Source organism: Myxocyprinus asiaticus, chromosome 34 (assembly GCF_019703515.2).
Source record: "Myxocyprinus asiaticus isolate MX2 ecotype Aquarium Trade chromosome 34, UBuf_Myxa_2, whole genome shotgun sequence".
Taxonomy (NCBI): Eukaryota; Metazoa; Chordata; class Actinopteri; order Cypriniformes; family Catostomidae; genus Myxocyprinus; species Myxocyprinus asiaticus.
The window spans coordinates 1,035,860-1,107,948 of NC_059377.1; the positions used below are offsets into that span (position 1 = coordinate 1,035,860).

Below are 72,089 nucleotides of genomic sequence, written 5' to 3' on the forward strand. Positions count from 1 at the left end.
ACGAGCAATTGCACAGAAAACACATGAGAGAATAGCAGATAATGTGAAGAGTCTAAGTAGATCACAGAAAAACTAACTGACAATTTCAAAAACATAAGTAAACAAAGCAAAAAATGCAGGTCTGCTCATGGAAGTCCGACTGACTCTCTGCTACGTGCCTCAAACGAAACTGAATAACTTTAAAAGATTTGATGTCACTAACCTGGCAAACTTGAGATTATTTCATCCTCAAAAGCGCTCATTCTATCAACGCGTAACCTTGTGAACAAAACTCGGCTTCCAGACTGACTGATAAAACGTCCTGTGTGCGTCTACTCGCGGAAGTTCAATTGAACCAGCCAATCATTTATTATTTTTCGCCATTAACCAACATCTTATGGAGTTTCGTTTTCCTTGCCAAAGTCGCCTTTAGCTTGCCCACTGTGGGGTCGAAATACTATTATTTATTTTAAGGCACAATCTTCTGTACAATCATGTTTTATCAAACCACACAATTGATGAAGACATTAAGGCCTTAAATGCTATACAAATGGAAAAAAAACTCTACTTAACCTGGGAGTAGACTAATTTAAACAAACGTTCATCATATTTAAGCCAGGTTTCAGGCAATCACATTTTAGTACTTATTCAAGTTAAGTTGTCTGTATGCAATAAACACCTAAACCTTTAAAAACTGTAGTTGAAAATATATGTTTACATTTATGCAGTTAGTAGGCTCCCTTAAGAAATAAGGGTTTCATTTTACAATATAAATAGGGTGACCATATTCTGGTTTTCCAAAAAGGACACCTTTATTTTTTTTTTTTGGAATAATAGGGTTCAAAACAGTGAATGAATGCAAACTTTAATACAGTGAAAGACTATTAGCATAACAAATATATAAATACAAATTTCCAACATTCTTTTGAATTTCCATGTACTAAAATAAAATATTTGATGCCATGAGTGTACCTTCATTTACTATTAATATTTTAAATGGCCATGGAAAATGAAGCTATGTGATACTTTTACCTGGTCTCAAAAATTCGTTAATTTACCTAATTAACTTTCACCTTTTGCTGACCCTTTATGCTTGGCAGAGCTAATGTGTGCTTCTAAATCACTTGCACCTTTATTAGCAACTGACACATAAGTGCCAGCTTTACACATCATACATTCTGCTTCCCATGATCTCGACCTGGACAAAAGCATGGGAATTTTTTGTGCAAATCTTCTGTAAATTCGCACTTTTGTTTGGGCATGGTTTCCACTCAGCTGTCATTTGCTGCTACTATCAAGCAACTGTTTGATGCTGAACACAAGTGCTTTGCGCGTTCGCGGAGAGACTGACAAGCAGGAATTTGGCCAAAAGTTGCTGCAAGCCTCTTATAATCGACCAATTGGTGTGCAAGAAGAAAAAAAGGGTTAAAACAATGCAAATATGCGCACACACACACACACACAGTGAAGTATTAGACCAGATGCACATCATAATGCAACTAAAGTTGAATCCTGGACATTTTCACACATTTAGAAATCCTGGGCAGACGCTTTAAGGTCCGAAAAAGAGGACATGTCTGGGAAAGAGGACGTATGGTCACCCTAATGTAAAAGTACGGAAGGGAGCGAAGTTACACTAATTTAAATTGTTAAAATTGTAGAACAATGTTATCGTGTCAAAAACAAATAAAACCCGTTCTGCATCTGTTAACAGACATGTAAACATACAAATAATCAGTCTTCATTAAATAAAATGATTTGTCTCTCTAGTGACAAGCACATTTTCAAGATGTACACAAAAAAAAAAAAAAAAAACACTAAAGAATTCCAAGGTAATATGAGGTACTTATAGTATTTCTAAATAGCAAGAACGTTTTAAACAATGCCTTTTTCCCCATCTACTGTATGACTTTAAGACATACATTTATACTTGGGCATTTTACAGACTTGAATTGAAAAGTGAAATGTAAAACACTTAAGGACCTACAGATACCTGTGGGTGGAGTCATTTAATTGTACACCAGAAACTCATGTTGCCATGCTTAATCTCTTCATTCCCAAGGTTAGTGTGAAGAGCCTTGAGTTTGTATACAGCACAATTAAACCACACTGCATTAACAAAAACAAATTTATTGATAGCCTATTGGTCTCCAGCAGCACAGAGGCCAACTGACATGAGAATCAAGTTCACAAAACAAAAAAAATTCATCTTTTAGTTTCAAATGGCCAGAAAGTCAGTAGTCAAAACCCAATTTCTACCTCAATAGCCATAAAGGAAAACTGCACTTGCACTCAAGTACCAAAGTGTTTTATAGAAAACTAACACATTACAGCCTATCAAACAGAAAGACTTTGACCAATAGCACATTTTAATTTCACAAAATTAAATTGAAAGTACTTCAGTTTAATATACACAAATGTTTAGATATTTAGCCTTTCCAAGAGTCTGATATTTAAGAACATGTCTATTTTCTATCAGCCACCTTCAGTTGAGTCGGTCTGATACTGAAGAGAGCTCGCAGATCAACTTCAGGATCGATGCGGTGTGGGATCTTGCGTTCATTGAAGAGGCCCGTCAGATCGGCTTCCAGTTTGGCTCTGTGAGAGATGTTCATGTGCACCGAAAAGAGTTGACGCAGATCTTCAACCAGTGGATGACGGTTTCGCCCCTCCAAACGCTTCTGCCAACTCTTGCTGCTCCGCTTGTGTGGGTGCTGAAGAATAAAACAAATAACTAGATGTTAGTCAGTGGGGCACCAGTCCATGCTAAAGTAGCTACTTGACGCGAAAATGAATTAAGAGTGGCTCATGAATATTAAATAGGTGATAAAGTTATGATAAAGCATCTCATAATAGACCCACTTGTAATAAGTCTTATTGAGTCCCATTTTTTTTTTTTTTTTTTTTTTATTTACACCCATGCAGACAGCTATAGTACACTGTCATGTCTGCTTAAAATCCTTAAATGTTGCACTGTAGTTTCCTAAAGTACAAATTTAAAATTTTGTTCATTGCTCTGCAATGTGTAAAAGTGACAAACCTGACTTTGTTTGCCCAGCAGTTGGTGCTGGCTGTAGTACGGTAAATGCGTTTGTTCACTACCAAGGCAACTGGTTTGCACATGCTACTGCTGGGTAGTAAAGCAGTCTTTTTATGTGATTGGCTCCTACTGCATGTCTTTGCACTGTGGCCAAAACCCTTAATGTATTATTTCCCAAAAAGTGGGGGACAAACAGGGAAATTTCTAGAAGTGAGGAATGAAATTTCAGGGACACTTTAGCTCAGTCACCTTTCATAAGTCATGTTTCCATCAAAAGTAAAAAAAATTATATGCGCAAAATATATTAAAAAGCAGCGTTTCCATTCCATCTGTTTAGGAGAACAGAATTAATCACTTTTGACAAAACTGGCAAAGAAATGAAAATTAGAAGTTGAAGCCACTGTGGCACTTCAGCAGCAGATGCCTTATGTTTGAGCTAAAGTGGGTCACACAGTTCTGGTAGGTAATAGTACGCAGTCATCTGACAGGGTTTGGCATTTCACAATAACCAGAGATACATTTGAGATGCTAGGTGATAGAGCAAATTATGTATTCACATGGCATTTCATGCACAAATTCTATAAGGAAAATATTTAACGATTTTACTCATAGTTTGAGTAAACTAGTTTATTGTAGCGTTATCAAAAAAAAAAAAAAAAAAAAAAAAAAAAAGTGTAAACTCATGCACATTTGAGATATTACATCTTGGAAACCCAGCTACTTAAAACTGCTCAGTTTGGCATCTTTAACACACCCCCTCTATACTGTATGGCATGCGTGGTGTCCATGTAAAACAGGGTTGCTGCAGAGTTTTTAAAATCAAATTTAAGACCTTTTTCAAGACCTGAACAAATAAAATACCATATCAAAAACCAACGCAATCTCAAAATAAATCATGTCTCACTGACTCTTAAACAGGCAGGAGGACACAGTCTTAACATTGCTTCAGTAAAAAAAGTAGGTTATACGCAAGTTTAAAATACTTGACATTTTCCACAAATCGCACTAAAATTGGTTTATGTACCATTATATAGATAGATACAAATTAGGTCGACCAATATTGGATTGTGCCGATTTGGTAGCATTGAAATTATAATCTGCCAATAGTTTTTTTTTTCTCTCAAATTGGTAGCACATATTAAGATGTTCTTTTTCTGGGGACAGATTTGATTTATAGCATGGAACTTTCAACTTTAAAAAGGCACTTTAACGTTGAAATACACCGGGTCTTATTTTGAAACGCTTGCACTTCACTGCTTCCCGCTGCTCATTCAAACAAATAAGGGATATAAAATGTGCACACATACAATAATCTGTTTCACAATATCAGGGCTCCAGACTAAAAATAAATGACTCAAGCCATTGGCTCCTAAACTGAAACATTGAGCCAAATGGCTGTTTTTAAGAATCACAGAATTTCTCGATTTAGATCTCTTTTGGCTTTCTATCTTGTTTCTGAACAAGTCAGCTGATAACCCATTCATCAAAGGTTTAATAAACTGTGATATATACAAGTTTGCATTCCCTTTTGTCTCAAATGTTCACACCCATTTCTATAAGGACTGCTTTTCAGAATCTACATTACAGAAAGTATAGTATGCATATAGTGTCTTCTTGAGCATCAAATGAATATTTTTACCTTGTGTAATAGTGGTGTACAAGTCCCTCAATTGTCCTAAGTGTCAAAAGCTTGATGTATAAAATTTACAAAAAAATATTGCCTTAGTCTCTCTTTACCATTACCAGATGGCCCCAGACACAGAGACTACAAGAGTGCAAATTGAATGAAACCCCAGATGCAGTTTACTGTCCTACTCCAATCAATTACATGAAAAAAAAAAAAAAGTGGTACACAATATGGAACTTTTAATTAAGAAGCCCAAAATACACAGCACTCTTATTTTGAAATGTCTGCACTCCCAGTTGTGAGCCCACTGATGGCTGATTTGCTGAGAAAGTGAATCAGAGTCAAACTGCTAACCTGAGCTCAAACGCAGTTCTTTTCGGGTGATTCATGAAAGATCCAGTTCAAAAAAAAAAAAACCCCCCCCTCGCACTGGGTTTGTTGCGTGTGGTGCAACAAGCTCATCAGAAACGGAACGGATGAAAAGCAGCATGACACATTGGTTGTGCGCGTTCTAAAAATATTCAGTAACTCACAAGATGTTATGACAAAACCGCATATGAACGCACACAAACCGACTGTCGCCAATGTAGACTAGATTTCATTGTCGCAATCAATTATTTTTGGTCTCATTTGAGACCATTTTAGCCGCAGTCTGGAGCCCTGTATAAACAAAAGTAAATGCTGTCATTTCAGCAACAGCTGATCTTCAGTGATCGCTTGTCATAAATTTCCAATTTGTCCTAATGATTGGAAACTGCTCCGCAACAGCTGAAAACTCACAAGCCCCCACGTGCTTTGAGAAAATACAACAGTGCCGTGTTTTCACTCTGAGGGATGCAGTGCATGCATTTAAACCATGTTCTTTTGAAATTTGATAATCACATTAGGTCATATCACGATTCCAGTCTTTCCACTCCCAAATTTAAGACCTCTTTAAATGTGCATCATTTAAGATATTTAAGACCTTAAATTTTGGTAAACTGAATTTAAGACATTAAGACTAAGGATCCGCAGGAACCCTGTAAAAGGGTAGATGTTAAAGGGCTTAACTACCTTGAGTTTGGCCACCTCAGGCTCATGATGCAACATATGGCGAGAGAGACTTTCCTGTGAAAACACAAGACAGATGTAAGCAGACAATAGTCAAATCTAGAAGGAAATGTGAACAAGGTACAAGTCATACAATAACCAATTACGCATTTACTGCAAAGAGCAAGTCAAACCCTTAAAACAGACTACCCATTGTGCATGTGGAGTGCAGTCAATTGAAGTAAACTCAGCAAAAAAAAAAAAAATCCTTTCACTTTCAACTGCTTTTATTTTCAGCAAACTTAACGTAAATATTTGTATGAACAAAGATTCAACAACTAAGACTGAACAAGTTTCACAGACATGACTAACAGAAATGCAATAATGTGTCCCTGAACGGGCAGGGGGTGGGGGTCAAAATAAACAGTATCTGGTGTGGCCACCAGCTGCATTAAGTAATGCAGTGCATCTCCTCCTCATGGACTGCACCAGATTTGCCAATTCTTGCAAGATGTTACCCCACTCTTCCACCAAGGCACTTGCAAGTTCCTGGAGGGAATAGCCCAGCCCTCACCCTACGATCCATCAGGTCCCAGACATGCCTACCATCTGTAAGCTGTTAGCCTTAACAACCTTTCCACAGGTGCATGTTCATTAATTGAATATGGTTCATTGGACATGCATGGAAAACAGTTTAAACCTTTTACAATAAAGATCTGAAATTGATTTACAAAATTCTCTTTAAAATACAGTGTCCTGAAAAAGGGAAGTTTTTTTTTTGCTGAGTTTAGATGCATCAAAAGTTCCCTCCACATATACAGTACTGGTACTCACGCGCATGGCAAACGCTTTGCTGCAGCTAGGAAATGAGCAGCGGTGTGTCAGCAGCTGCAGGTGGACTTTTCGAATGTGATGCTGCAGGTTGAAGGTTGTGGAGAAAAACGCCTGGCAGCCCTCACTGGGACATAGCAACACTGGCTTTTGCAGCGCATGAGTGCGCTTGTGTCTCCGCAAAGCGTCACGCTTGCGGAAGGCCTTTTTACACACCATACAGGAAAACGACGCTGTCAAAAAATAAAAAATAATAAACACTTTACAGAAGTGCAAACACTACGGGTATCAAAAATGCATACAATGCATTCAATCCAAACCAGCACATAATTGCTTTCAGCTACTTCCTCTGGGAGGCAGACACCAGAGATCACTACCAACCAAAACATTCAGATTAAGGAACAGCTTTCCATTAGCTGTCAGGTTACTTAAACTCCTGAAGTAGCTGTAGAATTTGTCGCACTGTAAAAATGATGTAATTCTAATTCATCACTTAGCATTTTGAATATCATAATCTTTGTTCCCTCAAAGGCCTACCATGCCCTCCTGTACCAATTTTTCTGTCTGCACTTTATTGCAATTACATTACCACTTCTGTATTCTGAATATGGCTCGTCATTATATCTTGCACTTTACTGTACAGTGTAGTGATCTGTATAATGTATATGTAGTTGTATATTGTATTGTCTCTTTAAATTGGATTGCAGATCGTATTTTTGTATAGTCACATATTTCCTCATGTGCAGCTTAACACTTTGTTCCACGCATGTTACATCGCTGTACCTACAACAATTTCTATCAGCTTGCCGTTTGGCAAAAAGTTTAAATTCTAGTTTCTATTCATGGAATTTGTTTGCATCCCATAGTTGAATACTGAATGTGGGCATTGGATTGGTTTACCAGGGTGACAGGCCATGTGCTTCAGTAAATTCCCCCAGGTGTGCGCACTGATGGTGCAGTCAGCTTGAAGACAGCGATAGCCTGAAGAGATAGACACTGGGTTGCCATTCATTCTTTGACCAGTATCTCATGAAAATTGTGACTGACATTTTTCTCCAAATGAAAGTGTGGTTCATAAGAGGCAGTTCTGAGATGAAATGTCCAGTGTGTGGCGCTAAAAGGGAGTTAAATGTTCGCCCAAATAGATGGTTAAAGGTCTTTTTTTAAAAAAAAAAAAAAAAAAAACCCATCCCTACCCTAAATTGAACTAGTGTCAAAAGCAAATGGGAGATAAATGTCCTGAGGTGCTTCTTTTGGCTCATGTGTCAACTAGTGTTGGGCAAAATTCTAGTCAGATTGTCCTATCTTCAGCCTGTGCAATTGCAAATACCAGATATATTTAAACAATTCAAATGAAACTGGAAAAAAATTAAGTGCAATTAAAATGTGTTCAACTTTTTTGAAAGATGGCTTTACAACAGTTGTGAAGGGCAACATCTCTTTGGCACATAACCTACATAATCTGTGCATTCTCTACCGGTCAGGTATTTCGTTGTCTGGGAAAATGCATCATATATGTAAATTAATTCATTTTGTTCCCTCCTTCGAGATATCTCTGGCAATATCCAATTACATCGGTAACCCCCAGGCTGAGGGATAGGTGAATATTCTTGCTTTCGTGATTTTGCATTTAAAAAAAAATTTAATTTAAAAAAAGAAAAACGTAAAATCAAATGCACTTCTAAATTCAAATTCCACTCCAAACGAAAAAGCAATTTAAAAACGAAGTGGGAAAAAAAAAAAAAAAACACGCGGAAAATTACTTGTACAAAAGACATAAAAACCAGTTATAAATGTAAATAACTGAAATATAAATCATGGTTCAAAGTGAACGTGTTTTTGTTTTAGTCACAGATGTATAGGCTGCAGAGTTGTAATCACAATTACCTGCTCTGTGGAAATAAAGCAAACCGAACTCAAAGCACCTCCTGAGCGGAGTTTGAGGTCACTTGCAGCACTCAGACGATACTGTTCTTGCAAAAGAAAAATAAATTCAGAAGACAAAGAAAGTGAGAACCTTTTACGTGCGCGTGTTCCACGAGACTGCGCGCCTCCGTACAAACAGGGTGTCATACACCCACATAGACAGCTTTTCGGTCATCTGTTCTTAATGTTTCTTCAAGCGAGTGTCAGTGTGCCGCAGGACTTTGCAATATTAATTTAATAGCCTAATAATAAATACATTAAATGGTAAAGAGCCAAATATCATCTTGACATTGTCAAAGGCATCAGCTACTGGCATCAGTTATTGTTACGTGGTTCTACGAGACCAGGTTGGGTATCGTCATATTGTGGATGGCAGTGGCGCCTGCAGCTGTACGGCCGTATGCACTGTGCGTACCATGAACGACTGACTGACCCGAGAAACATTTACTCTCAGAATATTTCACCAATCATGAAATGTGTCCCATATCTCTGTTGGCTGTTTAAAAGAGCTAGCAATGCCCAATTTGCGAATTAATCATTCTTGAGTCGGTTCTTTTCAGTGAACTGGCCAAACAGGCTTGCAACGCTGTCTGAATCCATTCACGATTCAGTACAATTCGTTCGGACCGCTCACACACCAAATCACTTGGAGCGGGTTCTCAAAGTAAAAGTTTCGGGATATTTACGAATACAGAGAACAAACAGCGCTGGATACAGTAGAAATGTACCAACAATCAACTGAAATGTCTTTGAGAGGCAACTTTGAGAAACTTCAGCTAGTGCTGTGGCATGTGAACAAGGGGCTGTTCAAACTGAACTCGCGCGGTTTTTAAATTGGTTTTCCATATACACATTTGCTAGCTAGATGTCTTGACAACTGCGTCACGTTTTACTGGTGTTTTTAGCATCTCACAAGAGCGCTGCATTTTTATACGCCATCTCAAGTTAAGAACTTCAACTTATAAAAACGCATCGAGACACTTGCGTTCGGCTCTATTCTTTGTGGTGCGTTTTGCTTTGGTGCGAAAATGCGTCGGAGCGGTTACGGAAAGAAATGCTTTAACCAAGTGTTACGTGAACGCTACCCATACTCAAGAAAATAAAACAAATGCTTTGTCACCAGAACTGAATGCCATGTTTTTTGCAACAACAAAAACATCCCAGGGGAGCATGAACCCCACCTAGATAAGGTTTTTTTTAAGCAGATTTCTGTGCGTACCCTCAGATTAAATCCTACAGGCGCCCCTGGTGGGTGGGTAATATCAGGGGTGTAAAGTACTTGAGTAATTGTACTTCAATACCATTGAGAACTTTACACAATACTATTGCAGTACAAAATACATGCAGGCCTTCAGGATTTATAAGTCGCGGATTGACAAACTTCACCCGTATAAACAAACGTTGACGATCAGTCTATTAACTACAGTCAAATGTCAAAAACTAAAAACAGCTGCTATTGAATTAATTTTTATTTTAGCAAACAGGTTTAACATCTGGAGTGTTCTACACGGTCAGAACATTGAGAATTTAGGTTGCTTAAATAAAACTCTTGATTTCAGTCAAAAGAAATGTTAGAAGGGTCAGAAACTGGGGCAAAAAGTTATAAAATCTTACATTTCTTACTGTTATAGTCCTAGTTATACAATGGATAAGACCATTTGAAATAGGAAAAAAAAAACCCAGGGGCAAATATTCATCCAATATTGTTAATTTGGCACTGCTTTTTACTTTCACTGTATGTCTTTGTTGTAAAGTTTTGCATCACCCATACTTAAGTTCAATTCTCTAATTTTTTTCACCCCCGAGAAATGTTGACAAACAGCTGATCAGTTTCAGACCTGCATGGATCAGTCATATGCCCAAATGAATTCTTCAAACTGATGCGCCTCACCTGCATGTCTTTTCTCGTGAGCTTTCAGAGCAATGTGAGACTCAAACCTCATCCCACAGTGGCCTTTGGAGCACCTGGGGCAGAAAATAGTCAGATATTCACTGTTACTTACAGGGTACAACAGGGCTAAAGGCCCCTCAGGGTAAAAGGCACTTTGTTTTATTTTCTCCCAAAACACTAAACCGCAACAAAAACTACCACAGTACTTTCCTAAACACCTGTTTGTCTCTATACACAGAAATATTCCTGATCCATGAAATCTTTGCATGTGGTGTCTAAAGTTTGATCAAAGCAATTTGAATATTTAATTTCTCAAATGTTGCAAATTTATGTAGTTAAGAATCCCTGAAATTGAGAAAATATTTGTTCAAGGTGATCATGTCAAATTTCTCATAACTCTTCCAATAAGTGAAAGGATAGTATTTGAGGTAAAAAGCTCCCCTGTTGCAGGTGCTTAAAGCCCCAATAAAACAGTTTTCGTGTGTGTGTGTGTGTGTGTGTGTGTGTGTGTGTGTGTGTGTGTGGGGGGGGGGGGGTAGATTTGTTCTGAAAAATCTTCAAAGTGGGCTCACATTGATCATTTACTCACCCTGATGCAATCCCAGATGTGCATGACTTTCTTCTGCAGAAGACATTAAGATTTTTAGAAGAATATCTCAGCTTTGTAGGTCCACACAACAAGGGAATGGGTGTCAATTTTAAAGCACCAAAAAAAAAAAAAAAAAAAAAAACACACAAGTCAGCATAGAAGTAATCCATATGACTCCAGTGTTCAAATTCATATCTTCAGAAGCAATATGATAGGTGTGGGTGAGAAAGATCAATATTTAAGTCCTTTATTACTATAAATTCTCCTCCCTGCCCAGTCAATCTCCACTTCAACTTTCACATTTTTCATGCATACGTCCCCTACTGGACAGAGAGAAGTATTTCTAGCAAAAATTGACCCACCCAATAATCAAAAATACAACCCCCCTAATATTTATACCATGACCAGTGGAAACATGTAAATTCACACTGAACCCCCACGTCAAACCAAATCTAATGCCTTGTCCACACCAATCATTTCACTTCTGAAGATATGGATTTAAACACTGGAGTCTAATGGATTACTTCTATGCTGCCTTTGTGTTTCTTGGAGCATCAAAATGTTAGCACCTATTCATATGCACTGTATGGACCTATAGAGCTGAAATATTCTTATAAAAATCTTAATTCGTGTTCTGCAGAAGATAGTCATACACATCTGGGATGACACCAGGGGTATGTAAATGATGAGAATTTTCATTTATGGGTGAAACTATTCCTTCGTGTACCTTTACCCCGTTGTACCCTACTATTAGCTGTCAAATAGATACTCAACGCCATAACAGCAAGTTAAAGCAACACTTTACGCTACAGACGCACCTGAAACTTGACGTGCCGTGCGTCGCCAGGTGCTGCTTTAACGCTCGCCGTTTCTTGAACGTCTGCGAGCACTGTGGATCTCTACACTGGGAAAGGACAGGAGGACACAGTTGGACACACAATCTTCAGTAAAAAAAAAAAAAGTTAAGACAAGCTTACAGGAGCCATTACATGCTGTAAGAGCTAAATAAAAGCGTGGTGGGTATGGTGAGAGAAGAATCAGTCAAACCTTGAAATACTCTTGGTTCTCGCCGTGCGCGTAAAGCACATGTCGCTTCAGTTTATCAACAGAAAAGAAGCTCTTGGTACAGGCAGCGGCAGTGCAGCTACTCAAATAGAGAAAACCCGAATCAACACTTACAAACTTTAACGTAAAACAAAAATGGGTAGTTAGACATGGTATGGACATCACATTTTTCACAGAAAGTCTGTAAATCAAAGTACATTTTTTGCAGTAATTACAAATTTTAAAGTAGCCAATAAATATTAATATATACTTTAAACCACATGTATATAACATGAATTAGAAAATGTTGCTTCAAATAGTATGAAGCAGCAGATACCGATTCACAATTTAGGACAATCAATGATTTCTTACCTAAAGTTTTTTTCTTCCTTGTGTACTAAATCATGCCGACTTAGATGCGATTTACGGGAGAAACTGCGTCCGCATTCCGCCACTGGACACTTGTGAGGTCGCTGAAGGGAACAAGAAAAAGTCATTAATAAAAACGAATGTGATTAGTGCGGCGAGTTTATTTGAAGTGAAAATTCACAACTAACCGCTCCAGTGTGCACTGTCTCGTGCTCCTTCAGACGCCACCGACGCGTGAATGTCGCGCCGCAATCATCGTACGCGCAATTAAAGAGTTGCGGTCGCTGCACCGCGTCTTCTTTCTTCACCATTTGTGCGTTCATTTTCCCAACGTGTTCTTTCCAACTATTTCGTTTTCGTGAATTTTCTTTTTCTTTTTTCTCTCTTTATCTTGTCTGTTTAAACTATCGTATCAGCCTCCGCCTCGGCTTTATAAGCTCGTGACGCTCCCAACACCTGCACGCAGTTGCGCTAATTATGTTGCGTTAAATAATAATGATGATGTTTGGTAATTAGAGGCATAATAAACGGATCAAATTATTGGAATATTGGATGGATCTTGTAGTTGCGTTCTTGCCTTGTCAGCGAGGTTAAGATGTTTTCGATATTCCAGACACATTCAGCGATAAACGGGGATAACTTTTAAAGGAATAGTTCACCCAAAAATGAAAATGTGCTGATAATTTACTCACCCTCAGGCTATCCAAGATGTATATGACCTTCTTTCTTCATCAGAACAGGATTTAAGATTTTAATTTTTTAAGGTTTTATCTTCATCCAATTTTTGACTATCTAAAAAGCATATTTAGGCAGCATCAAAGTAATCCACACGACTCCAGTTGATTAAGTAATGTCTTCTAAAGTTAATCAATACGTTTGTGTGACAAACAAATCACTAAATAAAATGTTTTTAACTTTAAATTGGCGCTTCCGCCAGCTCTTTTTTGCTGTTTGAATCAAGGGTGTAACCACATGTTCAGGGTTCAAGGGGACCAAATGCAATAATTTAATAATCAACCATGGAAAAAAACCATATCAGTAGAGCACTGATAGAATATTGGGGGGGACATGGCTCCCTTAGTGTTTATGGTGGTTACGGCCCTGGTTTGAACTGACCTAACTGTCCCATGAAGTATGTTCCTCTGAACTTCCGAGCTGAACTTCTGAATTCTCACATGAATGCGCCAACGTGATAACGTCACGTGACAGCGACATGAGGCATTGAGTGTTTACAGGAAGCAATTTTTAATTTAATTTAAAATTTTAAATAGCGATTAGTTTTTCACACAAATGTATCGATTCACTTCAGAAGACATTACTTGATTGGCTGGAGTCATGTGAATTACTTTGATGCTCACTAAGTGTGCTTTTTGGACTGTCAAAAATTGGTGTCCATTCACTTTCATTGGATGAAGCTAAAAATCTGGGATACTTTCCTAAAAATCTTAAATCCTGTTCTGCTGAAGAAAGAAGGTCATATACATCTTGGATGGCCTGAAGGTAAGTAAATTATCAGCAAATTTTCATTTTTGGGTGAACTATTCTTCATAACTTTAAACTGCTTGGCACATACTTTCCAAAATATTATTACTGTAAAACGTGGAAAGCTAATAATATTCCACAAGATTGTTTTCATTATTTTCACAAGATATTATGAGAATTGGCCTGCAAAAGCCATCGCAATGTGTGTTACCCCAAGAGTTCTTGTCGTAAGCGGTAAGGGACCGTAGAGAAAATGCAAAAATGTCTTTTGGGGACACAAAACTAGCGTCATTCAAAAGAGGAGGACACTGCGAAACTTTCACCTTTCATTTTATCCCTAGTGGTTGAATATGGAACTGCATGTCTAAAATTCATCTACTTTTTGTAATAGCTTTTATGTTGAAAGAGATAGAGGCACGAAACCAGCATCATTCATTAGAGGAAGACATTGCGCAAATTTCACAACCTTTAATTTTACCCCTAGTGGTTGAATAGGGAACTGCATGTCCAAAATTAACTTTCTTTTTGTTATAGCTTTTTGTTGAAGTAGATAGAGACACAAAACCAGTGTCATTCAATAGAGAAAAGTGTGCAACTTTCACAACCTTTCATTTTACCCCTAGTGGTTAAATAGGGAACTGCATGTCCAAAATTAACCTTCTTTTTGTAATATCTTTTTTGTTGGAGATAGAGGCACCAATCCAGCGTCATTCAATAGAGAAGGACATTGCGCAACGTTCAAAACCTTTCATTTTACCCCTACTGGTTGAATAGGGAACTGCATGTCCAAAATTAATTTTTTTTTGTAATAGTTTTTTTTTTTTAAAGGAGATAGAGACATGAAACCAGCGTCATTCATTAGATGAGGACACAGATCAACTTTCACAACCTTTCATTTTACCCCTTAGTGGTTGAATAGGGAACTGCATGTCCTAAGGGAACTTTTTTTTTGTAATAGCTTTTTTTGTTGAAGGAGACAGAGGCACACATCCAGCGTTATTCAATAGAGGAGGACAGTTCACAGCTTTCACAACCTTTCATTTTTACTGGTTGAATAAGGAACTGCATGTCCCAAATTAACATTCTTTTGTAATACATTTTTTGCTGAAGGAGGTAGAGACACAAAACCAGCATCACTCGACAGAGGAGGAGAGTGCACAAACTTTACAACCTTTCATTTTACCCCTGTTGGTTGAATAAGGAACTGCATGTCCAAAATTAACATTCTATTTGTAATAGCTTTTTTGCTGAAGGAGATAGAGACACGAAACTAAAGTCATTCAATAGAGGAGGAAAGTGCGCAACTTTCACAACCTTTCATTTTACCCTTACTGGTTGAATAGGGAACTGCATGTCCAAAATTAAACTTCCTTTTTAAATAGTTTTCTGTTGAAGGACACGGAGGCATGAAACCAGCATCTTTTAATAGAGGAGGACAGTGCGCAACTTTCAAAACCATTCATTTTACCCCTAGTGGTTGAATATGGAACTGCATGTCCAAAATTCATCTACTTTTTGTAATAGCTTTTTTGTTGAAGGAGACAGAGACACAAAACCAGCGTTATTCAATAGAGGAGGACAATGCACAACTTTCACAACCTTTCATTTTTACTGGTTGAATGAGGAACTGCACGTCCCAAATTAACATTCTTTTGTAATACATTTATTGTTGAAAGAGGTAGAGACACAAAACCAGCATCATTCGATAGAGGAGAGTGCACAACGTTCACAACCTTTCATTTTACCCCTGTTGGTTGAATAGGGAACTACATGTCCAAAATTATCTTTCTTTTTGTAATAGCTTTTTTGTTGAAGGAGATAGAGACACGAAACTAGAGTCATTCAATAGAGGAAAGTGTGCAACTTTCACAACCTTTCATTTTACTCCTAGTGGTTGAATAGGGAACTACATGTCCAAAATTATCTTTCTTTTTGTAATTGCTTTTTTGTTTAAGGAGACAGAGGCACGAATCCAGTGTCATTCAATAGAGGACAGTGTGCAACTTTTACAACCTTTCATTTTACCCCTAGAGGTTGAATAGGGAATTGCATGTCCAAAATTAACATTCTATTTGTAATAGCTTTTTTGTTGAAGGAGATAGAGACATGAAACTAGAGTCATTCAATAGAGGACATTGCGCAACTTTCACAACTTTTCATTTGATCCCTAAGTGGTTGAATAGGGAACTGCATGTCCAAAATTAACCTTCTTATTGTAATAGCTTTTATGTTGAAAGAGATAGAGGCATGAAACCAGCATCATTCAATAGTGGAGGACATTGCACAACTTTGACACCCCTTCATTTTTAATGGTTTAATAAGGAACTTTACATCCAAAATTATCTTTCTTTTTGTAATAGCTTTTTTGTTCAAGGAGATAGAGGCACAAAACTAGCAAAACAATAGTGGAGGACAATGCTCAACTTTCACAACCTTTCTTTTAACCCCTACTGGTTGAATAGGGAACTGCATGTCCAAAATTAACCTTTTTGTAATAGCTTTTTTGATGAGAGATAGATGCATGAAACCAGCGTCATTCAATAGAGGACAATGCGCAACTTTCACATTTCAATTTACCACTAGTGGTTGAACATGGAACTGCATGTCCAATATTAATATTCTTTTTGTATTAGCTTTTTTGATGATTGAGACAGAGACACGAAACCAGCGTCATTCAATAGAGGAGGACAGTGCACATCTTTCAGAACCTTTACTTTTTGCTGGTTGAATAGGGAACTGCATGTCCAAAATTAATATTCTTTTTGTAATTGCTTTTTTGTTGAAGGAGATAGAGGCACGAATCCAGTGTCATTCAATAGAGGACAGTGTGCAACTTTTACAACCTTTCATTTTATCCCTAGAGGTTGAATAGGGAATTGCATGTCCAAAATTAACATTCTATTTGTAATAGCTTTTTTGTTGAAGGCGATAGAGACATGAAACTAGAGTCATTCAATAGAGGAGGACATTGCACAACTTTCACAACCTTTCTTTTAACCCCTACTGGTTGAATAGGGAACTTTAGGTCCAAAATTATCTTTCTTTTTGTAAGAGCTTTTTTGTTGAGAGATAGAGGCACAAAACCAGTGTCATTCAATAGAGGAGGAGAGTGCTCAACTTTCACAACCTTTCATTTTACCACTAGTGGTTGAATAGGGAACTGCATGTCCAATACAATTTCTTTTTTTTTTTTTGTATTAGCTTTTTTGATGATTGAGATAGTCACAAAACAAGCATCATTCAATAGAGGACAGTACACAACTTTCACAACCTTTAATTTTTACTGGTTGAATAGGGAACTGCATGTCCAAAATTATCTTTCTTTTTGTAATAGCTTTTTTGTTGTAGGAGATAGAGGCACCAAACCAGGGCAATTCAATAGAGGCGGACAGTGCGCAAAGTTCACAACCTTTCATTTTACCCCGATGGATTGAATAGGGAACTGCATGTCCAAAATTAAACTTTTTTTGTAATAGCTTTTTTGTTGAAAGACATAGAGACACGAAACCAGCATCATTCAATACAGGCGGACAGTGTGCAATTTTCACAACCTTTCATTTTACCCCTAGTGGTTGAATAGGGAACTGCATGTCCAAAATTATCTTTTTGTAATAGCTTTTTTTGATGATTGAGACACACAAAACCAGCGTCATTCAATAGAGGACATTGCACAACTTTCACAACCTTTCATTTTTACTGGTTGAATAGGGAACTGCATGTCCAAAATTAACCTTTTTTTTGTAATAGCTTTTTTATTTAAGGACATAGAGACACGAAACCAGCATAATTCAATAGAGGAGGACAGTGCGCAACTTTGACAACCTTTTTTACCATCAACCATTTTACCCCTACTGGTTGAACAGAGAACTGCATGTCCAAAATTAACCTTTTTTTTTGTAATAGCAAAAAAAAATGTTTTTATTTATTTTTTTTTTACTTATTGTGGCATGACTTACAAAAATGCAAATAATCCCTTTAACAATCTGTTTAAAGCAGTGCTCTTAACTGCTTTTTTTTTCCCCCCAAACTTTGGCTAATCTAATAAAAGTCGTTTTCGACTATAGTTCTTCCACAGAGGTGCTCATTGTTGTAGCCTCTAAACAACATTTTGTTTTCTGATAAAGTTATAAAAACCTGTGCACCTCATAAGAGCTGCCAGCCAATCATAATGGATTTGTCAGAGTATGTAGAGACAGGACCCACGAGCAGATGTAAAGTTCACAATTCTTTAACGAACAGTCAGCACTAAGCACTGTGCTAGCTCGGTCGAGCTCAATACGGAAGCCACTGGGGCGAGGATATTGTGTTCATCAGTGTGTGCGCTGTGGAAGTCTGGAACAGTCCGTTGAAGCGTGGTGTGGTGCGAAGCAGAGCCCAGAACCAGTCTCCCGACACGCGGGCAGAAACCAAGGAATCCTCCTCGAGCGCAAGCACCAGGCAGCGGCGATCTGATGGGCAAACACCACTGGAGACAGAGCAACCAACAGGAGAACAACAAACATTAAGGTACAGCAAACACTAACAGAAACAGTTACAGAACAGTAAACACTGATCTGATATGACACACGGGGGTTTAAATAAGAAAAACACGAGGCAGGTGTCGCTCACAGCTGAATGTTGTAATGATCAGCGTTCCCATGGAAACAATCAGGGTTCCCATGGAAACGCTGATTCAGCATGCCAGCAACACCTGAGACACAGAAGGGCAAAACGTAAGCACACTTTGACAAAACAGACAAGGGGCGTGACATCACCGGAGGGCACATGGCGGCAAATCCCGCACAGCGATAACCCACTGCCAGACCTGTGCGCCACACAAAACACGAACATGAACACAAAACACAAGACAGACAGGGGACGATGATGTCAACCATGACATCACCGGAGAGTAACACAAAGGGGACACACAAAACACAGAGTCAGGCCAATACTGCCATGGTCCCGTCAGGTAGCAACTAAACCTGACAAGGTGACCAGACCATGACAGGATTTTCTGACAGCTCTTGCAATTTATGCTGCAATTTAAATCATGCTTGCTATGAATGGTCTGTGGCCATTTCATGCTGTCTGAGATTAACTCTTAGCATTGACCAAATTAAATTCACATTCAAACATTCTCGACTTAATTGTTTAGTGTTTTACAGTACATAAACTAAAATATAGAGAGTGCAAAATAATCAATCCCATATACATACCACGTTTTGAAATAATAATGACATGTATTACTATTAATATTCATTTTCAGATCATTTGAGCCATTTCTGAAACTCCAACACACCAAAGAATATGCATTTTCCTATTTCCTGCTTTGTAGTAAACACTACAAGAATAAATACCATTTTAATATATTTATTTATTAACATTCATTATACATTAAATTCTAATGTTATATTATGTTATTATATTAATTATACATTATCTGTCAACTACTAATATGAATAGTCTATTAGAGGAACACATGGCATGGTGGTTCTACAAAAAACATGTTGAATTTAGTGTTACCGTGTCAAAATTCAACATCATTAAGCTTGTTCTCTTCAAGTCAAGCATCTAGATAAAGGACTCGCATGCATGAATTGTCGGGCAAACAGAATTATATTTTGAATTTTATTTAATCACCTCTCAATTTCTCCTGCTCTTGTTTTTGGGTACAGCTCATTAAATTATGGATTGCGTCTCTTGAGTGCAGCTGCGCGATAGGGCGCAGAGGGAACATTACCTCCACCCAGATGTTTTTTTTGTTGTTGTTGCAACGCTGTCAATATGCTACATTTGTGGATTTTCCAAGATAGACACAAAGCTTATCGCTCACATGTGAATGGGTTCAAATTTCTAATCGCAAGTTTTTAATCGCAGATGTGAGCGCACTGCGCAGCTCTGGGCCTCCTTTCACAAAAGCATCGTAAGCCTAGATCGTAAAATACATCTTACAAGTCATCTCCCGTTTCCCAAAGCCATCTTAACTTAAGTAGAACTTGAAAATGCTCGTAGATATAGTGCTCTGGAGTAATGCTACAGAGCGAAGAGCATCTTAATAGACAAGTGCTGGGTTTCCAGATAACGTTGTAACTTTTAAAAAAGTTTTAACGATCATCTTAAATGATGTTGCTCGTTATTTTACAATAGAGTTACGCCTGTTTCCCAAACCAGCACGTAGATCGTTCGTTATGAAGTTGAACTTAAGTGCTTCGTTATGGGAGCTGTCCAGTCCAAATGTGCTGATCACTTTGGCCAGTATGTCCAGGTGTTTGTCTTCTCAAAATTAAAATAAGGTGGAAATACTGACAAACATGCAGTTGTTTGTAAGCTTGTTGAGGTGCCAGTGTTTTTTACCTTACTATTACAGAATTTAATTAAAGAAATTAGGCATCATTATGCATAATGCAATTTGTTACTGCCTTGTAAAAAGACTATAGGCAAGCCGATTTGAACCAGCCATTGGAGGAAGGAAGAGGAGGGAATCACTCATTGCACACTCTCGCTCTAATCTCCTCTGTTAATCATATTTTAATTATTTATTAAGGCATATTTATTTAATTTTTAAACTGCGTGGTCACATTACTCACACATGTCTTCTTAAATAATCTATTTAATAAGAACATGTCGTCTTTCTATTGCCATTACAATTAGGCTATGCTTATCAAAGAAAGCTGATATAAGGTTATACTGTATTACGTGTCATGTAAATTTAGACCTATCACATTGCATGCACAGACTGCGGAGACTGCTTATTGATTTCATAGCGATTTTCAACACTTTTTTAATCCTGTGAAATAGTTTACAATGGCTTTCCAATGATCAAAATATATTAATGCAATTTATTAAATGTCCCATTGTCTTTGATAAACTGTGAAAGATGCCAGAAAGATATGTTTAAGTTGTACTTAATGGACTTAAGGGCAGTTCAAGAGCGTTAATTTATGAACGTTTTTACGAACTACTTTGATAACGATGCTTTTGGGAAACGCGTTTTAGAGATTAAGTACTTCTTAAGTGCTACTAACATCCTACTTAGTGCGTCGGGAAACCCAGCCAAGGTTAATAATAATAATAAATGAAAGAGATATATAAACGGATGAATAGATAAAATAAAATCATAGAGAGCAGAAAATGTCTCCTCTTCCTTTCTGACACCCAAGGGCGCTCTCGCCCGCACTACGCGTTTTGCAGCACCACATTTCTGTCACCATTATCACCTAGGAGTAAAGAGCAGACCTCTCTTTGGCTATTGAAAATGTAACACTTTAATTCTGCTGAAATGAACGAAATGACTTGAATGAAGATTCGTTAATTTTGCTGAACGAGACTCAAAGATTCAAGTCAGTAAAATGATCCGATCTTCCTGTAGCAGGTCTTACCTCACTGACTACTGGACCAGACAATATTATCAGAAGACTACAAGGTATGCGAAAAGAGGCGGCAGTGGTGCTGAGTAATAGACAGAGGCAGAAGGTGGGTTAACCATAAATGTTTTCTTTACTTTGAATCTTTAGTGTTTTGTTTTCTTTCTTTTTTTTTTTTCACATTACCATAACAATAACAATGACCAGAGAAAACACAATAACTATATATATAAACATACCCTGGGTGCACCCTCTAAATCTTCCTTCATGTAGTAGTAATTACAATCGCAATCACTGTAAAAAGTGAACAGAAATGGAAGAAAACTCATTTAAATCAATGATGTATGTTACCCACACTGAATTCAGTTTTTAAGTTCAAAAATCCTTTTCAATAAGAAAATGGATCCGTCTTAACTCCTTTAGTTGTGTTCCTGAAATGTTTCAGTCCCATAAAGTAAAAGAATCAGTCTCTGTGAACGAACTCTCTTACTTGTCTGAAGAGAAATGATAAAGTGAGAAGAAGTGTCCTTTACTCTAGGTCCATTATACTTTCTGCATCAAGGTGGGTGGCTCGCCATCAATTAAAGGATTCCAGTTCAGAAGAATATCCACGCAAAAAAAAAAAAAAAACCCTGGCATGACCACAGACCAGAATATAGTTTCAATATAATGTAACAATAAATGATTTACTACAAGATATACAACACAGGAAACAAATAAAACACATACATGTATATCATTGGCATAACAAGTGATATGTTCAATTACCTGTCTATTCATGTCCTTTTCTCTCTCTTTTCTTTCTTTATAGGCCCGTACAACCAAAATGGCGTCAACAGCTGCGAACATGCAATACACCATGCGGTCCGGCCTAACCACCGTGTAATAAACAAACCATCCCATACAACATCACAATATTGCATCATTTTGTCTCTTACACAAACAACAAATAAAACACTAATAATCTGATGTTTTGTCATTCAATTTTAAGGATAGATATATCAGTGGTAAACTCACCGAGTCAGCACATAAGTTTTGGATTGCCCGATTAAAACCTGATGATCCAAGATCTTGAAGTGACAATCTGATTCATTCAATTTATATGTATTTTTAACAGTTTATGGGTTATATTTTTTTCATTTTAACACTCTCACACAAGAACGTGTTTCTCTGTCGCTCTGCGTCTGTCTTCTAACTACGTGACGCTATTTGTAAGCAAGAGAGGTGGAGCTAACAATGCATTGCTCCGATTGGTTGTTACTCATTTCTTAAATTTCAGATATACATATTTATTGATGTACGAAGAATTTACGGCATATGGATGGGCATAATATTCTAGTCAAGCAATCTTATAAACAATATGAACAATTATTTAACCAGGGTTACACTTTCCCCCCCTGAAATCATGCAAGCCCCTTTGCATGCTCTGCGTCGCTGATTAGTCACTACATTTGGTGAGGCATCAGGTAAATTGGAAAGGACACCTGGATTTTCAACACCATTGAGAGAACTGACAAAGGCAGCGCTTAACCCCTGGAACAAAGACAGAACAACATAAGACAAAGGGTTTCCATGCTGGAAGTCTTTCAGGTTCACATCTCTGCCTACTAGAATGTCTGAGCGGAATACTCAAATTCTGCTCTTCCTCAATTTTTGGCTGTTGCTCTCTCCCTTTGACAGGAGCATCCCGGATTTCAGCTACGTTTGTCACTTCATCTCTTCGAACAGTTAAGTTCTCTTCTGATTCGGTATGGTCTTTGTTGGGTATCTTACTTGTTTCAGGGACTCCTGGAGCATTGACAGGTGAGTTGTCCGCTGGAGTGCCAACAGGCAAGTACTCATCTGGAGCATCGACAGGTGAGTCGTCAACTGGATTTGCTTGCGCCGTATTATCATCTGAAAGTTTTGGATTAGCTGAGTCTGTATTCAAAGAAACATCCGAAGCTCCCTTTGATCTACAGATGTCATGAACTGTAAAGAACCGTACTGTTTCGATGACTGGAAGGGCATCATACTGACCATCAGGATATTCATCCTCTGGATCAGAGAAAGAGCTGTCATCATCAGATGGTTCAATACCAGGACTCCTCCGTGTTCTAGGTTTAGAAGTAGGTTTAGCCAAGGTCGGACTTGAAACTTCAGATGCTGGTAAGAATCCACAAGGAAGCAAAAGGTCCCTGTGAAGTGTACGAAGAGGACCATCCCTTGTTTCAGGACGAACTGTGTAAACAGGCAAGTCGCCAGCTCGTTTTACTACTACATACACCTCGGATTCCCACTTGTCTGCTAACTTGTGCTTACCACGCAGCCGAACATTTCTCACCAACACACGATCATTGGCTTCCAAGGAGGAGTTTGTCACAAGCTTGTCAAACCTGATTTTGTTCCTCTCGGCACTCTTTAATGCTCTATGGGAGGCAAGCGAATAGCTTTCTTCCAGATGAGACTTTAGATGTTTGACATATTCGGAATGGGATATCTGCAGAGTGTCCTGATATGGCAACCCAAAAGGCAAGGTCGACGGGCAGCCGAGGCTGGCGCCCGAAAATTAATTCATAGGGGGTGAATCCTGTGACTTCGTGCTTTGTACAGTTATAGGCATGAACTAATGGCTTGACAAAATCTCTCCACCGACTTTTGTCTTTCTCTTCTAATGTGCCAAGCATGTCCAGCAGAGACCTGTTGAAGCGTTCAACCGGATTCCCCCTTGGATGATAAGGCGTTGTTCGGATTTTCGGAATGCCTGTTATTTCACAAAGCTCTTTGATTGTGCGTGACTCGAAGTCGGGGCCCTGGTCACTATGAAGGCATTCAGGAAACCTATAATGCACAATGAAGTTCTCCCAAAGACACTTTGCTACTGTTCTTGCCTTTTGATTGGGTGTAGGGACTGCCACAGCATACATGGTGAAAAAATCTGTGATCACTAATATGTCTCTCGTGTTACTTCTGTCTGGTTCCAAGGAGAGAAAGTCCATGCAGACTAATTGCAATGGTCTGGTGGCTTGGATGTTGACCAAAGGTGCTGCTTTTTGAGGTGGGGACTTCCTTCGCACACAACGACCACATGTCCTGATCTTCTGTTCCACGTCAGCAGCCATTTTTGGCCAATAGAATCGGGCTCTGACCAGATCCAAGGTCCTCTCCATCCCCATGTGACCCATACTATCATGTAAACTGCTCATCACAGAGGATCTTAGTTTTTCCAGGAGCACTAGCGGGTAAGTAATGGAATCTTTATCTTTCCGTCTCCTGTAAAGTACTCCATCCTTTAACTCAAGGCGGTTCCACTCCTTTAAGAAGTACGGAAGACCAGGAAGTTCCTTCCTTACTGTTGGTGGGGGTTTTTCTCCCAACTCCAAGTGTGACATCACCTCTCGAAGAACTGGATCGGCTCTTTGTTTGTCACCAAGGTCTTTTGAAAGGTGAGACAGAACAGATGACCCATCAGAACTATCTTCTTGTTCATAACAGTCAGGTACAGAGTCAGAACAGAGCGAGAGGGAGCTTATAAGAGCAATGCCCAGCCCGAATTCAGCTGATTGCCTAACGATGTGCTTCTCACAGATAGCTTGGACGACTTCATCGGTGGCACTGACAGAATCCTCTGCTTTGGTAAGATGATGCTGTATGAACTGTTCAATCCTTTCACGTTCTTTTTGGCACATGGGGTTCTCTGAAAAAGGCTCTTGAGGTCGCCTTGAAAGGCTATCAGCATCAATGTTCAACTTGCCTGCCCTGTACTGCAACTTAAATGAAAAAGTGGAAAGGGCTGCAAGCCAACGATAACTAGTAGCATCCAATCTTGCAGTGGTAAGAACATGAGTGAGAGGGTTGCTATCAGTGACGACAGTGAATTGGCTGCCATAAAGATAATCACTAAACTTTTCAGTTACTGCCCATTTAAGGGCAAGAAACTCAAGTTTGTGAGCAGGATACCTAGACTCACTGTGTGACAGCCCTCTACTCGCAAATGCAATAGCACGCATCTGTCCACCTTGGTTCTGATACAATGCAGCTCCTAATCCCTTGGTGCTGGCATCTGTATGGAGGAAGTAGGGGAGTTTGGGGTCAGCAAAGCCCAAGACTGGTGCGGTAGTTAACTTTTCGATAACGGACTGAAAAGCTTCTTCACAAAGAGGAGTCCAAAGGGATCCTTAGGATGGTAGTATGGACCATTTTTGTCTGTCTTTTTACCACCTTTCCTTAATGGTGGATAATCTGAGGTAAGGTCATTGAGCGGCTTCACGACCCTTGAATAATCCTTAATAAACCGGCGATAGTAGCCAGAGAAGCCCAAAAATGATCTCAGTTCTTTAAGGTTCTTAGGACTCGGCCAGGTTTTTAAGGCTTGAATTTTTTCGGGGTCGGTCTCCACTCCCCGCTCTGACACAATATGTCCTAGATAGCGAACGGAGGTTTGACAGAATTTACATTTCTCCAGAGACAGTTTCAGTCCGTACTCTTTGAGGCGAGATAGAACGTTCAACAGACGTCTCTCATGCTCCTCTAGAGTGTCCGAGAATATTATCAGGTCATCCAAAAAGACCAGTACTTCTTTCAGATTAATGTCTCCCATACACTTCTCCATCAATCTTTGAAAAGTACTTGGTGCATTGGTCACACCTTGGGGCATACGATTGAATTCCCAAAACCCCAATGGGCAGACAAAGGCGGTTTTGGGTTTGTCTGACTCCTCAACTTCGATCTGGTAGTATCCAGATTTCAAATCAAGCACAGAAAACCATCTGGATCCTGTAAGAGCTGAGAAAGTCTCCTCAAGATTTGGTAGTGCATATGCATCCTTCACCGTCTGGAGGTTTAACTTTCTATAATCTATACACAGCCGCACATCTCCATTCTTCTCTCACACCACCACTATTGGTGAGGAGAAGGGTGACTGGGACTCTCGAATGACTCCACTGGCAAGGAGATCTCGCAGATGCTTACGGACGGCCTCAACATCTTGTGGGTGGATTGGCCGTGCACTGTGCTTAAAAGGAGTTTCATCATTCAACTGTATGCGATGTTTCACCTTTTGAGTGTGACCAAAGTCTAAGTCGTGCTGGCTGAAAACCTCTGGCATTTCTCTGAGTTTAGTGATACGGTCCTTCCACTCTTGAGGTAATTGGGACTCACCAAAATTTAGGGTGAAATCAAGTTCCTTCACAGGTAAAGGCTCATCATCTGAAGGGGAGTTTGGTGGAGGGAGCAAAGACTCCACCACATGGAGCTCTGCTACTGTACACCTTGGTGGGATAGCTATATTGCGTTCAGTTTCGTTTGTAAGCACCACTGGTAAATGGTAAGGTGGTTTTTTTGGAAGAGTAAGTAGGCATCGTTTAACAAACACCCCACCAGGCAAAGATGAGTTAGATGGATGCTCCACCACCACGCACTTGTCAACCCCAGGGGGCACTGCAACAGAACCTTCCACAACTACAGTCTGTCCTGCAGCCATGACCTCAGGTACTTTGCCTTTCAATCGTACATAGCCAAGAACACCACTTGTGTTTTGTCTCCACCTTGTCTCCAGTGTGCTCAGAACCACTCTGTAACCGAATGAAGATGGTTGGTAGGTTGGGGAATTTGATTTCAAACTCTGCTCATAGAGAACATCCAAGGTGTTTGTGCCTATTAAAACCATAGACTGATTGTGGGGTTTCACATTAGGGACTACTAATGCTATGGTAGGCACCTGAACACTCACACCCAGGAATTCCTTAGGAAAGGTAATGTCTACTTCTATGTACCCCTCATATGGAACTGAAAGACTATTGGCTCCTTCTACTTCCAAAATGTCATTGATGGATTTAATGGGGTATTCAGTGAGGTGCTGCTCATAAAATGACTTGGGGATGGTAGTAACTTGTGAACCGGTGTCCAGTAAGCAATGACACTGTTCACCAGCTATGCTGATCTCTGCAATACATCTAGCTCCAACTAAACCCTTTGGGAGGCTAGCATCTGACTTTCTAGAAAATTGACATTTGTTTGAGACACGTTTAGTAGTGGGACGGTCTGATTTCAATTCAGCCCCCATCTGTCCCACAACAAGGGCTGGCTTTAGTTTAAATCAGGGTTGGGGGTGGGGTTCTGAGAGTCCCACAGGAGCTGCTTCTCCCTTAGGAGTTTTCGCAGGGTTAGGTTCAGAAGTGCAGGAAGATGCAACATGGCCGTCCTCACCGCAGGTAAAACAGTACCATGGTCTTGGTCTGCTTATTGATTTTTTATTAACTGGAGTCACACTCTCGGTATCAGCAGTTCCCGTCCTCCTCTTGTCCTGTCTGTCTACTGCTTCTGGCAGTGGGGATTTCTTCTGGATCTTAGGTTTTGTCGTAAGATTGGCTAGCTGACTTTGGAGCTTAGCTATCTGTTTCTTTAGTTCCTGCGTCTCAGTGGCAAGTGAAGCCATGTTTGAAGCTTCTTTTTGCTCCAATTCAGCAGAGACCCACGTTCTTTGAGAATGCATCAGAGCTCTCTGCTTAGAAGACCCAAGATGTTGCTTCATACGATTGACCTTCGCTGTGTTTATCTTCTTCTGTACGTAACATTAACAGAAGGTGTGCAAGAGGAGGAGGACGGTTGCGCTTTTGCTCGAGCTGCAGTTCAGTGATCAAATCATTATCCCAGCAGCCCCTACAAAACTGCTTGAGAAGATGCCGGTCTGCCTCTTCTGGAGAAATGCCACCTCTCTTGATAGTCATTCTCAAGGCTGTCTGCAATCTATAAAGGTAAGCGGATGGTTTCTCACCAGCGTCTTGCAGAGTATTCATAAATCTTGCAAGAAGTTCATCGCCGTCCTCAACAACATCAAAAGCCGAATCCAGCAACTGAAGGTAAGCTGAGGATGGAGCTTCAGGGCTTAGATGCTTTATAATATCTGCTGCGGGTGGCAAAAGACTGTCCACTATCTTCCTGGACACATGAAAATCAGATAAGCCAGGGTCCTTCAATATAAGCTCAATACTGGAGCGCCAAGTATCATAATCAACTTCATTTCCAGGTCTAGGACATTTACCGGAGAACACCCTGAGCCGTGATTGTACAGACCCTTGAACAGCCACTTCACCACTCCTCACAACATGTTCAACGATAAGTTTCTGGACTTCAGGTGGATTGAACACCTGCTGAGAAGTATAGAGAGGTGGAGCATTTGATTTGATAGGCGTGTGCTGTGACAGTAGTTCATCTACCTGACTTGGCTTAGCAAATGTCATGCTACAGCTCTCGCTAGGAAGCACTTGGGATGGCTGTTCACTTGGGTTTCCATCTCCAGGTTCAAGATCAGTGGACATTGGTGTGAGTTCTGCACTCATCTGTGACAACATCCGACTCAATACTGCTTCAAAGTTTGTTCCACTCACTTTAGCCATTTCTTTTAATCCTTCCAGGTAGGATTTAGTGACGCTACTTCCCAATTGTTGTGTAAAGACGCTAGACAACGCCCTCACGTGGTAAGTGATACCTGGATCGCTGGACAGTTGGTGGGTATAAGGCAGCTGGGGTTCTAGAGATTGTAAGGCTTGACCACTGTTATATTCAATTATTGTGTTCTGATAAAACTGACTTTTTGTCACTAATGGTGAGGGTTCTGGCAAAAGAGCCATACCTTTTTAGGGTGTCAATTAATTCATCGTCATGCTCTCTGTTAGTCAAGCCACTCACGATCACAGAGTTTGGGATTTTAATGCCCTCTGCCTCAACGATATCCATTGTTGTGTTTTAAGAGTCAAAGAAATAAACTCACTTGCACAGTAGTTAATTCTCAGCAACAGCGCCACCTCCTGGCTGGCTCGCCACAATTGTAGCAGGTCTTACCTCACTGACTACTGGACCAGACAATATTATCAGAAGACTACAAGGTATGCGAAAAGAGGCGGCAGTGGTGCTGAGTAATAGACAGAGGCAGAAGGTGGGTTAACCATAAATGTTTTCTTTACTTTGAATCTTTAGTGTTTTGTTTTCTCTCTTTTTTTTCACATTACCATAACAACAACAATGACCAGAGAAAACACAATAACTATATATATAAACATACCCTGGGTGCACCCTCTAAATCTTCCTTCATGTAGTAGTAATTACAATCGCAATCACTGTAAAAAGTGAACAGAAATGGAAGAAAACTCATTTAAATCAATGATGTATGTTACCCACACTGAATTCAGTTTTTAAGTTCAAAAATCCTTTTCAATAAGAAAATGGATCCGTCTTAACTCCTTTAGTTGTGTTCCTGAAATGTTTCAGTCCCATAAAGTAAAAGAATCAGTCTCTGTGAACGAACTCTCTTACTTGTCTGAAGAGAAATGATAAAGTGAGAAGAAGTGTCCTTTACTCTAGGTCCGTTATACTTTCTGCATCAAGGTGGGTGGCTCGCCATCAATTAAAGGAATCCAGTTCAGAAGAATATCCACGCAAAAAAAAAAAAAAAACCCTGGCATGACCACAGACCAGAATATAGTTTCAATATAATGTAACAATAAATGATTTACTACAAGATATACAACACAGGGAACAAATAAAGCACATACATGTATATCATTGGCATAACAAGTGATATGTTCAATTACCTGTCTATTCATGTCCTTTTCTCTCTCTTTTCTTTCTTTATAGGCCCGTACAACCAAAATGGCGTCAACAGCTGCGAACATGCAATACACCATGCGGTCAGGCCTAACCACCGTGTAATAAACAAACCATCCCATACAACATCACAATATTGCATCATTTTGTCTCTTACACAAACAACAAATAAAACACTAATAATCTGATGTTTTGTCATTCAATTTTAAGGATAGATATATCAGTGGTAAACTCACCGAGTCAGCACATAAGTTTTGGATTGCCCGATCAAAACCTGATTGTCCAAGATCTTGAAGTGACAATCTGATTCATTCAATTTATATGTATTTTGAACAGTTTATGGGTTATATTTTTTTCATTTTAACACTCTCACACAAGAACGTGTTTCTCTGTCGCTCTGCGTCTGTCTTCTAACTGCATGACGCTATTCGTAAGCAAGAGAGGCGGAGCTAACAATGCATTGCTCCGATTGGTTGTTACTCATTTCTTAAACAAATTTCAGATATACATATTTATTGATGTACGAAGAATTTACGACATATGGATGGGCATAATATTCTAGTCAAGCAATCTTATAAACAATATGAACAATTATTTAACCAGGGTTACATTCCCATCACTAAAAGGCATGCATACACTCTTAAAAACTGCTGTTAATTTACTTCAAAATATCAACAGTATAATCCTGTTATTTTTAAATGCAGTACATTACTGTTAATTTTGGTTGGTTAAATGACTTACGGTATAAATATTACGGTATTTTACAGTATTGATTGCTCAAAGGAAAGAAAACAGTACTTTACAGTATTTTTTGCATTGCATTTTGGGAACACAAGACTACACTGAGCCCACACGTGTTTAAGGGGTGATTTTTTCACCCATCTTCATCTTCTGAATTAATAGGTGAGTATCCTTTTGCTTTGCTTTTTAGCATAGCCATAAAACATTACATTTATGTTCAACTCATATTGTGCTGTGATAATGATTTTGGTAGCCTACCTGCCATCAGATCCCAATATCAACTAAATAAGCTGTTTGTAACATTATATTTCTGTCTTTAAGCCTAAGATCTTTGTTTCTTTTACTAAAATTGTTTTCTTTAAGTGATTTGTTGTCAGATTGAATAATGCACTGGATTTGGGTTAATTTGTTAATTTGCATGTCAGATTTGAGATTGGAGTGCAAAACAGTGCAGAAACACCTCACTCAAGTGGTCAGTGTGGTCAGATAAGGTTAGCAACTTTAACGTTCAGATCTGGGCTGCAAATCGCAAAAGCATTGTAAGCTTAAATAGGTTGTAGAAACCATTGGTGACAATACTTTCTACAATCTACTTACGACGAAGTCGAAGTATACAATGCTTTTGGGAAACGCAGCTGTACAGCTGATAATGTTAAGTTTTATGCAGGGATGCATGATATTCCTTCTCTTTTAATCTGAAAACATTGGTGATACTGGAATTGTATCTAACTATTTAAATACTTGTTTCAGTGGGAAACCAACTGTAACTGTGACACCGAGTGCAGCTGGATTTCTGAAACGGATCTTCCATATTACAGGGTGAGATTCATAAAAACGTAACTTCTTTTTATTCTGCGAAGTGCAGCCTTCAAACAACGTTGCAAATTTTATTTAAATAATGTTCCATTGTTGTCTCTGTAGCGTGCTGAAATGACAGGCATCTTGTTTGCTAATATTAACTTGCTAGTTTAGCTAACTAAACAATTACAGTAATTTACCAAAACCTGCAACGTTCGTCAAAACGTTAATTTCTGTGCCCTTGTGCTTGAAAATTTGGGTACGCTTTTTCTAATTTGTACATATCTCTGTTCGCAGGGGAAATCTTTGCTGTAAGAGTGTTATGATTGTTTTGTTTCTTTAATGTTGGCTGTATTTTGGATTGTGTCGGTCCAAGTTAGTGATAGAATATTCAGACAGGATAATTCATATTAACAGTTTAACTGTTGCTGATTTGTATTCTAATGTTATTTTGCTCAGCACAGAATGCTAATGGACATTTGAGCAGGTGGAGATTTTTTTTGTTGAGATTGAGTTTTCTTTCATACCCCAAGGACTGCCCAGACTGACTTGTCAACATGTTTCCATGTCAGATCTGTGGACATCAATGTAGTACTACAGTGGCCTATGTGAAACACATGAGACTTCACAGCAATACTTCTAACTTGGTTCTTCAGTGTTGTGTCCAGGACTGCAATAGGACCTTCCAAAAATTTGCAGCTTTGAAATCACATCTTTTCAGACATCACAAGGAGCGTGTGATAGAGCCTAGATCACATCTGTGCCCAGAAGACCTAGCATGCCATGTTGACTTGTGTAGTGCCAAATGTGATACACTTACTCAGTTTTATTCACATCTTAAAGTGCACATTAAAGAGGGACGAACAGTGGCATGCCCCTTAAAGCAATGTGATAAATCATTTGCAGTAATATCTACATTTACCTCTCACCTATCCAGAAAACATAAAAATTCAACAGAGGTAAACCTAACTGAATCCATTGTTGCTGCAGCACTTGTGACTAAAGCTGGAAGCTCTCAAAATAATGACAAAGATATGATATCAGATGAAAATATTGATGTAGTTGGAAATAGCGAGCATTTGGAGGTTACTCCAGAAAATATTGATGAGACCTTATTTTGGAAGAATCTTGCACTATTTTATCTGAAATTACAGGCAAAGTTCCTGCTTCCAGCCTCCATCATTCAGACTATCATTGAAGATATGCAGTCAATTTACGATGTCAACCAGTCACACTTACTTTACAAACTAAACAAGAAGTTGGCTTCACTTGGGGTTCCAGAGGCTTCCATTAATGATCTAATTGACAATCTGAAGGCAGATGATCTCTTCAGAGCATGCAATAGTCACATTCTAAAAACAGACCAGCGCAGGAAAACAGTGTTCAAGAACAGCTTTAATTATGTTGAACCTATGCCCATATGTCTAGGACAGAATGAAGCTGGTTAGGAATGCTTTTCTCAGTATGTCCCTATAAAAAAGACGATTGAGGCCCTTTTTCATTGTGAGTCTGTGAGGAAACAGAACAGTGAAGTACACAGCCGTATCCAGTTAAAGGATATTTTTGAAGATTTGTGGGATGGTGAAAACATCACAGAAAACTTGGCCCAGACAGAGAGGTCCTCTTTAGGCTTGATACTATATCAAGATTCATTTGAATTTGTAAACCCACTGGGGTCAGGAAAGAAAAAGCATAAAATACTGGCTATGTATCTCACACTTGCAGACCTATTGCCACACAACCGGTCAAGTATTGACCAGATGCAAATAGTTCTTCTTTGTAGAGAGCAAGATTTCAAGTATTTTGGTCAGGAATTGGTCATGGGATGCTTGGTGAAAGACCTTAAAGACCTTGAGACCAATGGCATAGTGTTACCTGATGGACAGGTATGCAAAGGAATCTTACGAGCCATTGCAGGAGACAACCTGGGTTCACACAACATTGGAGGTTTTCTTGAAAATTTCAGTGGCAGTAAGTACTTCTGTCGATACTGTGAAATCAGTAAAGATGCCTTTCAGGCAGATCCTCTGTCCAGAGCCAACACTCACACACCAGAGTCATACAAGGAGCATGTTCAGAACCTTGAGGAAAATTCAGTTCATAGTGGAGGTATCAAATTTGACTCCTTGTTCAACAGCCTGTCTTTCTTTCATGTATGTCAGCCTGGGTTGCCTCCTTGTCTTGGGCATGATTTGTTTGAAGGCGTTGTTGCCTCTGATCTTGCTTTGTGTATCAACTATCTTGTCACAGATGACAAACAGTTTACTTACATAGAATTGAATCGAAGAATCAATCAGTTCAGATATCTAGGTAACGATGCAAATGACAAACCTTGCGAGGTGAGCCCAGGAAGTGATAGACTGGGTGGCCATGCTGTGCAGAACTGGTGTTTACTGAGACTGTTACCAGTGTTGATTGGAGAGCAGATTACATCTCCTGCTGAAAATGAGATATGGCAATTGGTTTTACAACTAAGAGAAATTGTAGCGTTGATTTGTGCACCAGCCATTTCTGCTGGCCAGATAGGGTATTTAGGAGTCCTTATTGATGAATACTTGCATTACAGAAAACAAGCATTTCCCCATCATCGGCTTAAACCTAAGCATCATTACATGAGCCATTATCCGGAGCTCATCATTCAGTTTGGGCCACTTATTCATTTGTGGACTTTGAGATTTGAAAGTAAGCACACATACTTCAAGCAGTGTGCAAGAAAACTGCATAACTTTAAAAATGTGTGCTCAAGCCTTGCAGAGAGACACCAGCTTCTGCAATCATATCTTAGTGCTGGCAATCTCTTCCCACCAGCAATTGTAGTAGAAAAGGCAACAGAGTTTTTTTCAAGTGACTACAATGATGGCATCAGGGAATCAGTTGCAAATTATGATTTTGCTCCTGCAAATACTTTGATTGCTCATGAAGCAACTGTAAAAGGAACAAAATACAAAAAATACATGTTTGTTGTTATCAGTAAGGATGAGGATGGACTTGAAGTTGGTAAGATTATTATGATACCCACAAAAATTCAGCAGTGTATTTCATCACTGAGAAGTATAGGGCTTTGTGTCTGCATGATGTCGGTGCTCATTGCATCACGCCAATCAAGAGCTGTTATTACTGTGTTAATCAGGAGGACCTACTTGATTATTATCCTCTACCTCAGTATGCAATTTGTGACATGGCATTAATAGTTCTACACCATTCTTTTCCTTTGTTGTAGTGCAATGACCACTGTAGATGAAGACCTAAGGGGCATCCTCCTCAGAGCTTTGCCTACCATTTCTGAAGGCACTCAACAGGCATTGATAGATAAGCTATTAAGCTGCGGACTGGAATCTACACAAGACCTGAAATATGTAACTCAAGAAGATACTGCTTACCTACTGCCGGCCATTCAATTACGAAAGCTCATGGAAGCATTTAAAAATGGTAATGTTTATGGTAAAGCATTTAATGGTAATTGTTACAACATCTGTGTTGCAATATACAGTGAATTCTTAAATAGTAGCTCTGGCTGGCCTTTTTTTTAAAGCTTCTTCTACAGTATAGGAGACTTTATTTCTAACTTAATGATTTAGAAGTATATTTGATCATTTCCAACACTTCCTCCATATTTACCTGTTGTCTTGTAATCTATTTACACAGCTCTAAATCCATAACTACAACAACATAGTAATGTCATACCCAACACTCTGAAAACATTTTCCCTCTTCAAAAGTTATACATATATCTATTGTTATAATAATATAATATAAACAAATTATAACTGCTATATTTCCCCACATTTCCTATTTCAGAGACAGAGGTGGTCACTTTGGACTTGCAAATGATACCTTCCCCTACCCCAGCAGTCAGCAGTCCTTCAGCACTTCCTTGCTCCAGTCCATCAAGTGGACTCTCACTCTCAAATCCAGAATCTAGCAGCTCAGAAGACTGTGCGCCATCCTCAATTATCAGAAAAACATGGCCAGAGACATTTCAGGTGCCATGGAACCTCATGCCTGTGGAAATTCGTTCAGCAGTTGCTAATGTCAAGAGACCTTCACCTGCAGCACGGCGACAGATGGTCAGAGTTTTGGCAGATGAGATAAGGAGACATGAGCTAAACCCAACACGCACACAATGTGTCACTGTCTGCCGAAACATCATCCACTAGTACCCTCAGAGTTTTGCTGATCTGCGTGACAATGGTCAGCTACTGGGAGATGGCTATACCTCACTCTTAATTCAAATGAAAAACCGAATTGAAAATCTGAACCGCGCCAGCAGCTTTCGCCAACACCGTTCATCTGGTGATGGACTAAAGAGAGGGCCTACTGATACATATGGGTGCACCAGATTCCAGCCCGACCTCCCACCAGAGGAGACAGATGAATCAGTAGAGCAGAAACGTCAACGGATGGAGGATATATATCACAGAGATGGTATAAATGGGTCTGAAAGAGCTAAAGTAAAGCAGCTCGTGGAATCAACCTTCTGCTTGCAACGTCGGCAAATAAATGCATTACCAGCACCAGCCATTACAGATTTAAGAGAGCAATGGCCATACCTTTTCACACAGAAAGGGCTTTATGCTCATTTTGAACTTCTTACTGATATTAAAGTGCTGCGTGCACTTGAGATTGCCATTGAGGAGTGTGGAAGAGCCATCGTGGAGTTCTTCAGCAACAAACCCACCAATGCAGATGCCAGGGCAGTCCTTTCACTGGGTCCAAACCTCGAGCTGTCCTTGTGTGTTATCCAAGTTCTGATGGCTCACTTCTCTGAGAGCCTGGAAGGGCTGATCCTTCTTGCAAATGTAAGTAACTTTTTCTGTTTATTTTCTATCATGCTATGATTGTCCTGACAAGCAAAATAGACCTGCTCTTACTTAATTTGAAAAGTGACATACAGAGAACTCTTTTGTTATTTTGTCCTCATGTCCTCATTGAAACTATGTCCAAGGCATCTGCCATGACAGCTGATGTAGAAAGGACACTCGCACTACCTGCAACTCCTCGACTGATACTCCTTGGTATGTATAGAAGTATATATTTTTTCTTTTTATGATTACATAAGCCACCAGGGTGTTTTTCTGCATTTCAGCAAAAGTGTTTTCTGCTTCTTCACAATACTTGACAATATTGGGGAAATAAATTACATGAGTTAGATACTTAAAAAGTGTAGCAACATTTTCACAATACACACTATACTGTATACACATTTTGACATCAATATCTGTCCCGACCAGTCCATGATCAACATGATAAAATGCATTTCTTCTGTTAAAAGAACAGGGCTCATCTGTGAATGGGTAAAATATTTCAGTTTCCCTTGCGTTTATTTGCAATGTGACAATGGCAAATTAATAATTTTTTTATGTCAATGCTGATATGGGATTTCTTTGTAAAGTTTCAGGTGAAACACCAGGAAGCTGTATTCACCACTGGATGATGAGCCTTGAGTTTGTGAAGGCATCCAGCCAACTTTTCTGTCTGGGCTTGCTGCTGTCTTTTCTACTTACTACACCTTCAATCTTCAGTACCAAGATGATGCTGCATGCACACTGGAATTCATTCAAAGGTTAGATGCTTACATCCTTCAGCTGTTACTATGTGATGTGGGCATTTTGAGGACCATGTGTTGCTCCCGTTTCATTTCACTAGTCATGTACAACTGCCTAAAAAGATCTGATTGCTGGAGCTTGTTAAAGAAATTGTTCACCCCAAAATGAAAATTCTCTCAGCATTTACTCACCTTGATACCATCCCAACTATATATGACTTTTTTTTTTTCTTCAGCAGAACACAAATTAAGATTTTTAGAAGAAATCCAAGCTCTGAGGAGCATACAGTGCAAGTGAATGGGTGCCAAAATTATGAAGTTCAAAAAATACAGAAAAGCAATTCAAACGACTCCAATGATTTATTAAATGTCTTCTGAAGCAATCTCATCAGTTTTGGGTGAGGACATACCAAAATGTAACTCCATTTTTATTATAAATCTTGACATCAGCAGTCTCCTTGGCGATCATGATTTCAAGCTTGATTAAACTTCCTAGTGCTTGATGCATGGGTAGAACCACTAGATGACACAAAGAAGTGTAATCAAGCTTGAAATCGATCATGCCTGTAAACTGCAATGGCAAGATGTACATTGAAAAAGGAGCTACATTTTGGTCTGTTCTCAACTAAAACCGATGGTATCACTTCAGAAGACATTTATTAAACCACTGGAGTCATTTGGATTACTTTCCTGCTGCTTTTGTGTGTTATTTTAACTTCATAGTTTTAGCACCCATTTCCTTGCATTGTAAGCACATCAGAGCCCTGATTCCTTCTAAAAATCTTCGTTTGTGTTCTGATGATGATGGAAAATCATACACATCTGGCATGGCATTAAGGTGAGTAAATGATGATTGAATTTTTATATTTGGGTGATCTATTCCTTTAAGAAAGCTCTCCTGACACTAATTATGAATACACACATTTGTTTTTCAGGCGTTTCATCGGGATAAATCCTGAGAGAGGCACCAAGGCTGGACGAGGCAAAGTCGCCCAGAAAAAGATGACATCAGTCAACCCTCGTGTCTCCAGTCTACTAAAGAAACTAATGGACTTTGAGTGGGACTTTATATAAGTCAGTGAACCCAGTCATTCACACACACACACACACACACACACACACACACACTCGCTCAACTCACTCAAACTCACACAACACTCACATACGAACACTATCTCACACACACACACTCTCTCTCACACACACACACACACACACACACACACTCAGTACACACAAACACTCACACACACACACACACACACTCAGTACACACAAACTCACACAAACACTCTCACACACACACACACACACACACAAACACTCTCTCACACACACACACTCAATACACACACACACTCTCTCTCACACACACAAACACTCACACACACACAAACACTCAACACACACTCTCAATACACACAAACTCACACAAACACTCACATACACACAAACACTTTCTCAGACACTCACACACACTCAACACACACAAACTCACATAAACACTTTCTCAGACACTCACACACACACACAAACTCACACAAACACTTTCTCAGACACTCACACACACTGTTTTAGTCATTCATTCAGCCACTTTCTCAGTTATTTACCGAGTGTTTGTGTCCAGAGTTCAGTGTTTGGACAGACAGAGATTTGTTATTATTTGATATAATATGTATTTATTATTTATATGGCTGAAATGTAAGTTTATTTACCCAAATCAGCTTTGGGCTTTGTTTTACCAATTGCTTATAATTTTGTATAGATGTTTTGCAAGAATGGGGTTTTGAAAAGACACTTTGAAGCTGTATTATTTGTCTTAAAAATGTAAGTCACTATTTCAAAGGCTACATTTATACACTATTAAAACATGGTATTTTTTATTGCAAGACTAAGGAATAATTTATCAAATCACAAGGTTTAGAAAAAAAGTAAACACATTGTAGTCCTTTTTGCTAGCAGTCCATTACTCAATAGCTTATATAGTAGCATGTAGTGTATTTTTACTGTAGTTTACAGTAAAATCCTGCAAATATACCTCTTGTGAAAAAGTGTAAATAAACTAATTAACTGCTAATCCTTTTGTCAGTATTTTACTGTAAAGGTAGTAAAATAACAGCTTTATGCAAAAACAGTAGCAAACTGTAAATTTCAGCTACAGCAAGATACTGTTAATTTTACAGTAACTTGCTGGCAAACCTGCTGCCAGTTCTTTACTGTTTTTTTATGGGAAAATTTTTAACAGTGTACCTTTCCAAAATCTATTGGTCTTAGCTCTTAAGAGCGTTCTCTACATGCAAAGTTGTGAGCGTTCTTTCCTTTTTATCGTGCGTTTCCCAAACCTGCACTTAACACGAAGGCGCAACACACTTTTAAGTGCTTCTTAAGAGTTGCTGCCATTGTAAAGTGCTGAAATCTGACCATATAGTGTTGCTCATTCAAAGATTTGTGCATAGCTTTATAAACACTTGTAATTTAGCTCGCTGAGAAATGTTCAAATTTATTTTCTTCATAAACAAATTAATTAACTACATAATTAAATACATAGTTTTGTAGTTATTTTTGTGCTGGAGGCTACAATCTACTGTTTATACAAAATCACTACTTTGTTCATCAAATGTGCATTTGCAATTTTTCATTTATCATCTATGGGTTGACCATTGGGGTGCAAGCTTCTAAGGTCTGTGAAGACTATATAAAAAATTATAAAGAGGTAAATGTGTTGGCGGGCCTATTTCATGTGCACAATAGGGTGGGGGAAGCACTAACATAGGGTAAATGTACAAACATAAACTGATTAAGCGTAGATCTGCGCTTTGCGCACAAACTGATCATCAGTGCACAACAATGTGCATGTGACAGCGCTCTTCGGTGTCAGAGAGGAAGATGAGAGTTTGTAAAGAGAAGGAATGTGGGAAGATGCACCAAGATAGAAAATTTCCCCGTAGATACAGTATAACATAGACATAATTTCTTCTGAATTTAATACTATATCATGCGGCCACTTTGTACCAACTCATGCACAAAAGTAGGCCTATTGTTTATTGTTTTAGTCCTAATTAATTTTTCATTCATTCATTTATTATTTTTATTGTAATATATTATTTTATTTAATTTTCTTGTTTTCTGCTCATTTCTGTTCAAATTGAAAAACAAACTATCAAAAAGTACACGGCTGTTCTCTCTACCTGTAGCTTTGGTCTTCATCAGTCAAAACCTAATTGCATTGCACCGCTTACTGGTGAGAATGAAAAGCACCAGGTTGAGATTGTGCATGGGTACTCTGCTGCTTTTCCTGTAGTTCCCGGCTGTGGAAGGTTGAATTTCCAACCGAATTTGAACCGCTGAATTTGAGGAAACGAATTTTAAGCGAAATAGAATGGGCTGAATTTTACCTGTCGAAAAATCTAGATGTTATTTTCAAATGAACTGAATATTTTGGAAACGAACTTTGGAAGGTGAATATTTATTTTTACATTTTTAATAATGAAATTAGTTGTGAAATGTTTCCAAATAAATAATTTGTGGAGGTGAGGGCATGGTCGAGCGCCTGTCTGGGGAGAGAGAAAGCGGTAAGGACATTTATTTGTTAATAAAACTGATTCACGTGAACTGTGGAAACTGGTTCTCATTTCCTCCTTTATCTACCCAACCCGAACCTTTGTTACAATAGTCAATGCTTAAAAATACTGTTAAATTTGTTAAAATGTTAAATTTCAGCCTCCCAAAATGCAAGCACTGTAAATTCAATGCATTTAAATGCAAACACTAATAATACAATGCATTTATTTTTTCGATTAGAGCAATTCACCATGCTTTTATGCTTCAAAGACTTTAGTCATGAATTTAGCTCCATATAGGGGTAAATGAAAGGTTGTGAAAGTTGCACACTGTCCTCCTCTATTGAATGACTCTGGTTTTGTGTCTCTATCTCCTTCAACAAAAAACTAATACAAAAAGAAGGTTAATTTTGGACATGCAGTTCCCTCTGTGTCCCTCAACAAAAAAATATTCCAAAAAGAAGGTTCATTTTGGACATGCAGTTCCCTATTCAACTACTACGGGTAAAATGAAAGGTTGTGAAATTTGCACAATGTCCTCCTCTATTTCATGTTTTTGTGAGTCGTGAGCACAGGCAGTGACAGGGAAATGGCCTCCGTGGCCCTGAACGCTGGCAGTGACGGGAACGACCTCTGTGGCCTTGGGCACTGGCAGTGACAGTGGAACGACTTCCGTGGCCATGTGCACTAGCAGTGACAAGGGAACGACCTCCATGGCCGTGAGCGCTGGCAGCGACTGGGGAACTACCTCCGTGTCCGTGAGAATTGGCAGCGACTGGGGAGCAGGAGCCCTTCTCCACCACCTCCTCTTCCGGACGGCCATGAGCACTGCTGTGGGAATGGCATCCGTGGTTGAGGATGCTGGCACTGGGACGGACGAGGCTTCAGGCGCCGGCTCTGGGATGGACGAGGCTTCAGGCGCCGGCTCTGGGATGGACGAGGCTTCAGGCGCCGGCTCTGGGATGGACGAGGCTTCAGGCGCCGGCTCTGGGATGGACGAGGCTTCAGGCGCCGGCTCTGGGATGGACGAGGCTTCAGGCGCCGGCTCTGGGATGGACGAGGCTTCAGGCGCCGGCTCTGGGACGGACGAGGCTTCAGGCGCCGGCTCTGGGAAGAATAAGGCTTCAGGAACTGGCTCGTTGACCGTGGCATCGTGGGCGCTGGCTCGTTGACTGTGGCAGGCGTGGGCACTGCCTCATTGACCGTGGCAGGCGTGGGCGCTGGCTTGTTGACCGTGGCATGCTTGGGCACTGGCTCGTTGATTGTGGCAGCCGTGGGTGCTGGCTCGTTGATCGTGGTAAGTGTGGACACTGGCAGCGGCATGGGATTACTGCCATACCCTACAGTGTAAGGGGAGAAATGTGAGTCTCAAAGCATAGTCAATTAACTCAATCAAGGAAAGGTCACAGACAGGATTTCACTGGCTTGTTGAGTCCAAAACGATAGTAGTCCTTGAGCGCTATATCTCCCCAATTGAGAACCTGGGCGAGACTGCAGAACTGCTCTGTATATTGCTCGATGGTCTCCTCTCTTTGTTTGAGATCATACATTTGCAAAACCGCTAGATCCATAGCATTGGTCAGTTGTTCTGTAACGTTTGCAGGAACGAGGCAAGAGAAGGAGGATCTAAGTGCAGGCTAATTTAATAAAAACTTAAATAATAGAAATAAACATAAGAAACTCAAAACACTAACACAGAACAAACCATTACATCAATCAAGGTTAACAAGCCAAAGCTGGGATCAATCAAGTGGAAGACAGAGAATAGAGACACAACAAGGAAGACACAAACTTCAAACTAAAAGTCCTAAGTCACTTAGCGACCTCTAGTGGCCGACAGGGCAAATGTCCTGTGTGTTACAGTTGCAGGGAAGTTTTTGTGTGACAACTTAATAAGAACCTACACAGAACTTTCCCTAATGGTTATTTTTTGGTTTTATTTTTAAATCCATAAACTAACCTTCCCAGAACATTGCAGGAAGTTGTTTTTGTGACAACCTAAAAAGAACTTATACAGAATGTTCTCTAATGGTTATTTTTTGGCTTTATATTTTTAACCATAAACTAACATTCCTGGGTGGTTTTTGAGGGATAACCAAATAAGAACTATAGAACATTCTCTAATTGTCATTTTTAGATTTTAGATTTTGTTCATATTTTGTATTATTTTTCATTATATTTGATTCTTTTTCAGAGAGGTTGATAGACAACAAAGATTGACATTAGTACAGTAAAGCGTAAAGTAAAAGTAAGATCACAGAATATAGGAATTGACCACATTAAAATGAACAGATGTGCACTATCTACCTATTCTGCACCTAATACACGCACATGCATTTTGTAAGCACGCGCTTTATTCTGACGTCTTCCAAATAACTTTTTTGCACCCTTGAAGGGCTCTGCGAGAAGAGGATGCAACTTGAAAGGTTGTTCCAAATTAAAGTAAGAAAAAACCAATTTTTCCATGAAGGGCCTTTCCACAAGACTGCTAGGGAAGAGTAAATTCATACAGTAATGCCATGCTCCCTTCAGAGTGCTCAGATCAAGAGCTCTGCCCTTCGGAGTGAATAGGGCATAGGGAGGATCACTTTCAATTGGAATTCGCCCTTGCTCTATATAAATCCGTGTGCTGCTGAATTTAAAAATGAACGCCCATTCCGCTGGAGTAACTTGCTGACTGACATTCATTTGTTGATTTCCTCAATAAATAATTTGCTTCTAGATGTTGTGATGTTATGTCTGATAAAATGTCATTTTGGTTCCAGGCTTATGTGTTGCTACACGGACACTTTAGGGGGGTACACGACTAGTGCAGTGACTGTGCGCCAGTTGAAAAGTGTGCATGCTAAATAAAGGAGCTGAAATGATATTAAGACTCTGCGTCATGCTACTAAAAACACAACATGGTGTCAGAAATAGAGATTGGTGAGCACTGAAGAGTCCGAAAAGAGACTGTTCATGAATAAATCGCCAGCGATATCAGACCCAAGGAGAGCGAGACCTGTGTGGAGAGCTACATGGGCAATCATGTGTGAGCTGCCGGGTAAGTAAGCGCAGTTAGCCGGGTGCAGGAGAAGCAGTGCACGGATGTACATAAAAGCAGTTCGGGGAGTCAGCATTGAAACTAAGTAAGAGAACTTTGTGTATTTATCATCATGGAAAAGTTAAATCCACCATCACCTATGCAGCTCAGTGGTAATCTGGCTGATAACTGGTAACTGTCACAGTCTATCTCCCTCATTTTCTTCAAGGACTCTTATTTTGAAGTTTTCATTTCCCATAGTGCACTGCCCTCATCACTTCCATCTGTTTCTTATAATCCTCACCTGTATTCCATTCACTCATTCCTTCCTTTTGTATAAATATCCTCTAGTTTTACCCACTCCTTTGTCAGTCCTTGAAGTGTCATGTTGAGTTGAAGTGTTACGTTGTGCTTAGATTTTGATGTTAAGAGTTAGCGTTTGTTCCACTCCAGTGATTACTATTGTTGAGCCTGTTGTTTGTTTCCACTCCAGCATTTGTTATATTCCAACGATTGCTATTAAAGGATTTGAAGTATTTACTCCTGCGTCTCCTCTCTTCCACTCCAAGACAACCACCGTTACAGAAACATTTTATGCAAAGATTCAACATTTATCTTGCTGCAAGCAGTGCGGGAAGGGAAGACAAGAAACTACAGGCATCTATCTTTTTGCATGTAAATGGTGAAGATGCACTGGACATTTATAATAGCTTTCAACTTGACAAAGCAAATGTAACACTAACTGTTCTTATGGAAATATTTGAGGAATACTTTGTGCAAAAAAAAAAAGAAATCTCACTTTTGAGTGATACAAGTTTTTCTCTGCTGACAAGAAACAAGGAGTGAGTTTTGACCAGTACCTTGCTGAATTGCACACACTAAGTAAGAATTTGGAGATTTAAGAGATTCACTAGTGAGAGACAGAATAATTTGTGGGATTCCCGATAATAGTGTCAGAAAAAATTCTTACGTGTGCCAGCACTGACACTGGAGAAAGCAATCAATATGTGTAGAGCAGTTGAAATAATTTGTGCACAAGCTAAGGAACTGCAGAAAGACGGCGCTACAGTGCATGCTACAAAAAAAGAGGAGCAGCGCACAAAACAATTCACAAAGCAACAGAGTGAAAACGCCAAAAAGTAAACGTGACACATGCCAAAATCATGTCCAGCTTATGGAAAAATATGCAACAGCTGTGGGAAAAAGAATCATGCGAGGTGTTGCATAGCTGGCACAGCAAAGAAAAAAGTACATGCAGTTGAAGCACAGCCTGAGGAATTCTTCGTTGATGCAGTACAGACTAGCACATCAGACAGAGCTGAATAGATTGTACTGTTGACTGTAAATGAGACAATAATTCCATTCAAATTAGATACAGGTGCACAAGTTCATTTTTTGTCTATGGCCAACTACAAAATCCTCAAGCTTGATATGGTGAGGAGAGTGCTTGTAGTGACATCACAAGCAGAAACAAATGAAACCTCATTCATGGAAGAGTACAAAGATGTGTTTGAAGGACTCAGATGCCTGCCTGGGGAGCACAAAATGAGTGTTGATGACACAGTGACTCCTGTTGTACACGCATGCAGAAATTTCCATTTGCTTTGCGAGGAAAAATTCAAAGAGGAATTAGCCCGCATGGAGAAGCTGAAGGTCATAAAGAAAACTGACGAACCAACAGACTGGGTGAGTTCACTTGTCATTGTACTCAAGAAAAACGGAGCCTTGAGAATATGTCTTGACCCAAGAGATCTCAACAGGGCCATAAAGTGTGAACATTTGAAATTGCCTACCAGAGAAGAGATAATGTCTCAGTTTGCTGGAGCAAAGTGGTTCAGTAAGCTAGATGTTTCGTCTGGGTTTTGGCAAATGAAACTGGATGAGGCAATCTCAAAACTGTGTACCTTCAACACCCCAGAAGGCAGATATAATTTTCCATATGGTCTTCCATATGGCATTTTGTCGGCACCAGAAGTTTATCACTAAACAATCCGCATGATCTTTGAGCACTTACCAGGTGTAGAGACTATGATGGATGATATAATTGTGTGGGGTTCAAACAATCAGGAACATGATGCATGATTGAGACAGGTCCAGCAGCTAACAAGGCATTGCAATTTGAAACTGAACAGAGATAATTGTGAGTTTGCAGTCAAGAGCCTAACTTTTGTGAGAGATGTTCTGTCTGAGGAAGGCATTAGGCCAGACCCAAGAAAAACCTCAGCAATAGTCAACATGGAATGGCCTCAAAATAAAGGGGGAGTGAGAAGATTCCTTGGAATGGTTATGTACCTGACCAAATTCATTCCCCAACTGTTGACACACTCAGCTCCACTCAGATGTCTCCTGGAGCAAAAGAATGAATGGGTGTCTCATGAGCAAGAGGTATGCTTTCAAAATCTGAAGCACATCATCACAGAGGAGCCAGTGCTCAGGTACTATGATCCATACAAGACCACTAGGATTTCAGCAGATGCCTCACAATATGGCCTAGGTTCTGTGCTGTTAAAGCAACATGGTGGGAGTTGGCGGAATCCAATTATGCCCAAATTGAGAAGAAACTTTTGGCTAGTACATATGCCTGTGAAATTTTTCCATCAGTATGTGTATGGACAGACTTTTGAGGTGGAAACCGATCACAAGCCACTTGTGTCGATAATGTCCAAAGCCTTAAATGATTGTCCCATGAGAATCCAACGCATGCTCATCAGTCTCCAAAAATATGATTTCAAACTGATCTACACACCAGGAAAATTCATGTTTGTGGCAGATATACTTTCAAGAGCTGTTGACAAGCATGAAATATCAGATAATGAGAAAAGTGCAGACATACAAGCGCATACTGACATGATTGTAGCTTCACTGCCTTTGTCCCAAGAGAGAACAGAGCAGATGAGAAAAGCAACTGAGATGAATGGATCATACTGAAAGGCTGGCCAGAGAATAAAAGCAACCGTCCAAAACAAGTGCAAGACTACTGGACATGCCGAGCTTTCTGTAGTTAATGACAATGTTTTCAAAGAAAACAAGTTTGTAATTCCAGCATCAATGCATATAGAGATGCTACAGAAAATTCATGAGAGTCATTTAGGAGAGGAAAGTTGCAAAACAAAGTCATAAAGAAAAACAAAAATGGCATTACAACAAAAAAGTGAAAAATCTGCAAAACATCAAGCCAGGAGATACAGTTCGAATTCTAAATCATGCAACAGGCACATGGGCTCAGCAGGGTTGCGTGGATAGAGAACTGGTTCTGCATTCATATGAGATCCAAACAGACCATGGTACAACTCTGAGTAGGAACAGTGTGGACTTGAGACAGTTGAGACCGCAAGTGACAGTTCAAGAAACTGATCCAAATCTAAATGATCCAGGGATGTTTGATGCTTCCAATAATGAACAAGCTGATGACAGTTCAGTGGACTATACAGACTCAGATCTGACCAAATAGGTCACTGTTTCCCCTGGAAAGTATTACAGACCAAAACGTACTGTTAGGTCTCTTGAAAGGCTTATTGAGATTTGTTGAAGGTGTTAAGGATTTAAAAAAAAAAAAAAAAAAAGAACGTAAAGAGAGAATGAAAAGTTGATTGTAAAAATGCATCGTTATAATGCAATTGTTATGTTATTGGTGTGAAATTGTGTTATTGTTGGCATAAGAGCAATTTAATAGAAGTAAAGGATTCTAAGGAAGGTTATTTACCTTTTAAAGGAGGGAAGATGTGATGTTATGTCTGATAACATTTATGTATACATTTTGGTTCCAAGTCTTATGTGCTGCTACCCGGACACTTCAGGGGGTACACGAGTAGTGCAGTGACTGTGCACCAGTTGAAAAGTGTGCATGCTAAATAAAAGAGCTAAAATTATGTCAAGACACTCCGTCATGCAACTAAAAACTTAACGGATGTAAGATTCAATAAATATGTTACTGATCTGATAAAGATTTGACTCATATAATCAAAAAGAGCATGATGTAGGATTGTAACAGACATTTTTTGATTATTGATTTCAAATGAAAAGAAGCAGGCATATCTGCTAAACTGTATACTTCAGTGGTAATAAATGGCTCAAATGTTATCTCTTTAAGGTTAATTAAATGTTCATAACATTTTTAATGTCTGTCTATACATTTCTGATTTTAAAAACCCTCGACTGTGTTGAACTCATTGGTTATTTGGAATAATTTACTTCAATATCTGCATATTAGCCTTATGTCCGGTGCTGAGGTAGCTGCAACGCAAAAATCAAGGCCCAGTTTTCAGTATGTTAGATAAAAAATACATGTTTAAAAAAAAAAAAATACATTATTATATTATGTATTAATAATACATTAATGGAAGAATCTGACATCTTACATATTATTTTATTCCACCTGTTCAGGGAGTTTCCCTGCCTTATTTCGGTCTGAGGTAGCTGGGATAGGCTCCAGCACCTCTGCGACCTATAGGCTACATATGAATAAGTGGGTAAAATAAAGGTAGATGGATGGACATTAATTTGTCTATTAGCCAACTCCATTATATTTGATGATATGTTTAGCTTATTTTAATAATTAATTAAACAATGGATCAGAACAAGACATGGATTGTAGATTTACTGATGTACAGCAGGGTTGCAGAAAGGATATCAGTATATAAGAGGTTAGGAGAACGTTAGGGGGACATTAGGAGAACGTTAGTAAGACGTTAGGGGAATGTTGTCCAAACCTACAGGAAACATTCTATTTCCATAAAGAAAACTTTCCTAGTGAACCAAGAGAGAACGTTAGAATGTCCGTTCTGGGAACCAAGAATTGTTAGCTTGGATGTTGGGAAACAGTTTAGGCTGGTTTAAGATTATTTTTTCAGTATGAATTAAGGCAACATTGTCCTCTTAACTTAAGAACAGACTTGTCAAATTCAGTTGTAGAATTTACAGATTAAACTATTAAACTATACATAGTTTCAAGGGTGTAGATTTGGTTTGAACATTGGGGTAGTTGTATTATTATGTAGGGCTTTACCGGTTGTTTAGATCAGTGTTACTATCAGAAATAATAATTATTTCTGTAGTCATTAATTAATATTTAAATTAATTAATTGAATCTAACTCATTAAAACCTCATATGGGGCTCCAGTAAATGTAGTGTGCTACGTTTAGGAGCAAGTTTGGTTATTAGCAATAATTAATAATTATCAAAGATAGTTATTAATTATTAAAATCAATAGAACATTGATGAGAATCAATGTTAGCTTTTTTTAAATCCTTTAAATCAACAATTATCAAAGATAATCGTTAATTGTTAACATCGATGAAACATTAATTAAAATGAATACTAGCTTATTGATCATTCAAATTCAATCATCAAAGATAATTATCAATTATCAAAAATCAATAGAATATTAATAAGGATTAACATTGACGGGGCACCACCCTGAAATCAGGGACTAATAACCGAATAGTAAAACAGTCTCAATATTAGATTGTTTTCTTAGGAAAATGACAAAAAAAAAAAAAAAAAAACAATGAATGAAGGTTTGAATCCGAGCACTGACATCCCGTCAGCATGACACAGGCGTATGCAAAACAAACCAAAACACTTCTCTTTGTAATATAACAAAGTTTATTTATGCAGTAATATCAATAAATAATTAATACAATGCAGTCAATAAACTTCCGACTTACAACTACAAACTAAACAGTGATATGATTAGATATGGAAATAAAAATAATTCTATAACACATAGGGTGTGTGTGTGACAGTGTGTGTAAGGAGGGACGCGCACAAAATAGCGGATGTGACTCTCGTGGAGAGTATGTCACACGAGACTTCCGGCCAGAGAATATGACCGCGAATGGGGGCGGAGATGGCGTCTGTACTTGCTAATCTTGGGGTTTACCTCCCCCAGAATCTATGCCCCTGCATAGTTTTGCTTTCTGAATGTGTGAATATGTGTGTGTGATTACAGCTCTTCATCTGCCTCCCCGCTGTCATGCAGCAATGCTCCTGTTGTCCGGTAAGCAGCGGTACCTTGGCACGTGCTTCCGTGTGTCCATGTGTAGATGGAGATGCAGAAGAACACACAGAAACTACCGGGTTTTTTCAGGTATTTGAAATCCTAGATTTTATTTAGTGATCTTTTTTATTTATTTAATTAATTATAACCCTGGTGGCTCGTGTTCCTGTTCATTCTTAACATGGTAAGTTACCACACTATAACTGATGTCCCAGCTAACAATTTTTGGTTCCAAGAACATTCTGGGAATGTTAGTTTTTGTTTCCCAGAACATTCCCAGAACAGACATCCTAACAATCTCTGTTGGTTAGCCAGGAATTATTTTTTTGAATGGAAATAGAACATTCCCTTTAGGTTTGGAGAATGTTCCCCTAACGTTTTTCAAACCTTCTGCTAATATTCTACTAACATTCTATTAATGTTCCCCTAACCTCCATTTTCAAATCACATTTATATTTATATATTCATACATTCATACATCATTAATCATAAATATAACAATCAGTCTATATAAATAATCAGCCCAATCAATGTCTTTGTTGATCCATTGTTTAATTAAAAACATTTAATCATTATTTAATACAAAAAATGAAAACATTTTCATTGATAAAAAATAGATAAAAACTAATAAATTTTTGTGTATTTCATCAGTTAATTCAGGATGACTTCAAGGACTTTAACACTAAAACATATAGTTCATCCAAAATCATTTTGTTTAATCATTGACCCACAACACTTACTTAGTTTACTAATTTTAACCACTAATAGTGCTAAACATATACAAGTAATGTTGGCATTATATTAATTCATTTTCTGCTATAGCATAATTACATGTACAGCTGCTTTGAAACAATGCCTGTTGTGAAAAGCAAATCCAATCTCATGAAAATTCAGTTAGGTTGGCTATTTCATTTTGTATGATTTTGTTCGTATAAATTCGTACCCGGATGTCTAATGCTGAAGTAAGCACGAGTTCTGTGCACAAGATTTCAAGGACATGATTATTAATAGTATGCCCAATAACCCAAACCCCTTATCAGTGCCCGTCCTACCCCATTTTGCACCCTAGAAGAGACCCTCCAGTGATTATTTCCTGCATCGCACGATTCAGGAGCCCCGCACTCGTGAGTCTGTGGCCGTGTTCACAATGGCATACTATCCATACTACTCTTGTTGTTCTTGCCAAACACAGATATAACAGAAACAGTAAGTGTAGTATGGTAGTAAGGCATTTAGTACACGGCCTATATATTCCGTGGGGGGCGCCACAACATGTTATCAGAATGCACAGGGTGCATTTTGTTCAACACAGATTGCACACATGCTAATTGGATCCATAGATCGGCAGATCGGAGCTCCCAAAGCAAATGGGCCCTAGGCGCTGGCCCATGTTGCCTAATGGGTTGACCCCCCTGCCCCTTATCTAAACCTAACCAATCAATAGTGTGTAAACATGATAGGAAGCTGTTGTGTGTGACACAAGCAAGTAATTGTCCTGTTTTAGATGGAAACGATGTCCAGCGACATCATTGGCTGCCGTGAAAGTCCTATGAATTCATACTAGTGCAGTCCTACAATATCATACGAATTAGCCAAATTTAGAAAAGTCGTTCAAATCCTTACGATTTCACAGTGAGAGTTTGTTGGAAAAGTGCTATACAAATAAATGGGACTTGACTCGATAAAAATGCGCAAGAACATTGTATCATTAAAAAAATTAATTGATCAATTTTTGATAAACTTCTTTCTCCACTTGAAAAAACAGGTGAACTTCTTCCACCACCTTCATCTGAAAATGTAATAAAAGAAATGAAAAAGGCAACGTAAATTACACGGACATTAGATTAAACAATCAGATGAACAATTAAATAAATAATATCCTACTGTATAAAGGCCTTTAATATTATAAAGTGTGCGCGCGGCTGCGTCTTGTGATGTTTTATTGATATTGTGTTAAAATAATTCCTTTTCAGTACATATAAATCTTGTTAAAAATATAAATTAACATGAGAACAAACATGCATTATATTAAGACTTTTTTGTGTATTTTGTCATAAATCTTGTCAATGGAAGATAAAATAGCCTACACTTAATCCTCAGCAGTGTGGTTCTCAGATTAATGTATTTATTTTAAGGATATTTAGGCTATATGCAACATAAGTAACAAAATAAGTTAAACATCATCACACATGATATGGCGTGATGGATAAATTCATTTCCATCTACAGGTGCATCTCAATAAATTAGAATGTCGTGGAAAAGTTCATTTATTTCAGTAATTCAACTCAAATTGTGAAACTCGTGTATTAAATAAATTCAGTGCACACAGACTGAAGTAGTTTAAGTCTTTGGTTCTTTTAATTGTGATGATTTTGGCTCACAAATAACAAAAACCCACCAATTCACTATCTCAAAAAATTAGAATACATCATAAGACCAATAAAAAAAAAACATTTTTAGTGAATTGTTGGCCTTCTGGAAAGTATGTTCATTTACTGTATATGTACTCAATACTTGGTAGGGGCTCCTTTTGCTTTAATTACTGCCTCAATTCGGCGTGGCATGGAGGTGATCAGTTTGTCGCACTGCTGAGGTGGTATGGAAGCCCAGGTTTCTTTGACAGTGGCCTTCAGCTCATCTGCATTTTTTGGTCTCTTGTTTCTCATTTTCCTCTTGACAATACCCCATAGATTCTCTATGGGGTTCAGGTCTGGTGAGTTTGCTGGCCAGTCAAGCACACCAACACCATGGTCATTTAACCAACTTTTGGTGCTTTTGGCAGTGTGGGCAGGTGCCAAATCCTGCTGGAAAATGAAATCAGCATCTTTAAAAGCTGGTCAGCAGAAGGAAGCATGAAGTGCTCCAAAATTTCTTGGTAAATGGGTGCAGTGACTTTGGTTTTCAAAAACACAATGGACCAACACCAGCAGATGACATTGCACCCCAGATCATCACAGACTGTGGAAACTTAACACTGGACTTCAAACAACTTGGGCTATGAGCTTCTCCACCCTTCCTCCAGACTCTAGGACCTCCACATCTGTTCATTTTAATGTGTTCAATTCCCATATTCCGTGATCTTACTTTTACTTTACACCTGGCTGTACTGCACTTATGTCAGTCTTCGTTGTCTATCAACCTCTCAGAAAAATAATCAAATATTATGAAAAACAATAAAACGTGAACTAAATATAAAACCTAAAAAGTTTTTTAGGTTATCCCACAAAACCACCCTGCAACTTTCTGGGAACTTTAGTTTATGCTTATATATATATATATATATATATATATATATATATATATATATATATATATATATAAAGAGAAGGTTCTGTATAAGTTTTTTTTTAAGGTTATCCCACAAAACCACCCTGCAATGTTCTAGGAACGTGAGTTTATGGTTATTTAAAAAAAATAAAATAAAATAACCATTAGAGAACGTTCTGTATAAGTTTTTTTAGGTTATTCCACAAAAACCACCCTGCAATGTTCTGGGAACCTTAGTTCATGGTTATAAAAATAAAACCTAAAAATAACCTTTAGAGAACATTCTGTATAAGTTATTTTTAGGTTATCCCACAAAAACTACCCTGCAACATTCTAGGAACGTTAGTTTATGGTTATAAAATAAAGAACCTAAAGAGAACATTCTTAGAATGTTAGGACTTGGTTCCCAAAAAATAACCAAACGGGAACCATACGCTAACGTTAGGGGAACATTCTGTGTTTGCTGGGGTAGTTCCAGCACACCTACACTGCAAGCTACAGGTACGTGATATACTGAAAGTGTCCCATTATAATGTAATTTGTGTACATTTAAGAGCGCATTATGACCGTGTTTCGACTGTATCAATGAAGACATCTGTGCTAATTATAATGGGAGCGTTTATCGCGTTGCGTCGTCAAGTGTTGATGGGGTCTCACTCCTATTCTGCACTTTTGTAAAAAAAAGAAAGAAAAACGGGGGTAAAAGTGAAAAAGCAGCATTAGTCACTTACTAAAAATGACAGTAAATGTTTTTAGACATGTACTGTACCATGGTAATACATTGTACCATGGTGCCTTGGAGTAATTGTTACTTGAATATTGTAATCATTCATGATACACACAGTAACATTGTATTACCATCTGATACCATCACTGTACCATAGTACCACCACAGTGACAGTACTTTTTGAAAGAGATGTTAAATGAAACACATCAGCATAACATAAGCTGCTTTTCAAAAATAGTAGTAACATTAGTAGTGAGAAGTCCACTGTTATTAAATGTAAGGTCATTGATCTGGTGGATAGGTACGAATACCTGGGGACTGTCATTGACAACCGCTAAAGTTTGAATACAATGTTATCTGCAAGAAGGTTCTTCAATGAATGTTCCTCCTCAGGAAAATGAATCATTTAAATGTATGTGAAAAAAATTGTCTTTGTTTTATCATGACTGTATTGAATTAACATTTTATATGGTGGCTTGGTTTGGTCAACTGAGTCTTGGAAACAGAACCAGACTGCAGAAACTGGTTAATGCTGCCAGTAAGGTTAAGACGAGCCAGACACAATTTCAGTCATTTATGAAGTCTTAAGGAAGGCAGAGGCCACCCTCTTACTGGTCAGTTTGAATGAATGCTCTCTGGTCGACATTTTAACATTCGAGCGCGACAAATCAAGTTTTTTTTTCATTTGTTTTATGGTGTGTTGATTTTATTTTTTACACCCGGCCATGGCCGGAGTGGCAGTAGGGAAGATCGGGAGAATTACCGCTAGGCTGGTCAAAAATTGGGCTGGTTAGGTCCGCATATTGATTGACAAACTTTCATCATATGTCGCATAACAATTGCCAACAGTCCGTAACATCCGGTATTTAAAGGATCAGAATTGCGTTCCGTATTATAGCGAACGCACTCTGTATTTTATCACCTCACACCCAAACAAATGAGAGAGAAGCCTGTGAGAGACGAAACTGATGTTGCGCCGCTTCACTTGACAGCGCGGGAAGGATCACGGAAGATCCATCGAGAACAGATAGGCTACTAATAGCTGAATGGATGAACGTGCTTCAGGTACAAGATCATCACAAGTTTAATACTGACTGCAGTCTCACAATCTCAATCAATCTCTGAAATCCTCTTCCCTAGCAGTGCAGAATGATAATAGCAAAATTATTTTTTTGTCACAAAATAACAGAATACTTAAAGTAAATGAATACAGATGCAACAGCACGACACGGTACGAAAATAATGAGACTTTACAGCTCTCATAAGATTAAACTCAACGAAACAAACTGCACAGAGTGCCTTCAATGTTGTATCCTACAATAAAACCCTCTTAAAGAGACAGTAACCATTTTGCCTTTGTCCTGAACATTTACATTCCAAGTAAAAGAAAAGTACAACTGTGTTATTTTTAGTCTTTTATTTCACTCTTATCATTGGAAAATGGCACGTTTTTGAATGGCATGTAAAAATGTAAAAACAATCACTCAACCTTAATTGTTTCACTGGATCTGTTGCTATTTTAATTATCTAAAATACAAAGCACTGACCATTTAAAGTGTGAGCCTGTACATCTTGAAAGAGTTATAAACATTTACAGTTCTATAGTGTTATTATGTGCCTAGATAGTCTTTAAAATAAACTCAGTTTACCCAAAAATGAAATTTCTCTCATCATTTACCCTCATGCCATCCCAGATGTGTATGACTTTCTGTCTTCTGCTGAACACGAATGAAGCTTTTTAGAAGAATTTCTCAGTTCTGTTGGTCCTTTCAATGCAAGTGAATGGTGATCAGAACTCAGAAGATACAAAAATCACATAAAGGCAGCATAAAAGTTATCCATACAACTCCAGTGGTTTAATCCATGTCTTCAGAAGCGATATGATAGGTGTGGGTGAGAAACAGATCAATATTTAAGTTTTATTTATTTTTTTACTATAAATTATCCTCCCTGCCCAGTAGGGGGCGATATGCTTATGTAAATCACAAAAAACAGAAGAAGAACTCTTAAGAGAGAAGAGTGCTTATGAAAGTGAAAGTGGAGATTTATAGTAAAAAATGACTTAATTATTGATCTGTTTCTCACTGCTTCTGTTTTACTTGCATTTAATGGACCAACAGTTCTTCTAAACATCTTCATTCATGTTCTGCAAAAGAAAGTCATACACATCTGGGATGGCATGAGGGTGAGGAAATGATCAAATATCCCTTTAACATTCACTTATTTTTACAACACATACGGTTGTATGTCTTATGACAAAGTGAAAATCTTAGTGAATGCCGTATGTGGTATATTTAATCTTATATGAGATCTCTTATATCTCTTATATCTGGTACTCAACCAGAATGACCCTTACTACCCTGGGGATTAACGTGCCAGGTGTTGTGTCGAACTCTGTAGATCTGTATGGGGGGAACAGTATCTGACGGTAACATTCTCCGCTGTCAGAATGCGTTCACCCATGCACAAACTAAGCCTAACCTTTCCTTACCCTACCCTACCGTACCCTACCTACCCTAACCATAACCATAACCCCATACCCTTTCGGGGCTAGGGGTTAACGGATTCCGACGGGGAACACAATTTGATACAAAACGTGAAAAACTTTAAATTTCCACAGGTAGGGCTGTCACCATTATGAAATTTGGTTGACGATTAATTGTCAAATAAATAATTGCAATTATTGCGATTATGACAATTGATTATCTCTTTTAGGGCTTTCACTATTAATTGTCATATTTCTTAAGGTGCAAGTGTGCTTGATACACCTTAAGTCTTTTTTACATATTTAACTTCAAATATATAAATAAAATAATAAAACAGTGATATATGTAGGCCTGTCCCGAACATTAACCGTCTGATTGCGGTTATTTGTTCTAACCGCGATTATTGTGCAGTTCAAATTCCAAACACATTTTAATGACCAAATAAGGGAATTATAAGAGAATATATAAACGAGTTTGAACTACGAGAGTTCTGAGCTGCACCGCGGATGACAACCAGAGCAGCGCCTGTCCAGAAGAGCAGGTGAAGCGCTCCTGAAGAGCTCTGATATGTGCGCGATCAGCAGAGGCTTGCGCGGAACTCCTGCGAAAATATAAACTATATATAAACTTTGATAGTGAACGCAAAGCGCTCCGGCTTCACTTTAAACGATCGTGTAATGCCAAATGTTGCAATTCTGACGATTAATTGTCTGTTTTAGGGCTTTCATGATTCATTGTCATATAAATTGTCATATTTCTTAAGGTGCATGTGTGCTTCATATACCTTAAGAAGTCATTTTACATATTTAACTTCAAATATATAAATCAAATAATGTAAAAGGGTTATGATTTCCTTTTAAGGCTTTAAAAACATATATCATCAAACAGGGCTGCAGGTAGGAATTCTTTGACACGGTGTCCGTGTTTATATCTGCTGCTGTATCCGAAATCGCCCCATATCCACTATACACCAATCATCCACAACATTAAAACCACCTGCCTAATATTGTATAGGTCCCCGTGCCGCCAAAATAGCACCAACCCGCATCTCAGAATAGCATTCTGAGATGCTATTCTTCTCACCACAATTGTACAGAGCGGTTATTTGATTTAGTGTAGACTTTGTCAGTTCAAACCAGTCTGGCCATTCTCTGTTGACCTCTTTCATCAACAAGGCGTTTCCGTCCACAGAACTGCCCCTCACTGCCCCAGACTGTTGTGTGTAAATATCCCAGGAGATCAGCAGTTACAGAAATCCTCAAACCAGCCCATCTGGCACCAACAATCATCCATGATAATCTAATCAGCCAATGGTGTGGCAGTAGTGCAGTGCATAAAATTAGGCAGATAGGGGTCAGGAGCTTCAGTTAATGTTCACATCAACCATCAGAATGGGGAAAAATGTGATCTTAGTGATTTGGACCGTGGCATGATTGTTGGTGCCAGACAGGTTGGTTTGAGGATTTCTGTAACTGCTGATCTCCTGGGATTTTCAACAGGTGCCCTGTTGTCATATATAAAATATCAAAATATTTCTAAATATAAAAATATTTCTCTTTTTTTGAGAACTTTAATTTTGGTCAATTTTACATTTACACTGTTGTTAGTGGAACTCATATATTTTATATTATATATTATTTAATAAAAATAAAATGTAAATTTTTATATGATGAAATAGTACAATATTTCTGTTTTAATTTCTTCACTTTCACACATTATTTTAGTGCTCTTTGATTAAACCCACAAGTCCTTATTTCTCACGAAACAAAACCTTTGAGATTTCATTTCATTATTTTATCACTTCACAGAAATAGAGTAAACGTGCATCTCCTCCTCTGTGTCATTAACACTGTGAGCCCATTATGACCAGGAACATTTGCCATTACACAGTTGTTTAAAGTGAAGCTGGAGCTCTTTGCATTCACTATCAAAGTATATATTTGTTTGCTTATATTTTCACTGGTGTTTGGAACGAACATCAGAGCGTTTGAATCGCTTCACATGCTCTTCCGGAAGGAGCTGAACTGGTTTGATGCTTGCGGTGCGGCTCAGTGACGCTCGGACTTCAAATGAATGACACACAAATGTGCTATTGATGGCGTTTATATATTTGCTTAAAATGACCTCATTTGGGCATTAAAATATGATTGGAATTTGAAGTGCACCATAATCTTGGTTTGGTCAAATAAAAGCGATCAGACGATTATATAATACTCTTGACAGGCCTACTCATAACAGAGTCATATTAGAGCAATCCTGAAGAATCCTGATGTTAATCTCAAGTCTATTCAATATTGATATGATTATCTTTGACCAAGTGGAACTTTACTTCCACCAGATTAAAATCTTAATAATTTAATGCATAAATATTTTTGTTGATGTTGTTATGTAAAATATTAGCCTAAATAAAAACACTGCACACTGTTAGCCGTAAAGAAACTTTGGAAAATTTAACAATGTTAAAACATTTCATATGTTGCATGGATTACTCTTGAGATGTTAAAAAGGAAATGAAATGCTTCTTGTAGATATCCTGGACAGTAGCAAAGTGATCAGTGAAGACTGCAAAGCCAAGATGAGAAAACAAACATTTTACATTATTTTTCTTAAGCACAGCTTTGAGTACATCTGTATTCTCTCTGAAGGTTGACCCTTTGTGTCATTTGCGGAAATGTTATATTACCATCGCAAACACAATTTTTTTTACTTGCAATTTCTCACGGGTATGAGATGAAATCGAATACTCTGATCAATCTTTTCTGGTGATCAGGATATTATGAAGCATCACCATTTTGTTGTGAATTGTTTTTGCTGTTTGTAGCTGCAGGATCTTCTGGACACTTATTACCCCATAGAGATCGACTCCACATGCTCCATAGAAAAAGTTGAATGGTATAAACACTTCACTATCACCTCTACTGCCACAGATGGAAAGCATGTAATTTATTGGGGTCTCTGTTCTAAAAGACCCCATAAAATGTCTTGACAAGCACAATTTTCTTTCCTGTGTTGACATACAGTACGTACTGTACTGTATGTCAACTCAAGACGGCGCCGAGTATGGCTGCTGCGTTGCGAGCTCCGACACAATATAGCAATGGTTTGTTTGTTTTGTTTACAATTCTTATGTTTTTTTGTCTTGGATGTTGTCTGCCTTATTGTCTACGACAGACAAACACTTTTGGACATTGGTTCAGCGATCTCACACCGAAAACCAGACTTCACATTCCTCAATGCCGACCCGCTGTTTACAAACACGCAAGCGGAGCCCTTTGTCTGGGCAGCACGGCCGCAGAAACGCAGGAGGAAAAGGGGAAACAGAGCCGGCGTTCTCATCAGAGTAAGACGCCGCGCAAATCGACCCCCGCTACCCACTATTCTACTGGCAAATGTTCAGTCTCTGGATAACAAGCTCTGCGAGCTGAAAGCGCGGATCTCTTTCCAACGAGAGACGAGGGACTGCTGCATTATCTGCCTTACGGAAACTTGGATGTCTGCGGAGATTCCAGACTCAGCCATTGAACCCGCGGGGTTCTCCATGCTCCGAGCGGACAGAGCGAAAGACCTCTCAGGTAAAACTAGAGGAGGTGGTGTATGTTTTATGATCAACAAATCCTGGTGTGATCAGAGGAACGTACATTCCATCAAGTCTTTCTGTTCTCCTGATCTGGAATTTCTTATGCTTCTGTGTCGACCATTCTGGCTACCGAGGGAATTCACAGCGGTCATTATCACTGCTGTGTACATTCCCCCACAAGCCGACACAGACCGGGCACTCAAGGAACTGTATGGGAGTATAAGTGAGCAGGAAACCACGCACCCTGAGGCCGCGTTCATTGTGACCGGGGACTTTAATAAAGCCAGTTTAAAATCAGTCACACCAAAATATCACCAGCACATTAGTTTCAACACAGGAGGGGACCGGGTTTTGGACCATTGCTACTCTCCGTTCCGGATGGCTACAAATCCCTCCCCCGCCCACCATTTGGCAAATCGGACCACTCTTCCATTCTGCTTCTGCCCGCTTACAGGCAGAAATTGAAACAGGAAGCACCCACCCTCAGAACCATCCAGTGCTGGTCGGACCAATCAGACTCTACGCTACAAGACTGTTTTGATCGCAGGGACTGGGAGATGTTCCTGTCCGCCTCTGATGACGACATCGAGCTTTACGCTGATAGCGTAATGTGTTTCATCAGAACGTGCGTAGAGGAAGTGATTCCGACCAGAACTGTACGAATCTATCCGAATCAGAAGCCGTGGATCAATAGCGATGTTCGCGCAGCACTTAATGTGCGGACCTCCGCTTTTAATTCCGGGAACGCGGAGGAGCATAAACAAGCCAGTTATGCCCTCCGAAAAACTATCAAAACAGCAAAACGCCAGTACAGGAGCAAGATTGAAGGACAGTTTAACACCACCAACTCTAGAAGCATGTGGCAGGGAATTAACATCATCACGGACTTTAAAGGGAATAAAAACTCGGCCATGAACACCGCTGCCTCTCTACCTTTTTATGCTCGTTTCGAGGGAAATAACACCGCCCTGGCGGAGAGAGCTCTCACGGCCGAAGCTACAGAGGTTAGTTCACTCTCCGTCTCTGTAGCAGATGTAGCCCGATCCTTCCGACGGGTGAATATCCGCAAAGCCGCGGGTCCAGACGGCATTCCGGGCCGCGTCATCAGAGCGTGCACGAACCAGCTGGCTGGTGTTTTTACGGACATTTTCAACCTTTCCCTCTCTTTGTCTGTAGTCCCCACATGCTTTAAAACATCCACCATTGTGCCTGTTCCAAAACAATCAAAAATAACTTGTTTAAATGACTGGCGTCCTGTTGCTCTGACCCCCATCATCAGCAAATGCTTTGAGAGACTAATCAGAGATTACATCTGCTCTGTCTTGCCACTCAATCTTGACCCGCTGCAGTTTGCTTACCGCAACAACCGCTCCACTGATGATGCCATTGCATCTACAATACACACTGCTCTCTCCCACCTGGAAAAAAAGAACACTTATGTGAGAATGTTGTTTGTAGACTACAGCTCAGCATTCAACACCATAGTGCCCTCCAAGCTAGATGAGAAACTCCGGGCTCTGGGCTTAAACAGCTCGCTGTGCAGCTGGATCCTGGACTTCCTGTCAAGCAGACGCCAGGTGGTTAGAATGGGCAACAACATCTCCTCATCACTGACCCTCAACACTGGAGCCCCGCAGGGCTGTGTTCTCAGCCCACTACTGTATTCCCTGTACACACATGACTGTGTGGCAACACATAACTCCAATGCCATCATTAAGTTTGCTGATGACACGACGGTGGTAGGTCTGATCACTGACAATGATGAAACAGCCTACAGAGAGGAGGTGCACACTCTGACACACTGGTGTCAGGAGCACAACCTCTCCCTCAACGTCAGTAAGACAAAGGAGCTTGTGGTGGACTTCAGAAGAAAAGACAGAGAACACAGTCCCATCACCATCAATGGAGCACCAGTGGAGAGAGTCAGCAGCTTCAAGTTCCTGGGTGTCCACATCACTGAGGAACTCACATGGTCTGTCCACACTGAAGTCGTTGTGAAGAAGGCTCATCAGCGCCTCTTCTTTCTGAGACGGCTGAGGAAGTTTGGAATGAACCGCCACATCCTCACACGGTTCTACACCTGCACTGTGGAGAGCATCCTGACTGGCTGTATCTCCGCCTGGTACGGCAATAGCACCGCCCACAACCGCAAAGCACTGCAAAGGGTGGCGCGAACTGCCAAACACATCATCGGAGGTGAGCTTCCCTCCCTCCAGGAAATATATACAAGGCGGTGTGTGAAAAAAGCTCGGAGGATCATCAGAGACTCCAGCCACCCGAGCCATGGGCTGTTCTCACTGCTACCATCAGGTAGGCGGTATCGCAGCATCAGGACCCGCACCAGCCGACTCCATGATAGCTTCTTCCCCCAAGCAATCAGACTTCTGAACTCTTGATCTCCCACGATCAAAATACATCAGCCCTGCACTTTATTACTCTTTTATCTCACACCGGACTGTCATAAATTATATTACTGTTATTATATTATGTCTCTCTTAACAACTGACTATCAACCGACAGCCTGAATGTCAATACAGTACAATACTGTACATTCTATATATATATATATATATATATATATATATATATATATATATATATATATAATATACTTTTTTAATATATATTTTAATTTTTAATTTTTATTGAATAATGTGTATCTATATAGTATCTATATAGTAAAACAAACAAAAAAAACAAAAAAACAAAAACAGCATATTGTATACTGTACAGTGTATGTTATTATTTGTATATTGTTGAGTGTAATTATGTGTATAACAGATGTTTAAATTGTGTTGTTAATTTGATGTTTTAAGTTGTGTAATTATGTGTAACATGTTTAAATTGTGTTGCGTTAATTTGATGTTTTAAGTTGAGTGTAATTATGTGTATAACAGATGCTTAAATTGTGTTGTTAATTTGATGTGTTAAGTTGAGTGTAATTATGTATAACAGATGTTTAAATTGTGTTGTGTTAAATTGATGTTATTGTAAATTGTTATATGTCTCATCACTGTCACAACTGCTATGTTGATCGGAACTGCACCCAAGAATTTCACACACCATTGCACTTGTGTATATGGCTGTGTGACAAAGTGATTTGATTTGATTTGATTTGATTACTGTATGTCAACATACAGTATACGTATATACAGTATACAGTATGTACATACGTATATACAGTATCAGAAGGCTTTTTTCTATATATATAGCCATTAGCCTTTAGTTTATGTCACTGCCATTAAAGGCATAGTTCACCTGGAAATTCTTTCATCAAGGAGATGTGAGGCAGAATGTAAATCTCAGTCATCATTAATTTTCATTGCATCTGGTATGGTAACTGAGACTTGTCAGTTCCTAACATTCTCCTTAACATCTCATTTTGTGTTCCACACAAGAAAGTAATACGGTTTTGGAACAACATGCATGTAATGATTTTACATGAGTTAAAAACTCTTGTTTTATCACAGTGGTTGATTGACAGGTGAGTGGGGGTGCTTTGCTGCTGTCCAAGACACATCAGGATGGATTACTGTGAGATTATGACCAATGCTGTGTGTAATCTGATCACAAAGTCATTAGTTACAGTAATCTACAGTAATGACTAAACTTTCGTTCGAGTCATTGTAAGGGAGGATCAAGTAAGTTACTTGCCTAAGACAATGAACAAGGAGGAAATAAAGCCATTGGCTATTTCTCAATGCAAAGAATTGACTTGCATTCCTGTGAAGGCCAGTCTTGCCTTGCTAACTTAAAAGAACAATCTCAGAAGGATAGGAGGAGGTAGTACGCATCTATGAGTTTTAAGATGTGTTGCGATATGTAGATTCAACAAAAGCATTTATTAACCTAATATTTAGGGCTACAAGCTCTTAGAGCTGAAACCCTAATGTAATTGTTAAGATTTTCATTAATATTATTAGGGGTTCAAGCGCTTAGCGCTGAAACCCTATTGTAATTGTTAAGATATTTATTATTAGGGGTTCAAGCGCTTAGCACTGAAACCCTATTGTAATTGTTAAGATTTTTATTATTATTATTATTATTATTATTATTAGGGGTTCAAACGCTTAGCGCTGAAACCCTATTTTAATTGTTAAGATTTTTTTTAGGGGTTCAAGCGCTTAGTGCTGAAACCCTATTGTAATTGTTAAGATTTTAATTATTAAGGGTTCAAGCGCATAGCGCTGAAAGCCTATTTTAATTGTTAAGATTTTTATTATTATTAGGGGTTAAAGCGTTTAGCGCTGAAACACTATTGTATTTGTTAAGATTTTTATTATTATTATTAGGGGTTCAAGCGCTTAGAGCTGAAACCCTATTGTAATTGTTAAGATTTTTAGGGATTCATGCGCTTAGCGCTGAAACCCTATATTAATTGTTACGATTTATAGGGGTTCCAGCGCTTAGGGCTGAAATCTTATTGTAATTGTTACGATTTTTATTAGGGGTTCAAGCGCTTAGCGCTGAAACCCTATTGTAATTGTTAAGATATTTATTATTAGGGGTTCAAGCGCTTAGCGCTGAAACCCTATTGTAATTGTTAAGATATTTATTATTAGGGGTTCAAGCACTTAGCACTGAAACCCTATTGTAAATGTTAAGATTTTTAATATTATTATTATTATTATTATTATTATTATTATTAGGGGTTCAAACGCTTAGCGCTGAAACCCAATTGTAATTGTTAAGATTATTATTATTATTATTAGGGGTTCAAACGCTTAGCGCTGAAACCCTATTGTAATTGTTAAGATTTTAATTATTAAGGGTTCAAGCGCATAGCGCTGAAACCCTATTGTAATTGTTAAGATTTTTATTATTAGGGGTTCAAGCGCTTAGCGCTGAAACCCTATTGTAATTGTTAAGATTTTTATTATTATTGTTAGGGGTTCAAGCGCTTAGCACTGAAACCCTATTGTAATTGTTAAGATTTTAATTATTAAGGGTTCAAGCGCATAGCGCTGAAAGCCTATTTTAATTGTTAAAATTATTATTATTATTAGGGCTTAAAGCGTTTAGCGCTGAAACACTATTGTATTTGTTAAGATTTTTATTATTATTATTAGGGGTTCAAGCGCTTAGAGCTGAAACCCTATTGTAATTGTTAAGATTTTTAGGGATTCATGCGCTTAGCGCTGAAACCCTATATTAATTGTTACGATTTATAGGGGTTCCAGCGCTTAGGGCTGAAATCTTATTGTAATTGTTACGATTTTTATTAGGGGTTCAAGCGCTTAGCGCTGAAACCCTATTGTAATTGTTAAGATATTTATTATTAGGGGTTCAAGCACTTAGCACTGAAACCCTATTGTAAATGTTAAGATTTTTAATATTATTATTATTATTATTATTATTATTATTATTAGGGGTTCAAACGCTTAGCGCTGAAACCCTATTGTAATTGTTAAGATTTTTATTATTATTAGGGGTTCAAGCGCTTAGCGCTGAAACCCTATTGTAATTGTTAAGATTATTATTATTATTAGGGGTTCAAACGCTTAGCGCTGAAACCCGGTAGTAATTGTTAAGATTTGTATTATTAATATTATTATTATTATTATTAAGGGTTCAAACGCTTAGCGATGAAACCCTATTGTAATTGTTAAGATTTTTATTATTATTAGGGGTTCAAGCGTTTAGCGCTGAAACACTATTGTATTTGTTAAGATTTTTATTATTATTATTAGGGGTTCAAGCGCTTAGAGCTGAAACCCTATATTAATTGTTAAGATTTATAGGGGTTCCAGCGCTTAGGGCTGAAATCTTATTGTAATTGTTACGATTTTTATTAGGGGTTCAAGCGCTTAGCGCTGAAACCCTATTGTAATTGTTAAGATATTTATTATTAGGGGTTCAAGCGCTTAGCGCTGAAACCCAATTGTTATTAAGATTTTTATTATTAGGGGTTCAAGCGCTTAGCGCTGATACCCTATTGTAATTGTTAAGATTTTTATTATTAGGGGTTCAAGCGCTTAGCGCTGAAACCCTATTGTAATTGTTAAGATTTTTATTATTATTGTTAGGGGTTCAAGCGCTTAGCACTGAAACCCTATTGTAATTGTTAAGATTTTAATTATTAAGGGTTCAAGCGCATAGCGCTGAAAGCCTATTTTAATTGTTAAAATTATTATTATTATTAGGGCTTAAAGCGTTTAGCGCTGAAACACTATTGTATTTGTTAAGATTTTTATTATTATTATTAGGGGTTCAAGCGCTTAGAGCTGAAACCCTATTGTAATTGTTAAGATTTTTAGGGATTCATGCGCTTAGCGCTGAAACCCTATATTAATTGTTACGATTTATAGGGGTTCCAGCGTTTAGGGCTGAAATCTTATTGTAATTGTTACGATTTTTATTAGGGGTTCAAGCACTTAGCACTGAAACCCTATTGTAAATGTTAAGATTTTTAATATTATTATTATTATTATTATTATTATTATTATTAGGGGTTCAAACGCTTAGCGCTGAAACCCAATTGTAATTGTTAAGATTATTATTATTATTATTAGGGGTTCAAACGCTTAGCGCTGAAACCCTATTGTAATTGTTAAGATTTTTATTATTATTAGGGGTTCAAGCGCTTAGCGCTGAAACCCTATTGTAATTGTTAAGATTATTATTATTATTAGGGGTTCAAACGCTTAGCGCTGAAACCCTGTAGTAATTGTTAAGATTTGTATTATTAATATTATTATTATTATTATTAAGGGTTCAAACGCTTAGCGATGAAACCCTATTGTAATTGTTAAGATTTTTATTATTATTAGGGGTTCAAGCGCTTAGCGCTGAAACCCTATTGTAATTGTTAAGATTATTATTATTATTAGGGGTTCAAACGCTTAGCGCTGAAACCCTGTAGTAATTGTTAAGATTTGTATTATTAATATTATTATTATTATTATTAAGGGTTCAAACGCTTAGCGATGAAACCCTATTGTAATTGTTAAGATTTTTATTATTATTAGGAATTAAAGCGTTTAGCGCTGAAACACTATTGTATTTGTTAAGATTTTTATTATTATTATTAGGGGTTCAAGCGCTTAGAGCTGAAACCCTATATTAATTGTTAAGATTTATAGGGGTTCCAGCGCTTAGGGCTGAAATCTTATTGTAATTGTTACGATTTTTATTAGGGGTTCAAGCGCTTAGCGCTGAAACCCAATTGTTATTAAGATTTTTATTATTAGGGGTTCAAGCGCTTAGCGCTGATACCCTATTGTAATTGTTAAGATTTTTATTATTATTATTATTATTATTATTATTATTATTAAGGGTTCAAACGCTTAGCGATGAAACCCTATTGTAATTGTTAAGATTTTTATTATTATGAGGGGTTAAAGCGTTTAGCGCTGAAACACTATTGTATTTGTTAAGATTTTTATTATTATGAGGGGTTCAAGCGCTTAGAGCTGAAACCCTATTGTAATTGTTAAGATTTTTAGGGATTCATGCGCTTAGCGCTGAAACCCTATATTAATTGTTAAGATTTATAGGGGTTCCAGCGCTTAGGGCTGAAATCTTATTGTAATTGTTACGATTTTTATTAGGGGTTCAAGCGCTTAGCGCTGAAACCCTATTGTAATTGTTAAGATTTTTATTATTATTGTTAGGGGTTCAAGCGCTTAGCACTGAAACCCTATTGTAATTGTTAAGATTTTAATTATTAAGGGTTCAAGCGCATAGCGCTGAAAGCCTATTTTAATTGTTAAGATTATTATTATTATTAGGGCTTAAAGCGTTTAGCGCTGAAACACTATTGTATTTGTTAAGATTTTTATTATTATTATTAGGGGTTCAAGCGCTTAGAGCTGAAACCCTATTGTAATTGTTAAGATTTTTAGGGATTCATGCGCTTAGCGCTGAAACCCTATATTAATTGTTAAGATTTATAGGGGTTCCAGCTATTAGGGCTGAAATCTTATTGTAATTGTTACGATTTTTATTAGGGGTTCAAGCGCTTAGCGCTGAAACCCTATTGTAATTGTTAAGATATTTATTATTAGGGGTTCAAGCACTTAGCACTGAAACCCTATTGTAAATGTTAAGATTTTTATTATTATTATTAGGGGTTCAAACGCTTAGCGCTGAAACCCAATTGTAATTGTTAAGATTTTTATTATTATTAGGTGTTCAAGCGCTTAGCGCTGAAACCCTATTGTAATTGTTAAGATTATTATTATTATTAGGGGTTCAAACGCTTAGCGCTGAAACCCTGTAGTAATTGTTAAGATTTGTATTATTAATATTATTATTATTAGGGGTTCAAGCGCTTAGCGCTGAAACCCAATTGTTATTGTTAAGATTTTTATTATTAGGGGTTCAAGCGCTTAGCGCTGATACCCTATTGTAATTGTTAAGATTTTTATTATTATTATTATTATTATTATTATTATTATTATTATTATTAAGGGTTCAAACGCTTAGCGATGAAACCCTATTGTAATTGTTAAGATTTTTAGGGATTCATGCGCTTAGCGCTGAAACCCTATATTAATTGTTACGATTTATAGGGGTTCCAGCGCTTAGGGCTGAAATCTTATTGTAATTGTTAAGATATTTATTATTAGGGGTTCAAGCGCTTAAGGCTGAAACCCTATTGTAATTGTTAAGATATTTATTTTTAGGGGTTCAAGCACTTAGCACTGAAACCCTATTGTAAATGTTAAGATTTTTATTATTATTATTATTATTATTATTATTATTATTAGGGGTTCAAACGCTTAGCGCTGAAACCCTATTGTAATTGTTAAGATTATTATTATTATTAGGGGTTCAAACGCTTAGCGCTGAAACCGTATTGTAATTGTTAAGATTTTTATTATTATTATTAGGGGTTCAAACGCTTAGCGCTGAAACCCTATTGTAATTGTTAGGATTTGTATTATTAATATTATTATTATTAGGGGTTCAAACGCATAGCGCTGAAACCCGAATGAAATTGTTAAGATTTTTATTATTAGGGGTTCAAGCGCTTAGGGCTGAAAGCCTATTGTAATTGTTAAGATATTTATTATTAAGGATTCAAGCGCTTAGCGCTGAAAGCCTATTTTAATTGTTTATATTTTTATTATTATTAGGGCTTAAAGCGCTTAACGCTGAAACACTATTTTATTTGTTAAGATTTTTATTATAATTATTAGGGGTTCAAACGCCTAACGATTATTATTATTGTTATTATTATTAGGGGTTCAATGATTAGCGCTGAATCCCTATTGTAATTGTTAAGATTTGTATTATTATTATAATGGGTTCAAGCGCTTAGCGCTGAAACCCTGTAGTAATTGTTAAGATTTGTATTATTAATATTATTATTATTAGTGGTTCAAGCGCTTAGCGCTGAAACCCAATTGTTATTGTTAAGATTTTTATTATTAGGGGTTCAAGCGCTTAGCGCTGATACCCTATTGTAATTGTTAAGATTTTTATTATTATTATTATTATTATTATTGTTAAGGGTTCAAACGCTTAGCGATGAAACCCTATTGTAATTGTTAAGATTTTTATTAGGGGTTCAAGCGCTTAGTGCTGAATCCCTATTGTAATTGTTAAGATTTGCATTACTATTATTATTGTTATTATTATTAGGGGTTCAATGATTAGCGCTGAAACCCTATTGTAATTGTTAAGATTTGTATTATTATTATAATGGGTTCAAGCGCTTAGCGCTGAAACCCTATGTAATTGTTAGATTGTTAGTAGGGCTAATCTTATTTTGGGGAGGGGGGGGGGGTGAAACCCATTGTAGTATTAAGATTTTAACTATTAAGGTTCAAAGCGCACTGCACGCTGAAAGCCTATTTTAATTATTAGATTATTATTTAGTATTAGGGCTTTAGAAAGCGCTTAGCGCTGAAACCCTATAGTAATTGTTAAGATTTTTATTATTATTATTAGGGGTTCAGCGCTTAGCAGCTGAAACCTATTGTAATTGCTAAGATTATTAGGGATTCAATGCGCTTAGCGCTGAAACCCTATATTAATTGTTAAGACTTATAGGGGTTCCAGCTATTAGGGCTGAAGTCTTATTGTAATTGTTACGATTATTATTAGGGGTTCAAGCGCTTAGCGCAGAGCCTATTGTAAACTGTTAAGATTTTTATTATTATTATTAGGGGTTCAAGCGCTTAGCGCTGAGAACGCCCATTGTAATTGTTAAGATTTTTATTAGTTATTAGGGGTTCTAATTGTTACGATTTATAGGGGTCTCCAGCGCTTAGGAGGGCTGAAATCTTATTGTAATTGTTAAGATATTTATTATTAGGGGTTCAAGCGCTTAGCGCTGAAACCCTATTGTAATTGTTAAGATATTTATTATTAGGGGTTCAAGCACTTAGCACTGAAACCCTATTGTAAATGTTAAGATTTTTATTATTATTATTATTATTATTATTATTATTATTAGGGGTTCAAACGCTTAGCGCTGAAACCCTATTGTAATTGTTAAGATTATTATTATTATTAGGGGTTCAAACGCTTAGCGCTGAAACCGTATTGTAATTGTTAAGATTTTTATTATTATTATTAGGGGTTCAAACGCTTAGCGCTGAAACCCTATTGTAATTGTTAGGATTTGTATTATTAATATTATTATTATTAGGGGTTCAAACGCATAGCGCTGAAACCCGAATGAAATTGTTAAGATTTTTATTATTAGGGGTTCAAGCGCTTAGGGCTGAAAGCCTATTGTAATTGTTAAGATATTTATTATTAAGGATTCAAGCGCTTAGCGCTGAAAGCCTATTTTAATTGTTTATATTTTTATTATTATTAGGGCTTAAAGCGCTTAACGCTGAAACACTATTTTATTTGTTAAGATTTTTATTATAATTATTAGGGGTTCAAACGCCTAACGATTATTATTATTGTTATTATTATTAGGGGTTCAATGATTAGCGCTGAATCCCTATTGTAATTGTTAAGATTTGTATTATTATTATAATGGGTTCAAGCGCTTAGCGCTGAAACCCTGTAGTAATTGTTAAGATTTGTATTATTAATATTATTATTATTAGTGGTTCAAGCGCTTAGCGCTGAAACCCAATTGTTATTGTTAAGATTTTTATTATTAGGGGTTCAAGCGCTTAGCGCTGATACCCTATTGTAATTGTTAAGATTTTTATTATTATTATTATTATTATTATTGTTAAGGGTTCAAACGCTTAGCGATGAAACCCTATTGTAATTGTTAAGATTTTTATTAGGGGTTCAAGCGCTTAGTGCTGAATCCCTATTGTAATTGTTAAGATTTGCATTACTATTATTATTGTTATTATTATTAGGGGTTCAATGATTAGCGCTGAAACCCTATTGTAATTGTTAAGATTTGTATTATTATTATAATGGGTTCAAGCGCTTAGCGCTGAAACCCTGTAGTAATTGTTAAGATTTGTATTATTAATATTATTATTATTAGTGGTTCAAGCGCTTAGCGCTGAAACCCAATTGTTATTGTTAAGATTTTTATTATTAGGGGTTCAAGCGCTTAGCGCTGATACCCTATTGTAATTGTTAAGATTTTTATTATTATTATTATTATTATTATTGTTAAGGGTTCAAACGCTTAGCGATGAAACCCTATTGTAATTGTTAAGATTTTTATTAGGGGTTCAAGCGCTTAGTGCTGAATCCCTATTGTAATTGTTAAGATTTGCATTACTATTATTATTGTTATTATTATTAGGGGTTCAATGATTAGCGCTGAAACCCTATTGTAATTGTTAAGATTTGTATTATTATTATAATGGGTTCAAGCGCTTAGCGCTGAAACCCTGTAGTAATTGTTAAGATTTTTATTATTATTATTATTATTATTATTATTATTATTAGGTGTTCAGGCGCTTAGCGCTGAAACCCTATATTAATTGTTACGATTTTTAGGGGATCAGGCGCTTAGGGCTGAAATCTTATTGTAATTGTTACGATTTTTATTAGGGGTTCAAGCGCTTATCGCCGAAACCCTATTGTAATTGTTAAGATTTTTATTATTATTAGGGGTTCAAGCGCTTAGCGCTGAAACCCTATTGTACTTGTTAAGATTTATATGATTATTATTATGGGTTCAAGCGCTTAGCGCTGAAACCCTATAGTAATTGTTAAGATTTTTATTATTATTAGGGGTTGAAGCGCTTATCACTGAAACCCTATTGTAATTGTTAAGATTTTTATTATTATTAGGGGTTCAAACGCTTAGCGCTGAAACCCTATTGTAATTGTTAAGATTTTTATTATTAGTATTATTGTTAGGGGTTCAAACGCTTAGCGCTGAAAGCCGAATGTAATTGTTAAGATTATTATTATTATTATTATTATTATTATTATTATTATAAGGGGTTCAAGCGCTTAGCGTTGAAACCCTATTGTAATTGTTAAGATTATTATTAATAGGGGTTCAAGCACTTAGCGCTGAAACCCTGTTGTAATTTTTAAGATTTGGATTATTATTATTAGGGGTTGAAGCGCTTAGCGCTGAAACCCTATTGTACTTCTTATGATTTGTATTAGTATTATTAGGGTTTCAAGCACTTAGTGCTGAAACCCTATTGCATTTGTTAAGATTTTTATTTTTAGGGGTTCAAGCGCTTAGCATTGAAAACCTATTATTATTATTATTATTATTATTATTATTAGGGGTT

At 38.0% G+C, this 72,089-nt stretch overlaps 2 protein-coding genes and 1 long non-coding RNA gene across 5 annotated transcripts; 2 read left to right on the forward strand and 1 right to left on the reverse strand.

Moving 5' to 3' along the window:
- Nucleotides 1-2,454: 2,454 nt before the first annotated feature.
- Nucleotides 2,455-12,866, reverse strand: 42sp43 (P43 5S RNA-binding protein). Its single transcript, XM_051670842.1, is given in 10 exon segments — nucleotides 2,455-2,600; nucleotides 2,603-2,693; nucleotides 5,700-5,753; nucleotides 6,510-6,739; nucleotides 7,407-7,487; nucleotides 10,324-10,397; nucleotides 11,731-11,816; nucleotides 11,960-12,056; nucleotides 12,329-12,429; nucleotides 12,514-12,866. Coding segments are annotated over 10 exon segments (1,011 nt in total). The 5' UTR covers nucleotides 12,649-12,866; the 3' UTR covers nucleotides 2,455-2,538.
- Nucleotides 12,867-18,180: 5,314 nt separating this feature from the next.
- LOC127425159 (uncharacterized) lies at nucleotides 18,181-29,927 on the forward strand. The gene is made up of 3 exons (XR_007894569.1): nucleotides 18,181-18,313; nucleotides 21,156-21,259; nucleotides 29,764-29,927. It is a non-coding gene; the product is annotated as an uncharacterized LOC127425159 (long non-coding RNA).
- Nucleotides 29,928-30,827: 900 nt separating this feature from the next.
- Nucleotides 30,828-38,052, forward strand: LOC127425148 (uncharacterized). Of its 3 annotated transcripts, XM_051670844.1 has the most exons (7): nucleotides 30,828-30,965; nucleotides 31,225-31,293; nucleotides 34,493-34,701; nucleotides 35,070-36,070; nucleotides 36,217-36,286; nucleotides 36,664-36,834; nucleotides 37,752-38,052. In XM_051670844.1, the coding sequence occupies exons 4-7, from the start codon at nucleotides 35,504-35,506 to the stop codon at nucleotides 37,766-37,768; spliced, it is 825 nt and encodes a 274-aa protein (XP_051526804.1). In that variant the 5' UTR covers nucleotides 30,828-30,965; nucleotides 31,225-31,293; nucleotides 34,493-34,701; nucleotides 35,070-35,503; the 3' UTR covers nucleotides 37,769-38,052. The 3 variants fall into 3 exon arrangements, with proteins under 3 accessions (XP_051526804.1, XP_051526803.1, XP_051526805.1); XM_051670843.1 differs by lacking the exons at nucleotides 30,828-30,965; nucleotides 31,225-31,293 and adding an exon at nucleotides 33,007-33,243; XM_051670845.1 differs by lacking the exons at nucleotides 30,828-30,965; nucleotides 31,225-31,293 and adding an exon at nucleotides 33,007-33,158.
- The last annotated feature ends 34,037 nt before the right edge of the window (nucleotides 38,053-72,089 follow it).

Excerpts from the sequence above, each read along its gene's own strand:
- LOC127425148 (XM_051670844.1), top strand. The coding sequence starts at position 35,504 with ATGAAAAACCGAATTGAAAATCTGAACCGCGCCAGCAGCTTTCGCCAA. Across the intron at positions 36,071-36,216 it reads GGCTGATCCTTCTTGCAAAT|GCATCTGCCATGACAGCTGA; the intron begins GTAAGTAACTTT and ends ACTATGTCCAAG. Across the intron at positions 36,287-36,663 it reads TCCTCGACTGATACTCCTTG|TTTCAGGTGAAACACCAGGA; the intron begins GTATGTATAGAA and ends TTCTTTGTAAAG.